At 38.8% G+C, this 72089-nt stretch overlaps 1 protein-coding gene across 3 annotated transcripts; it reads right to left on the bottom strand.

Annotated features, from left to right (window-relative positions):
- Positions 1-27187: 27187 nt before the first annotated feature.
- Positions 27188-67267, bottom strand: HNMT (histamine N-methyltransferase). 3 transcript variants are annotated; one of them, XM_043487924.1, is made up of 7 exons: positions 67180-67267; positions 66827-66973; positions 57988-58040; positions 42250-42357; positions 40673-40803; positions 35846-35939; positions 27188-28428 (listed from the first exon to the last, which is right to left on the bottom strand). In XM_043487924.1, exons 2-7 carry the CDS (start codon positions 66961-66963, stop codon positions 28073-28075), a joined length of 879 nt encoding a protein of 292 aa, XP_043343859.1. In that variant the 5' UTR covers positions 66964-66973; positions 67180-67267; the 3' UTR covers positions 27188-28072. The 3 variants fall into 3 exon arrangements, with proteins under 3 accessions (XP_043343859.1, XP_043343858.1, XP_043343860.1); XM_043487923.1 differs by lacking the exon at positions 67180-67267 and having other exon boundaries at positions 66827-67144; XM_043487925.1 differs by lacking the exons at positions 42250-42357; positions 67180-67267 and having other exon boundaries at positions 66827-67044.
- Positions 67268-72089: the final 4822 nt, after the last annotated feature.

The following is a 72089-nucleotide window of genomic DNA, read 5'->3' as shown; positions in this document are numbered from 1 at the left end:
GGTAATTGTACAATTACAATTGGGTAATTGTAACCTGGCATCAGGGCTGTCTACATGTTGTAGACCTGACTGCTGACCTCCAGCTGGGATGCCCCCTATTCAGCTGGGATGCCCCCTATTCTAATGCCTTAGATGCTGGTTGATTATCGGAGAAGGCAATGGCACCCCACTCTAGTACCTTGCCTGGAAAATCCCATGGACAGAGGAGCCTGGTAGGCTGCAGTCCATGGGGTTGCTAAGAGTCGGACACGACTGAGCGGTTTCACTTTCACTTTTCACTTTCATGCATTGGAGAAGGAAATGGCAACCCACTCCAGTGTTCTTGCCTGGAGAATCCCAGGGATGGGGGAGGCTGGTGGGCTGCCGTCTATGGGGTTGCACAGAGTCGGATACGACTGAAGTTGACTTAGCAGCATTCCTTTGTCCAATATACTTTTGAGATAATCCAAGTACAGTTCCCTTTTGCAAAGACTATATCTGGAGCAGAGAAAATAATTCAGCCTTACATTGCCAACCCCAGCACATGCAAGACTGTCTCAATCCATTCAGGCTGCTACAACAAAAATATAAACTGGGTACCTTATGAACAACAAACATTTATATCTCACAGTTTTAGAAGCTGGGAAGTCCAAGGTCACAGAGCTGGCAGATACAGTATCTGGTGAGAGCCCACTTCTTCACTGATGGTCATCTTCTCACTGTAACCTTACATGTTACAAGGGGCAAGGGAGCTCTCCAGAAACTCTTTTATGAGGGCGCTAATCCCATTCATCAGGGCTTCACCCTCATGACCTAGTTACCTCCTAAGGGCTCCATTTCCAAATTTCACCACATTGGGGATTAGGTTTCAACACGTGGATTTTGGGAGGACATATTCAGATCATAGCAGAGACATTTAAATGAAACCTGCTACCAAAGGTTGTGCAGGGTTGGTTGGAGGCACTCAGCCATGAGTAGTAAGATATTAGAACCTATGTCTCCCAAACCCCTGCTTTCTGAGGATGAAGGAATTGGCTCCCTAACCCTGGGCTGTACTCTGCCAACACACTGTCTATCACTCTGTACCCCAGGCCTCTTTTGTTTCCTGTTCTTCATAGCCAGGAGGTGAGTGTTGAAACAGATGGCAGAACTGACTCTATCCGGTCTTTTTGCAGAGCCAGCATAGACGATCTAACACTAGATTTAGAATCTGGAGTACATTACACCTGCTATTCTCAGCTTTAAGGCCTCAGTTAAACTCTAAGACAGGGAAAGCCCCATTTAACACCCTGTTATTTTTTCCCTTTTGTCTATAACTCTCACTCTAGAATATATACTATGAAAACTGATATCCTGTCCATCTGGTGCTAGATGACTCCTCATCAGCTAGCTCAGTTACTGGCACATATTTGTGATCAGTAAATATTTGGTGAGTAAATTTATAGTGCTGCGCATATAAACATTTTTCTTAGTTCCTTTATCTGTAAAGTTTGTTTAAAACTTAACTCTCAAGAAACAAAAAGACTCAAAATTTTGCATACAGAGAAAAAGTAGGGGACTGATATTTGGATTATAACCTTTATTTAAGATTTGAAGGGTCTCAGAAGTCAGTATCAGGGATTTACAAACCCTCATGGATTCCCCACAGGTCTTTTGTTTAAAATGTAGTATTTAAACTCTTTAGTACTTTTTTCCTACCCAATTCCTGGTAAATTCTTCCCATCATTCATCTACACACCTGTCCTCCCTAGAAGAACTGTTCAACATAAAACGGTCTATGTACCGATAGTTCTGCAAGGCAAGAGACCTTTCCTCCCATCAGGCAGGAGTCAGTTTTACCAACCCTGTCCTGCTTCAACTGTTCCTGCCTCCCTCCCGGGAGTTCAGAGATCCATAGCCATAGCTCTCTGTCTTTACCTGAGGCAGGAAAAAGAGAGTTCCCTGGAAAGTTTCTCTGTTATTGAGTGATCAACCAATCATACTTATTATAATAATTATTATCATCAGTATTATCATGTAGTTGTTTTTGTTTAGTTGCTCAGTTGTGTCCAACTCTTTGTGATCTCATGTACGGCACTACGCCAAGCTCCTCTGTCCTTCACTATCTCCAAGAGTTTCCTCAAATTCATGACAATTGAGTCGGTGATGCTGTGTAACTATCTCGTCCTCTGTCACCCCCTTCTCCTCCTGCCTTCAATCATTCCCAGCATCAGGGTCTTTTCCAATAAGCTGGCTCTTTGCATCATGTGGCCAACGTATTGGAGCTTCAGCATTAGTCCTTCCAATGAATATTTAGTATTATCATGATATGTTACTAAGCCACCCTGCCAGAGTCTATTATGTCGTGAAAGCAATGAACCTCCTTTCATCACCACTTTCCTTTGTCAACACATATTGTTTCTCCAGTGAAATAAGAAAACTAGTATGTATTTTCATGGTCAGAGTGAGCAATAAGTTCTGTAAAAAAATGTTCAAAAGGATGGAGTATCTGTCAGGAAGACCTGAGGATTCTACCCTGGAAGCTTAGTTGTCTAAGGAAAGGGCCTTCAGCTCCCTATAGGGCTCCCTATGTGTCAGGTAATGATCTTGCTGGATCAATGCAGGTGAAAATGCTGGGAAAGTGAATGCTAAGTGTTGGGAGTAGAAGGTTGTAATTTTAAACAGAAAGTCATGGAAGGCCTCATTTAGGATGGAATTTAAGTTAAGACCTGAAGGAGGTAAAAGAGAGAGTCATGGGTCTTCTGAGTAAAGAGCATTCATGCAGATAATAGTAATTATTATCATCAATATTATCACGTAGTTGTTGTTGTTCAGTTGCTCAGTTGTGTCTAAGCAGAGAAATGTAGAGGTATGAGTGAAAGAGGGGACTCAGGAAGGAACACAAGGTTTCTGGCCAGAGCTTTTGGAAGGATGGCATTCTTATTCATTGAGATGGAGCAAAGATGAGGGGTTAGGTTTGGGGAGATTAGGAGTTTAATATTTATGCATATTAAATTTGTGTAATGCCTATTACATGTTTAAGAAGAGATTCCACAAAGGTAGTTGTGTCTGTAAATCTAGAATTGAGAGAGAGAGGGAGATCTCAGAATTATCAGCATATCAAGAGTACTTAAATAAATCAAACGAAAAGCCCCAACGTAGTAAGAGTGAGCATCAGTTCAATTCAGTTCAGTCACTCAGTCGTGTCCAACTCTTTGTGACCCCATAGACTGCAGAACGCCAGGCTTCCTTGTCCATCACCAACTCCCAGAGCTTACTCAAACTCATGTCCATTGAGTTGGTGATGCCATCCAACCATCTCATCCTCTGTTGTCCCCTTCTCCTCCCGCCTATCTTTCCCAGCATCAGAGTCTTTTTAAATGAGTCAGGCCAAAGTATTGGAGTTTCAGCTTCAGCATCAGTCCTTCCAGTGAATATTCAGGACTGATTTCCTTTAGGATGGACTGGTTGAATCTCTTTGCAGTCCAAGGGACTCTAAAGAGTCTTCTCCAACACCACAGTTCAAAAACATCAGTTCTTCGGCAGTCAGCTTTCTTTATAGTCCAACTCTCACATTCATGCATGACTACTGGAAAAACCATAACTCTGACTAGACGGACTTTTATTGGCAAAGTAATGTCTCTGCTTTTTAATATACTGTCTAGGTTGGTCATAACTTTTCTTCCAAGGAGCAAGCGTCTTTCAATTTCATGGCCGCAGTCACCATCTGCAGTGATTTTGGAGCCCACAAAAAATAAAGTCTGTCACTGTTTCCATTGTTTTCCCATCTATTTGCCATGAAATGATGGAACCAGATGCCATGATCTTAGTTTTCTGAATGTTGAGTTTTAGTTCAACTTTTTCACTCTCCTCTTTCACTTTCATCAAGAGGTTCTTTAGTTCTTCTTCACTTTCTGCCACAAGGGGTGGCGTCATCTGCAGATATGCTGATGACACCACACTTATGGCAGAAGAGTGAGCACAGATAGACAGATAAGATTCACGATAGAATCTTTGGCACTCCAAAAGGAAGAGGTCAGGGAGATGAGGAGGAACTCAAAAAGAAGCTGTGTGAGTCAGGGTTCTCCAGAGAAACAAAACGAACAGGACTCATGTAGAGATACAGACATATTTTGTTGCTGTTGTTGTCTAGTTGCTAAGTCGTGTCCGATTCTTTGTGACCTCTTTCCATGGGATTTCCCAGGTAAGAATACTGGAATAGGCTGCCATTTCCTTTTCCAGGGGATCTTCCTGACCCAGGGATTAAACCCGTGTCTCTTGCATTTACCACTGAGCCACCAGGGAAGCCCATAGACATATTTAGAAAGAATATATTATGAGGAACTGGCTAACATAATTATGGCAGCTAAGAAGTCCCATGATGTTCTGCCCATGAGCTGGAGGCCCGGAAAGGCTGATAGTGTAGTTTCAGTTCAAATCCAAGGACCTTTGAACCAGGGGAGTCAGTGGTGTAAGTCCTAGTCCGAGTCTGAAGAGTGAGAGCATTGATGTCTGAGGACAGGGGGAAATGGATGTCCCAGTTCAAGCAGAGAGCAAATTTGCATACTCTGCCTTTTTATTGTATTCAGGCACTCAATGGATTGGATGATGTCCACCTACATTGTCAAGGCAATGATCTTCTTTACTCAGCCTACCAATGCAAATGTTAATCTCTTTCAAAAACACCCTCACAGACACACCTGGAAATAAGGATTTGCCATCTGTCTGTGAATCTCTCAGCTGCATCAGTTGACGTGTAAAACTAACACAAAAGCTTAGAAGTAGTGGCAAATGAGGTTTAAGGCAAAAATGAAAAGAGGTGTCCTGAAAGTCACAGGATTGTGTTTCAAGAGAGAATGTAACAATGCTGCTAATAAATAGAATAAGTTGAGGACTAAAGGCTTACCATTACATCTAGTCATTCAGAGATCACTGGTGATGCTGAGAGGAGCAGAATCAGTGGAGTAACATGAATTAAAGAGACTGGGCTTATGGGAGAATGAAATACTATGAAAATGAATGAGTGAGCATAGAGAAAACATTTGAGGAGAGTTTCTGTAAAAGGAAAGACAGAAATGTAGCTAGAGAAGGTAGTAGAATTAGTTAAGACATTTACCATAGGAGAATAAACAGTAAATTATATTGTTGATAAGAATGATCTAACAGAGAAAAGAAAGTCATGGTTCAGGAAAAAGAGGGGTAATTGCAGTGTCTTTGAGCAGACAGGAGGGGTTGGCACCCACGGCACAGGTAGAGGCATTGGTGTGAGCTAAGAGCACGGACAGCGCATCCAAAGTACCAAGAGAGAAGATGAACAGGATAGACTCAGATAGGTAGGAGATGTGGGGGGAGATTGAAGGAGTTCTCTTTGGATGACTTGTGTTTTTCTCAGCAAATTTTCTGAAGCTGAGAAAGATGAACCAAATCATCAACTAACAAAAGAGGATGGGGGAAGAAGTATTGGAGGTTTCAAGTACACAATAGTCCACTGGTAGAGTGGGAGAGAAACAGATATAGAAATATAATTTCCAGTTAGCACTAAGGACACATTTGAGATGAGTGGTCATGAATTGAAAGTGAAGCCATTTATCGTAGTTTTATGCTTTTCTTTAATCATGTTGAGATGTACAGTTGCAGGCATGGAGTCGACAGTTGGATTTGATTAAGGGCTGTGTTTTTGCCTATAATGAAGCGAAGAGGGGTAAAGAAGCCATTGATATATGCAAAGGAGGGGGTATAATTATTGGTCACAGAACTTGGCTGAATGAGAAAGGGAGTGAATCCAAATGAATCAGGAAAAATTAATCATTGCTATCATTGATAGATTTTAGGTCCTGAATGGGCTCAAACGTAGGTTGGAGGGAAGGTACTGGAAGGAGTGGGATGGAAAGATAGGTGGTTATCAGAGAGTGTGATGCTAGGAACATAGAGTATGGAAGGGACACAGTTCAGATAATGACAAGATCTATGGTATATTCATGAGAACAGAAGGCTGAGGAATACAGAGGAGTGGATCCTGGGAAGAGAAGAACTCAGGGACTAAGAAGCTGGGGTACTAGAAGGATCGTATTGGACTAGAAGAGCATTGATATCACCAAGAAGCAGGGGTAGTGCAAAAGAAAGTGATAGAAAGCCAGGATCAAAAGTCTTCCAAAATTCAGAAGTGGCATGAGTATGAATTGGTGATCACTACAAGGAGTGGTGTGTGGAAACACCTGATCATCTCAGATTCAAGGTGGTTTTGTGGAGAAGGAAGAGAAAATACAAAGGAAGGAGCAATGAGGGATAAAAGGACACTCATTTCTCCTACAAGCCCAGTGTAGTAGACTGCAGAAGAGCGAACAGTTACCATCTGAAAGGGATATGGGGAAAGAGGTACTCTCAAGAGAGAGTCAGGGATCTTCAGTTACAATAGACCGGGCATTTGATAAGTCACAGTGGAAAAGTTTAGGAACTGGGGAGACTCCCCGGTGGCTCAGTGCTAAAGAATCCATCTGCAGTGCAGGAGACCCAGGACATGCTGGTCTGATTCCTGAATTGGGAAGATTCCCAGTAGGAGGAAATGGCAACCCTCTCCAGTATTTTTGCCTGGGGAATCCCATGGACAGAGGAGCCTGGTGGGCTACAGTCCAAAGAGTTGCAGAGTCGGATGCGACTGAGCACAAGCACAGTTAGAAGATATGCTCAGAAAATGATTTCGTGGGATTTCACGTATGGAATATAAAGAATGATGAATTCTATATGATCTGTGTAGTGGTGGAGACCAGGACTTCTGGGCTGGCTTTCTTTTGTTGAAACTTTGAGTTTCTTTCACTACTGACTAATAACTTTGTCTAATTATGGAGGGACTAATTTTTTCTCATGAGGCAAGATGCACAGGCCTGAAGACATATGTACCGGGCTGTGTTTAAGCAATAATCTTCTCTGCACTATGATGCACTGTGCCTAAGACATACTGTATGGAAATTGTGTGGAAAGCAGAGTTTGGCTCAGGATAGCAAGATCTCTACAGATTAAAAGAAATTTGCATGAAAGTGGGATGAAGGGCTTATTAGAGTGTAAAACAACATATCTGAAATCAAACCTGTCTTATTGTTATGGGAATACTTCCACTCTCCCATCAAGGACAACATGTCATGCCCTGGTATCAATAGATTTCAAGGGTTAGTTGAATTCTTCCATGAGTGACAGATATTTTGCAAGTTACAACAGCAGAATTTTAACTGATTTTTTCACAAATTGGACTTAGTTCCTGTCTCTTTCAATTTCATTTCCACCTAAGGATGGGAACATGAAAACGGCTTTCTTTTCACCTTACTTATAGTTTCCTTTGTAGTGCAAAAGCTTTTAAGTTTCATTAGGTCCCATTTGTTTAGTTTTGCTTTTATTTCCAATATTCTGGGAGGTGGGTCATAGAGGATCTTGCTATGATTTATGTCGGAGAGTGTTTTGCCTATGTTCTCCTCTAGGAGTTTTATAGTTTCTGGTCTTACATTTAGATCTTTAATCCATTTTGAGTTTATTTTTGTGTATGGTGTTAGAAAGTGTTCTAGTTTCATTCTTTTACAAGTGGTTGACCAGTTTTCCCAGCACCACTTGTTAAAGAGGTTGTCTTTTTTCCATTGTATATCCTTGCCTCCTTTGTCAAAGATAAGGTGTCCATAGGTTCGTGGATTTATCTCTGGGCTTTCTATTCTGTTCCATTGATCTATATTTCTGTCTTTGTGCCAGTACCATACTGTCTTGATGACTGTGGCTTTGTAGTAGAGTCTGAAGTCAGGCAGGTTGATTCCTCCCGTTCCATTCTTCTTTCTCAAGATTACTTTGGCTATTCGAGGTTTTTTGTATTTCCATACAAATTGTGAAATTATTTGTTCTAGTTCTGTGAAAAATACCATTGGTAGCTTGATAGGGATTGCATTGAATCTATAGATTGCTTTGGGTAGAATAGCCATTTTGACAATATTGATTCTTCCAATCCATGAGCATGGTATGTTTCTCCATCTGTTTGTGTCCTCTTTGATTTCTTTCATCAGCGTTTTATAGTTTTCTATGTATAGGTCTTTTGTTTCTTTAGGTAGATATACTCCTAAGTATTTTATTCTTTTTGTTGCAATGGTGAATGGTATTGTTTCCTTAATTTCTCTTTCTGTTTTTTCATTGTTAGTATATAGGAATGCAAGGGATTTCTGTGTGTTAATTTTATATCCTGCAACTTTACTATATTTGTTGATTAGCTCTAGTAATTTTCTGGTAGAGTCTTTAGGGTTTTCTATGTAGAGGATCATGTCATCTGCAAACTCAGATTGGGAGAAAATAATAGCAAATGAAGAAACAGACAAAGGATTAATCTCAAAAATATACAAGCAACTCCTGCAGCTCAATTCCAGAAAAATAAATGACCCAATCAAAAAATGGGCCAAAGAACTAAACAGACATTTCTCCAAAGAAGACATACAGATGGCTAACAAACACATGAAAAGATGCTCAACATCACTCATTATCAGAGAAATGCAAATCAAAACCACAATGAGGTACCATTACACGCCAGTCAGGATGGCTGCTATCCAAAAGTCTACAAGCAATAAATGCTGGAGAGGGTGTGGAGAAAAGGGAACCCTCTTACACTGTTGGTGGGAATGCAAACTAGTACAGCCGCTATGGAAACAGTGTGGAGATTTCTTAAAAAACTGGAAATAGAACTGCCATATGACCCAGCAATCCCACTCCTGGGCATACACACTGAGGAAACCAGATCTGAAAGAGACATGTGCACCCCAATGTTCATCGCAGCACTGTTTATAATAGCCAGGACATGGAAGCAACCTAGATGCCCATCAGCAGATGAATGGATAAGGAAGCTGTGGTACATATACACCATGGAATATTACTCAGCCGTTAAAAAGAATTCATTTGAATCAGTCCTAATGAGATGGATGAAACTGGAGCCCATTATACAGAGTGAAGTAAGCCAGAAAGATAAAGAACATTACAGCATACTAACACATATATATGGAATTTAGAAAGATGGTAATAATAACCCTATATGCAAAACAGAAAAAGAGACACAGAAATACAGGACAGACTTTTGAACTCTGTGGGAGAAAGTGAGGGTGGGATGTTTCGAAAGAACAGCATGTATATTATCTATGGTGAAACAGATCACCAGCCCAGGTGGGATGCATGAGACAAGTGCTCGGGCCTGGTGCACTGGGAAGACCTAGAGGAATCGGGTGGAGAGGGAGGTGGGAGGGGGGATCGGGATGGGGAATACGTGTAAATCTATGGCTGATTCATATCAATGTATGACAAAACCCACTGAAATGTTGTGAAGTAATTAGCCTCCAACCAATAAAAATGTTAAAAAAAAAAAAAAGAAAAGAAAAGGGCTTTCTGGCAGCCCAGACAGTGAAGAATCTGTCTGCAGTGCAGGAGACCTGGGTTCGATCCCTAGGTCAGGTAGAACCCTTGGAGAAGGGAAATGGCAACCCTCTCCAGTATTCTTGCCTGGAGAATCCCATGGACAGAGGAGCCTGGTGGGCTACAGTTCAAAGGGTTGCAAAGAGTTGGATGCAACTAACAAGGGTGGCACAAATAATTGATTTGTCCAAATTCAGACAAATAATGGATCACTTGGCCGTTTGTAGGAAAATGTCAAATTCACAAAGTCTTTCTCTACCCATCCCTCTCTGTGAGTTTGGAGGTAAGGAGAGTTTGGCTTTCCCTCTCAGGGAGAATCAGTACTGATATTGATCTGCATAGTGAGGGTCAAGTAGGCAAAACAGTGCTGCAGCTTCTGTCAGCAGTGTTTCCTGACCGCTGGCATCTGCTGTTTTCTCAGTGCCTTCCAGCCCCTCTCCCCAAGCAGCCCTCTCTGGGTGCATCTTCTCAGTATCTATAAAACATCTGATGAAGACTAGTGGCTATTTCTTGACCCTTGCACACCTTGAGTATGAGAGGGCGGAGTGGATAGGGGGCGGAGTGGATAGGGATCTTAGAAATGCTTTTCTGTGCCACTATGGGGCTTTTGAGAACATCCTGGAGTGTGGTGTCTTCCATTTCCCTCTCCTCCTCTTACAGGTTGAGCCATGCTGTGCTAGGAGCAAGTTTTACTTTGCATAGCTGCCTGTGGTTATAGAAAGATTGCTCTATGAGGACTGCAGTCTCCCCTGCTTTGACCCAGGATGGAAGACCCAGATACACTGTACTCTCAGATCTCCATATTTAAAAAGGATCTTTTGTCTTACTTTACATATTTGACATTGAGTCGGGCTTATGTGTTTCTTTTCCATCCCCCAATAACAAGAATTCTCTCAAGTCTAACATTCCTGTTTTTCTGATAACCACAGTTGTCATTCTGAATTCAAACCATCTTTAGCTGGTGAAGACATGGGAATTTGTTTGGGCAGAGAGGAAATCACTATTTACTGAAGTCATATGCATTATCCTTGGAGTAAGATATATGCTATCTTTATTCTTTGGTTCCCATGATGAGACAACTCTGGCGATATCATTGGATCTGATACATAGTAGGTTTTTACATTCTCCTGAAATATATATTTTTTATTTGTTTATTTTTATTTTATTTTTTATTTTTTTATTAAAAAATATATATTTTGATAAGATGCTTGGGTTGATAAATGAAATAATGTACTTGGCAACTGGTGAATTTTTTGCAAGAAAGGTGCTATGGTAATGGGAATAATTGTTTTAAATTCTTGAGTATGGGAAAGAGAGAATGAGCAGATGGTTCATCATGCTTTCATTGGCTTCCAGGTTGGTTCCAAATGGCAAACTATTGCCTGGGCAAATATTTGGAATCAAAATGACCCTACTCCATTTGTTCAGAATATTTCAGTACTCTGTGTACCATGCAAGTCATGTTTACCATTATAAAAAGGACATAAAACTTGCTAGTAAAAAAATGTGATTTATTAGAGCACTAGGATGGCATTTGAAAGAACAGAGATCTATCACCAGATGGCAAGGATGCTGACAGAGGAAAGGAAGAGCCTGAGCACATGGTGAAATTTGAAGTTAAGATGGCAGAATATTTTATCTAGGTATGGGCAAACTCTATGTGCTTCATTGTTACAGAGATCAAAAGTATTGTCAAGTGAAAAGTATGTCTTGAACCATGGATTTTGTTCTAAATAAGTCAAACAGAAGGGAAGTGAAGTGAAAGTCACTTAGTCGTGTCCGACTATTTGTGACCCCATGGACTATACAGTCCATGGAATTCTCCAGGCTAGGATACTGAAGTGGGTAGCCATTCCCTTCTCCAGGGGATTGTCCCAACCTAGTGATCAAACCCAGGCCTCCTGCATTGCAGATGGATTCTTTACCAGCTGAGCCACAAGGGAAGCCCAAGAATACTGGAGTGGGTAGCCTATCCCTTCTCCAGCGGATCTTCCCGACCCAGGAATCGAACAGGGGTCTCCTGCATTGCAGAATGATTCTTTACCAGCTGAGCCACAAGGGAAGCCCATGTCAAACAGAATATTGTGTAAATTTGATAGAACCAATAATGTTTGAGTAAGCAACATTTATTTAATTTTTTGCCTGTAGTTAAATATGAAATCACTGTATTTTTGGAAGAGCTCTTGAGAATAAAAAGGGCAGAATGATACATGAATGAAAGCATCAGTCAAATTACTTGGAGAAAGAAAGAGGGAGAAAAAAAGGGAGGGAGAAAAGAAAGAAAAAGAGAGGGGAAGGAATGGAGGGAAGAGGGAGGAAAAATAAAGCATAGTACATAATAACATAAACTAAGTTTTGGCTGGTGGGAGCTGGCTCTCTCAATGCTCAACTTTATTTCTTGAGATTAATTTAAAAAATAGCAATTGGGGAGAATAGAGTGTGGCACAGCCTGTATATAGTGTGGTATAGATGCACTGTGCCACTTAATAGCTGTATGATAGTAGACAAATCTTAACCTACTTTAGGTTCTACAGCTTGCCAAAGTATCAGTTTTTCCCTCTATAAAATGGAAATATTAAAACCTTCATGATTTGCAGGAACACAGAGAGATACATAGATTGCTTAGCATACTATCTGTGGCATGAACTTAGGATTTTTGCATCCAGTCCTTCTTAGTGAAGATGCTATGCAGAGATTGCCCGGATATCCCCTGAACTATTTGCCTTTTCTTTCAAAGACATTTGGGAATAAATTCAATAAAAGAGCCCATTTGCTCTGCTTTTTTCCACTCAATGATTGAATAAAACTGAAGGTTCAATGTGCCATTGAAAGAGACTAGAAGGACCTAATATTAGAGTTTCCCTGAAATAAAAAGCAGATTTATTCCTTCTGGCTACAGTTTAGTTGCTCCTCACTCCCTCTAAGCAATTGGTACATTCTGGCTACAAGTGGGCAAGCAGAAATTAGTCCATCCAACCCTAAGTTAATGGTCATTCTTGAAACAGGAATCTATTATTCTCCTCTTTTTATGACTTATCCCAGAAAAGGCGTTTGTGCTAGGTGATGGGGTGGGAGCGGAGTCGCGAAACAAAAGAAGAAAAAAAAAAAGCGATGTAACGCTTCAAGATCCTGCACAAAACTGTCCTGTCTCTGAAATTTGTTTCTTTCATTCTCTAGTAAGAGTTAATTGTGTCACATTCCCCCAAGTAGTTTCTACAGCTCAGTCTTGCATTTCTGGCTCACTTTATCTTGTGTTATATTTTTCTTAATTGTCAGTTCACCTGAGCAGTTAGTAACTGCTGTCATAGACAGATTGAGCACTGTCCCATCAAACCTAACTTTTGGTCTTGCGTACAAGTGTCCAAAGTTAGTCCCTGTCAATCATTCCCTCTGTGTAGAACCCCAAGACTTGAGTTTCTTGGTTATAGTGATCACAGTCATAGATATGCATGCTCTTAATTTGGGACTTGGGAGATTTTTTCAGGTAACTGTAATTATCTAATTCCCCAGTTTAAAGTAAGAAAGATCAAAGTTTATGGAACCAGTTGCCCTTGTAATGCAAAAAGCCCCTTTTGGCCCTGCAGGCTTCCAACTCCTTGGCTGAGAAATACTACAGACTGTAAATCTCACCTCCAAGCCAAAGGCATATCTATTTACACAGTTGTAGCTATTTCTGTTTCAATATTGCATTTGCTTTTCCCGTGATCCTTTCCCTTCTCAGTAATGTTTTCTCACTGCACCATGTAAATTCTTTGACTTTTCAGGTTATTTTATGAAAGGGGTAGAAATGGGGGGCTCTTGTATAGAAGGAAAAATCACTTGGCATATGTCATTACCCTGAATGCCTGACATTGAGTTTAGTTGTTACTCTCCCCAAAATTAAATAATGTCTTTTTAAGGCACAAAATTGTGACGGTTATAAACTCTGATTTTAAATACTTAGGTATCTGGGCCAGATCTAAACGTATTTTTTTTTTTTTTTGGTGGAAAATGATTATGTCTCACAGGTCCCTTCAAAACTGTTGTGCACACGCCAGCAGACTTCTGTTCTTTTTGATTGGAAAATGCAAATCATACTTAAGAATTGTTCCAAAAAGAGTCTTGAGCTGAGTCCTTGGATGCAGAGTTGCAGCTCACCGCAGATTCTGATAGTTGAGTTACAACTCACTGAAAATCAGGGTTTTAAAATGGAAGCACAGACAAACCTTCAAGCCAGGGCAGCACAAATGGCGCCTTGATAATTTATAATCTACAGGCAGCTCTTGGGTTTATTATCACAATGACAAATGCACTGTCATTGTTAATAGGATATTTCCCAGCAAGGACTTCTTGTTATGCAAGCCAGGTTCGGTATGTCATGCAGCATGATAGCAATAAAGTCTACAAGAATTTGTAATGAACTTCAATTACTAATAGATTATGGTTAATGGGAAATATGTGCAGTAAAGATATGGGTTTTTATATGCGCCTTCTGGTATTCTACAAGGCAATGATTTATGCAACAATTTATGTTAACATTTTCTACTATGAAAAGGCCCCATTTAGTAGAAAGCCTCTTCATCCATAACAAATATTTAAGATAATTTTGCACATAATATAAATGAAAGTATAAAATTAGATATTAATCTATTTAATTTTAGCTTTTTTTTTTTATTGAAAATGGAGACTTTTTCTCTCCTGAGTAGCACTGTTGGTTAAAAATTCTTGCTGTAAAACAGAAGCATGAGATATATTGATGTCTTTGAGTTAAATGTAACATTTTTGCATGTTAATTTCTTTTTTAACTTCCTGCTGTAATTAGGGACCCACTTAAGATTTGATTTATTTCTGGTGTCTTGCTTATGTAAGTATTATTTTAAATTAAGAAAATCCACAAGTATGCATGTTAAATTAATATGAATTTGTAATCCACATCATGATTCTACTTTCCACAGAGATTGATAACTGTAATATGTGGAAGTGCACATATAAATGACTTATGTTTGTGCGTAAATGGGCAGGTTGGAGGCTGGCATACACACACAGACACACACACACACACATATGGTTTATATACATATATACACTTTGACAAAAATTGACAAAATTGAACAATGCTTACCACAGCTTAGCCAAGTATAGACCAAAAAAAAATCAATACAATTAAATTACAAAAAATAAAACAATTCACTAAAGGATTTTGAGCTAAATGATAGTGTATTTAAATATGAAACAGAGCAGATACAATCTTGGGAAATTACTGAAAGCATTTTTCCACCTATCAAATATGTGTATGAACGTGTTAATGGCCAAGATGTTTTATAGAAAGCTTGAGTTTTAAACTTAGAAAAAATATTTTTAATGCTCTTTCTTTTAATTCCTGAATTCATTTTTTTTTTTTCCTGAGACCGATATGGTATCTTGCAAATGGCAGGTGTAGACTAATGAACACATGTGTACTCACTACTGTCCTTACTTGAATAACCTTTGAAACATGGCTTTTCTCCCTGATCAACGATAGTGCTAAGAATGTGGAGAGGCCTTAGTATCTCAGAGTTACGCTCTTGAACTTTGGAGCAGAGACCCAGTTCTGCTATGCCTTCGATTGTATTCAAGTCCATTTCAACTTATCAAACCTCATTGTCTCCCTCTATAAAATGAGAACAGTTTGTTTTTTAAAAAATGCCTTTTTATTTTTAAAATTAAATGAAACTGCATGTCAAAAATTTTATATAGTGCCTGACACATAATCAGTGCTCACTTCATTTTATATGTTGTTATTTGCAACATTTAGAGGATACTGGTCCAGGTATATCGGTGAATGATGTAAGATTTCTATAATTATTACTATTGTGCTAAGTCGCTTCAGTCATGTCTTACTCCCTGCGACCCTACGAACCATAGCCTGCCAGGCTCCTCTGTTCATGGGATTCTCCAGGTGAGAATACTGGAGTGGGTTGCCATGCCCTCCTCCAGAGGATCTTCCCAAACCAGGGATCGAACCTGAGTCTCTTAAGCCTCCTGCATTGGCATGTTCTTTACTACTAGTACCACCTGGGTAGTCCAATTATTACAATTGGACTAATTACAATAGTCCAATTATTATTACATATTTTTATTACCAATGTTCCATACAAACTTCCATATCTTGTAGGTTTTGAGGCTCTGATGGGCCAGACAGTCACCTGGCTGGTTCATAAAAAGACAGATTCCTGGGCCTCACACGTGGTTCAGATCTAGGGTGGAACCAAGAATTTTGCAAGTATAATAAGCCTCCCAGGTGATTCTTCTGCCCACTGAAATTTTAAAAGTAGGGAGTGAGTATGATTGACAGAATTTATTGATGTTGATATCTCTGTAACTCGTTGAAATGAACTAAATATCAATACTGTGCTGAATAACTAAGTTATCTGCTAGGTGAATATTTGATATCATGAAGATTAAGTATCTAGAATTCAGGTAATTGATAAAATAGGAACACTTATCTTGATATTTTGACTCTACTTGGGGGAAAAAAATGATTTTTTTTTTTTTTTTGCAAAAATAGCCTCCTAGACCTAATCTGTGTTGCATTTTTCAAAGGTTTTTTTCTTATATCCTCAATATGTCTTTGGAGTGCCTTATAGATTAAAAAAGATCCTGAAAAGGATGGGAAGGACTTGGTTAAGATAGGGCATGGAGTCAGTCACTGTTATTTCAAATAAGTTAGCCTTGTATGTAGGAGGCAGAGAGTTATTTCTGTCTCATAATAGTCTGAAGGTAAACAGTCCACTCCCTAATGTAGTAACTCTGCTCCATCAGGTCCAGGGACCCAGCTCCTTTTGCTCTGCATTTCCTAGGGCATTGCTACTCTTGTCTGCATAGTCTGAAGGAGCTCACTATCACATCCATATTCCAGTCATCCAGAAGCAAAAAAAAAAAAAAGCAGATGAAGATAACATGCATCTTCCTTTGTCAGCATATACCACAATGTCACTTCTCACATCCCATTGGCTTTAACTCAGTCATGTGACTATATGTGGCACAAAGGGAGTGTGGGAAATATAGTCTTCCTCTAAGAAGCAATGGCACCTAATTTAACATTAGATATTATATTATCACAGAAGAAGGAAGAATTGCTGTTAGGAAACAATATCTGCCATATTACATTCAATTCTCTGCCAACTGGAATTGGACTGGCCTTATGATTTGCCATTTCAAGTTTTCTTGTGTTATAGATACTAAGTGAAAATATGTGTACACAAGATCAAAATAAAAAACCAGTCCTCTGGGATTGTCCTCTGCCCAAGAAGGCAGGCCACAGCCACATAGGAGCTGCTTTTGAAAATAATAAAATGTTGGATCAAAGTTGGTCAAGTCAAAATAGTGTTCTCTTTCTACCAGAGCCACCAGATAAGATCAGTCCTCAGGAGATAGAATGAAAATTCAAAGCTAGGAGGTAATTCCTATAAGGAAGCTTAGAGAGTCAGGGGAGAAAGGAATCAAGGGAGAATCAAAGAAGATCACCATTAGAGGCAGCCAAGCTATGAAGTCTAAGAAAATGATCTCTGGAGTTTTATCTGTATGGGTTGGCATTAGCTGTGATAATGTGGGGTAAGTTATATAAGCAACTTTATAAAATTTCATTATTTGAGAAATTGTGATAAAAATAATAACTATTCCATAAGCTCATTACAAGGATTAGATTAAATAATGTAACATAACACCTAACACATAATCTCTTAGTAAATATTAACTATTATTAATGTGTAATCCTCAAAATTCTTTAAGGTCTGTTTTATTTAGCAAAGATTCTTTCTCCATGATCAACTCTTTTTCAAGCTGGAAATCTATAAACTAGAGAAACCAAAGAAAACACAGTGAAGCAGCTAAGCCTGGAAGCCAATATTTACTCCACCATTCCTAGGACACACAGATGGCAAACCCATGGGTTGCCAACCTTGTCCAGACAAATCATTCCCATGAGGTGTCTTCTGAAGCATCAAGCCCTAGCTAATTTCCTTGTGCCTTTTTCTCATTATCTTTTATAAACTGAGAAAGAAGTCCAAACTCTTCTCCCAATTACACCTGGAGAAATAAAAGAAACACCTAATAAAAATCAATAATAAACAAAACACAAAGACTGTTACACTTCTCCCATTAAAAATTATTGTGGGGTAGATGAAGTCTGCACTCGGGAAATGTGCGGAATGGTAGCAGTCTCTTGAAAAATAAGCCAAGGTTGCCATGTGCTCGTGCTGATAATAAGTAGCATGGTACAATTGCCTCTTCTACAAAACCCTAGGATTTATGTCCAGTCCGCCTGCATCAGAGACTAGAGAATTAACTCATGAAACCCATCCATCAACACGTAGAAAAAGGAATCACAGTATCGAAATGAAATTAGCATAAAATTAGTTAGCTGTAGGACATAAATAGAGGTGCTGACATTTTCCAGCATCTTTTGTATTAAGTGTCTTTGGAGAACTCACCAAGCTTGGACTGTGGTTGATAGCCTCTGTGATTTATTTCAACATTTTCTACCATAGGCAGATTATTTGCAAAGTCCTTCAGGTATCATTAAGACAAATCAGGAAACATGGATAATTCTACAGGAGAAGAATATGATCGCGGGAAGACACTGCTCATATCAAATATCCACAACATGTCATTGCAGCCTCTAGAACAGTGCATCACTTTGTTTATTAAACCATTGCTACAGACAGTGCAGCAATCTGACATGGAGCCCTAATGAATTTTTGTCACATTTGGAAATTGTGACTCTTCTTGCCCAGGGAGCCTCTTAAATCAACCTCCCTTTTACTGCAGTTGCCTTTTCAGTGTATATCACATTGAGAAATGGATTACACAATCCATAGCTTTAACTCCCCTGCATTAGTTGATCGCATACTATGAATGCATATTGCACAGTGTATGAATCACAGGGAATCTAGGATATAGGTGACAAATTATTTAAACATGAAACAAATGGGTGATGCCTGGGACCTGAGGAATTTTGTTTTTGTTGTTTAGTTGCTAAGTTGTGTCTGACTCTTTTGCAACCCAAGGGACTGTAGCCTGCCAGGCCCCTCTGTCCATTGGATTCTCCAAGCAAGAATACTGGAGTGGAGGTTAGCATTTCCTGCTCCAGGGGATCTTCCCTACCCAGGGATCAAACCCATGTCTACTGAATTGGCAGGCAGATTCTTTACCACTGAGCCACCAGGGAAGCCCCCTGGTAGGAATAGAGAAAAAAAATCAAAAGTTGAAGCAAATGGATGAGAGAACCCAGGCATTTGGGAATGGATTAAAACTAACTTATTAGTGAAGCATAGCATTTAGAAAGAGTGCTAATTCACCATTCAAGGAAGTGATTTTTTAAAAAAATACTACCCTTTCACCATCCTGTTTCTTCTTTTCTGCAATGAGATCCAATTCAGTTTGCAGATGGACATTTGGGCAAAGGCAATATAGTCTGATGAGTCTTACTCTGTAAAATAATCTGCATCTATGATGATCAGGGCTCCCCTGGTGGCTCAGTCAGTAAAATATCTGGCTGCAATGCAGGATATGCGGGTTCAATCCCTGGTTTGGGAAGATCTCATGCTGCGGTTTATGGGGTTGCAAAGAGTCGGTCATGACTGAGCGACTGAACTGAACTGAACCTGGAGAAGGAAATGGCAACCCACTCTAGTATTCTTGCCTGGGAAATCCCACAGACAAAGGAGACTGGCAGGCTGCTGTCCATGGGGTGGCAAAAGAGTCAGCATAACTTAGCAAGTAAACCACCACTACCATGATGGCAGAGGGTCATCAACTTGCTTTTCCCAATATATAGATGGACAGTGTGAATACAGACTAGCTTACATTCCTTTACAAACTGATTTTGAGAGCTGGGCAATTCATTTAATTTAGCATCCCAGCTTCCTCACCTCAAAAATGTGTGTATGTGTGTTAGTTGCTCAGTCATGTCTGACTCTGCGACCCATGGACTGTAGCCTGCCAGACTCCTCAGTCCTTGGGATTCTACAGGCAAGATACTGGAGAGGGTAGCCATTCCCTTCTCCTGGGGAACTTCCCGACCCAGGTATCTAACCCAGGCTTCCTGCATTTCAGGCAGATTCTTTACCATCTGAGCCAACAGGGCAGTTTTACCTCAAAAATGGAATAATAATAATAATCAGTCTTTCAAGTTAATTAAGTAAGAATTAAGTGAGATTCTTCCTAAGTGATCAATGCAAAGAAATAGAGGAAAACAGTAGAATGGAAAAGATTAGATCTTTTCAACAAAATTAGATATATGAAGGGAACATTTAATGCAGACATGGGCACAATAAAGGACAGAAACAGTATGGACCTAACAGAAGCAAAAGATATTAAGAAGAGGTGGCAAGAATACACAGAAGAACTATACAAAAAAGATCTTAATGATCCAGATAACCATGATGGTGTGGTCACTCACATAGAGCCAGACATCCTGGAATGCAAAGTCAAGTGGGCCTTAGGAAGCATCAGTATGAGCAAAGCTAGTGGAGGTGATAGAATTCCAGTTGAGCTATTTCAAACCATCAAAGATGATGATGTGAAAGCGCTGCACTCAATATGCCAGCAATTTGCAAAACTCAGCAGTGGCCACAGGACTGGAAAAAGTCAGTTTTCAATCCCAAAGAAAGGCAATGCCAGAGAATGTTCAAACTACCACATAATTGCACTCATCTCACACATTAGCAAAGCAATGCTCAAAATTCTCCAAGTGAGGCTTCAACAGCACTTGAACCAAGAACTTCCAGATGTTCAAGCTGGATTCAGAAAAGGCAGAGGAGCTGGAGAACAAATTGCTGACATCCACTGGATCATAGAAAAAACAAGAGAATTCCAGAAAAACATCTACTTATGCTTCTTTGACTATGCTAAAGCCTTCAACTATGTGGATCACAACAAAACTGTGGAAAATTCTGAAAGAGATAGGAATACCAGACCATCTTGCCTACCTCCTGAGAAACGTGTATGCAGGTCAAGAAGCAACAGTTAGAAACGGACATGGAACAACAGACTGGTTCCAAACTGGGAAAGGATTAGGTCAAGGCTGTATATTGTCATCTTGCTTATTTAACTTATATGCAGAGTACTTCAGGCGAAATGCCGGACTGGATGAAGCACAAGCTGGAATCAAGACTGCAGAGAGAAATATCAATCACCTCAGATATGCAGATGGCACCACCCTTATGGCAAAAAGCAAAGAGAAACTAAAGAGCTTCTTGGTGAAGGTGAAAGAGGTGAGTGAAAAGCTGGCTTAAAACTCAACATTCAAAAAACTAAGATCATGGCATCCAGTTCCATCACTTCATGGCAAAATAGTTGGGAAATCAATGGAAAAAGTGACAGACTTTATTTTCTCAGGCTCCAAAATCACTGCACATGGTGACTGCAGCCATGAAATTAAAAGACGCTTGCTCCTTGGAAGAAAAGCTATGACAAACCTAGATAGTAGGTTAAAAAGCAGAGACAATACTTTGCTGACAAAGGTCCATCTAGTAAAAGCTATGGTTTTTCCAATAGTCATGTATGGATGTGAGAGTTGCACCATAAAGAAAGCTGAGTGCCGAAGAACTGATGCTTTTGAACTTTGGTGTTGGAGAAGACTTTTGAGAGTTCCTTGGACTGCAAGGAGATCAAACCAGTCAATCCTAAAGGAAATCAGTACTGAATATTCATTGGAAGGACTTATGCTAAAGCTGAAGCTCCAATACTTTGGCCACCTGATGCGAAGAACTGACCCATTGGAAAAGACCCTGATGCTGGGAAAGATTGAAGGCAGGAAGAAAAGGGGATGACAAAGGATGAGATGTTTGCATGACATCACCGACTCAAGGGACGTGAGTTTGAGCAAGCTCTTGGAGTTGGTGATGGACAGGGAAGCCTGGCATGCTGCAGTCCAGTTGCAAAGAGTCAGACATGACTGAGTGACTGAACTCAAGTGAGATCTTACAAGCTTTTCTAACTAGGACATTTGGTGGGCAAGAGGCAGACACCCATATGGATACCTTGGAGAAAGGGGTGCTTGTTTTCAGGCTGAACTCAGATAGGAATTGGAAATGGTAAGGAGCATGACTTAAGACAGCCAATGTGCATATCCTGTTCAAAGGCTACGGGGGGGAAAAAAGAAAGGCTACAGGGTCTTATCTCTGTTGGTCTGCTCTACTTCTCCCTCTCTAACTGTGGCATCCTAGTGAGGTCCTCCCACATATGGCTACAGCAGTAGCTACTCTGGACTAGAATCGATCTCATGACTTTTCAGCTCACTTATTATAGAAAGTCACCTAGCCTTCTGACTGTAAGATGTGTCAAACTCATTCCCACATCAGGGACACTGTACTTTACCTCCTTCTTCCTGAAATGCTCGTCTCCAAAGTCTGCATGGCTGCTCCTTCAATTCATTTAAATCTCTGTTCAAATCTTACCTTTAAAAAAAAAATAAGCTTTCCTTGGCCATTCCAACTAGTATTATCCTCACCGGTATGCTTTTCTGTTTATCTAGGTTTGTTTTCTTAATAGTGACTGTCATTATCTGACAAATATTTACTTTTCAGTTCACCCTCCCACTAGAAATCAGTTCACTGACATTGGGAACTTTCTTTACTGCATCAACACCTTTGCTTAGAACAGTGTCTCATACTATTAGTATTGGTGGAATGTATATTTCATGAATGAGTGAAAGAAGAAATGCTTAATTTCCCTAGATTTGGAATTCTAAAGTTCTAACAGAATTAAAAGGATCACTTTTGTATTTTTCAAGAGAAGTTGCTGCAGTCAATTTCTGGCCAGCCTTTGAAGTGCCATCCTTGGGGCAGCTGACCACCCTTGGTCTCAGGATTGAGATGGGGCCCCTTTACATAGTACAGAACACTGGTACTTATAGCATCAGGATGGCAGGTGGGGCTTGAGTGGCCCAGCTCTGGTGGCACTTGGGCTTTGTGAAGCACCAGCTCAGCTTTAACAGAGAGGCCATCTACCTTTGGCTAGAAATGTCAAGGTCAGAGACTAGATTGATTCCTCCAGGTACTTGCTCTCTCTCTGGCCTCAGTCATAATTTTCCTTAATTTTAATTTTTAAAAATGCATTCTGCATTTTATGTTGAATTTTTATGTACTGTTAATAATAATCATAGTCAATATTTTTGAATTCCCTATGAGCCTGCCACTTTAGGAGCATATTTATGTAGCTTAACTCCTAGAATCCTCATAACTGTCCTCTGAGGTGGCTATTAGGATTATGATCTTCATTTTGAAGATGAATAAATGTAAGAATACAGAGAAAATGAATTGCCTGAGATCTCTCAGTGAGTAATTAACAGAACCAGGAGTTGAACCCAGGAAATCTGGTTCTGCCTTACCATCTAACAAGACTGTTTTATGCAGTCCCCTGTGGGGCTTAGCAAGAAGTCCTTATTTTCTTAGAAATAACATTCTGATGGGTTAAATACACGCAAATGTGCTTTTAAAATGAAAAAATATTCTGTGTAAGCTATTTTTATTAAAGAAATATTATAAAGACATTAAATATTCTTTTGGGACTGTGCTATTTCACAGATGTAAGACCTAGTGTTTTCTATGACCTTTGCATCTGTTTTTATGGATACACACCAGAAATTTAAAGTTTTTCTTTTGTCCAGATTGGCAGAGTTTTCTTCTTTTGTTTTGTTTTTTGGGCTTTTAAAAAATACTTTATTCAAGTATAGTTGATTTACAGTGCTGTAGTAATTTCCGGTATACATGAAAGTGATTCAGTTATATATATTGTTTTTCTTTTTCATAGTCATTTCCGTTATGGTTATGACAGGGTATTGAATATAGTTTACTGTGATACACAGTAGGACCTTGTTGTTTATCTATTATGTGTGTATATATATATATATATATAGTAATTTGTATCTGTTACTTCCAAACTCCCAATCTGCCTCTCCCCCACCTCTCTCTCCCTTGGCAACCACAGGCCTGTTCTTCATGTCTGTGAGTCTCTTTCATAGATAAACTCATTTATGTCATACTGTGGTTCCACATGTAAGTGATATCGTGGTATTTGTCTTTCTCTTCCTGATTATTTCACTAAGCGTGATCATCTCTAAGTCCATCTGTGTTGCTGCAAATATCAAATGGCATTATTTCATTCTTTTTTAGGGCTGAGTAATATTCCATTGTATATGTATCACATCTTCTTTATCCATTCACCTGTCAATGGACATTTAGATTGCTCCCCTATATTGGCTATTGTAAATACTGCTTCCATCAACATTGGGGTTCATATATCTTTTCAAATTAGTTTTCTCCAGATATATGCTAGGAGTGGGATTGCTAGTCCATATGGTAACTCTCTTTTTCATTTTTTAAGGAACCTCCATGCTGTATTCCATAGTGACTGCACCAATTAACATTCCCACTAACAGTATAGGAGGGTTCCTTTTTCTCCACACCTTCTTCGGCATTTGTTATTTGTAGAGCTTTTAATGATGATCATTTTGATTGGTGTGAGGTGATACCACATTGTATTTTTGATTTGTGTCTCTAAAAATTAGTGATGTCGAGCATCTTTTCATGCACTTGTTGGGCATCTATTTGTCATCTTTGGAGAAATGTCTCTTTAGGTACTGGGCCAATTTTTTATTGTATTGTTCAGTTGTATGAGCTGTTTGTATATTTTGGAAATTAAACCTTTGTTGGTTGTAGAATTTGTAAATATTTTCTACTAGTCTACAGGTTGTCCTCTCATTTTGTTTATGGTTTCTTTTGCTATATAAAACTTATAAGTTCTATTAGGTAACTCAACATTCAAAAAACTAACATAATGGCATCTGATTCCATTACTTCATGGCAAATAGATGGAGAAACAATCAAAACAGTGATAGACTTTATTTTCTTGGGCTCCAAAATTACTGCATATGGTGACTGCAGCATGAAATTAGAAGATGCATTCTCCTTGGTGATAAACCTAGACAGCGTATTAAAAAGCCGAGGCATTACTTTGCCACCAAAGGTCCGTCTAGTCAAAGCTGTGGTTTTTCCAGTAGTCATGTATGGATGTGAGAGTTGAACCATAAAGAAGACTGAATGCCAAAGAATTGATGCTTTTGAACTGTGATGTTGGAGAAGACTCTTGAGAGTCCCTTGGACTGCAAGGAGATCAAGCCAGTTGATCCTAAAGGAAATCAATAGAATATTCATTGAAAGGACTGATGCTAAAGCTGAAGTTCCAATACTTTGGCCACCTCATGTGAAGAACTGACTCATTGGAAAAGACCATGATTCTGGGAAAGATTGAAGGCAAGAGGAGAAGGGGATGGCAGAGGACAAGATGGTTGAATGGCATCACTGACTCAAGGGACATGAATTTGAGCAAGCTCTGGGAGATGGGGAAGGATAGGGAAGCATGGCATGTTGCAGTCCATGCGTTGCAGAGTCGGACATGACTGAGCGACTAAACAACATTCGTTTTTTATTTTATTTATATTGCCTTGGGAGACTGACATAAGAAAACATTGGTATCTATGACTTATTTCAGAGAATGTTTTACCTATGTTCTCTTCTAAGAGTTTTATAGTGTTGTGTTTTAAATTTAAGTCTTTAAGCCATTTTCAGTTTATTTTTGCGTATGGTGTGAGATAATGTTCTAACTTCATTGATTTACATGTGGCTGTCCAGTTTTACTGAAATGACTTGCTGAAGAGACTATCTTTTCTCCATTGTATATTTTTGGCAGAGTTTTCAGTTAAGAAATTTGTCAATTTTTATAGTAAACAAAGTCAAGGTCCTAAAACATTTCTCTCCATTTAATATCTGCTCTTTGGATTTGGCAGTACTCTCTTAACAAATACAGAAAGGTTTCAGAAACACTATAAAAAAGTTAAGGTTTATACTAATACTGAATGTAACAGACAACTTTGTTGGTTTTCTCAAGCTCTGGTTATAATAAAAGTATAAACATATAGGTATAAGATAAATGCTTGAAAAAGAATTCACTGGGTGTTCTGTTACTTAGCATCTTCCATATGCATGAATGTGAAAGTCCCTTCGTTGTGTCTGACTCTTTGCAACCCCATGGATTATAGCTCACCAGGCTCCTCTGTCCATGGGATTTTCCAGGCAAGAATACTGGAGTGGGTAGCCATTCCCTTCTCCAGGGGATCTTTCCAACCCAGGGATTGAACCCAGGTCTCCTGCATTGCAGGGAGACTCTTTACCCTCTGAGCCACCAGGGAAGCCCCCATATTAAACACTGGGAGATGTACAGTGATATATAAAGCAACATTCCAAATTCATGTTGTAGGCTTCTTTTTCTGAAGCCCAACAACAGACTAGAAAATTAAATATGTGACTGTCTCAAGCCCTTTGTAATATGCAATGCAAGCAGAAGCCAAGAATTCCATCCCCTTGCCCCTATTGTACCCTTGTATCTTTCCATCACTGACTGGTACTGAACTCCTGAGGATTTTCTTTTTATAAAAAGACTTGATTATTCCCATTGCATTAGATTGAAGCAGATGAAAATTTATTTTTCCTTGTATTTTATAGTAAAAACTATATGAGGGAAAAAAGACTATATTTACAAACATCCATCTATATACTGCTATTGTTTTTCATCTTGAAACAGCATATTAGTTCTCTTCTTGCTTTGCACATGTGCTTTTTAGAAACAGCTATCATTTGCTCTGCAGTTTTGATTTCTATCTTTTTGGTGAAGTCGTTCAAGGTCGCCATGGTCCATATCCATCAATCATGCCTGCCTCACAGATTTCCTTTGTCAGTAGTACATATCAGTATGATTAATGGTTCAGGGTTCATATTCAGGAATGTGATTGGATAACTGTCGTTTCATTTGTTGGAACTGGCAATTCAAAAAACATTGATGAAGTTGTCCAAGAATAGAGTCTGCAAGTCAATTTTACTTATTATGAACAATAAAGCTTGGTACTTTGCTGGTGTAAATAGACTCTGTACTCCAGTGTACTCTCTGGGCCTGAAGGAGGGGCACGAACTCTTTTAAGTGACTATACTGCAGCATTAAATGGTGGCTCTGTGATGTGAAAGAGTGAATATCATACCACGTTGAAGGCTTCATCACTGGAGAGTTGGGGTCTATGAGCTCTTTAGTAAAACCTCACTTTTATCCTGTTTTTAACAGAGAGAATTATTTACTTACTTTAAAAATGTAACTATTTATTAATTATAAAATTACTTAATTACTTAAGAGGTATGCTTTTTTTTTTAAAGAATGATAGATGTTTATTGTTAAATATGTTGTTGCTATTTGGTCACTGAGTTGTATCTAAATCTTTTGCAACCCCATGGACTATAGACTGCCAGGCTTTTCTCTCCATGGGATTCTCCCAGCAAGAATACTGGTGTGGGTTGCCATTCCTTCCTCCAGGGAATCTTCCTGACCCAAGGATCAAGTGTCTCCTACATTGCAGGCAGATTCTTTACCATTGAGCCACGATATGGAGCCCATATCTAATAGGTTTGCATGCAATATTCAGGCTACTACTGATCTTCAGTAATATAATTAATTAATCTTTAGACTAAATTTCATATAAAATTAAATAATCTATTTATACCATGAAACCACATCAAACTATCAAGGTTTTAATTTTCTCTGGGAACTGGTAACATTCAGCTACTTTAGGAGTCCTTTCAAAGTTAAATTCTGATAGTACTGGATTAACCAACTAAAGGTTATCAAAAACTTTTCAAAAATCCTCTGAAATCTTACTGTTAAAGATGATTCTTGCTCTTAGAGGAGATCTTTGTCATAGAATGGACTATGAAGTATTGAAATAGACTCAAATATTTTCTAGGAATTTAGTAAATGATAAAAGATTTATTTTAAGTAAGTGGGGTCATTTTTTGTCAACTGTGTTGATACAGATAGTTTTCTTCTTGTGAAAAATCAGTTTGTTCTCAACTCACTCTTTATATAAACTTCAAACAGATCAAAGACTTTTATACAGTGAAATTATACAATCATTTTGATAAGATACATTCATATTTTAAAACCTTGATTTTAGGAGGCCTTTTAAAATGTTTCAGAAATCCAGAAATTAAAAAAAAAACTAAATCTGAATGAATAAAGAAAACTTCAGTATATCTAAAAACAAAACATTACAACACCATAAACAAAGTTAAAAGAGAAGCCAAAATCGAAAGAAATGACAATACATGACATTTAGTTTTGTAACATCCTAGGTGCTTACTTTTAGTAATCACTAAAGGTAAGGATAGAAACTATAGCAAAGAAATGCATACAGACAAATCCTTCTTTACAAAAAGGGAAAGTCAATAAACATATGCTTTCTTAATGTCTAATGTATCAGTAGTAGTAGTAGTATTACTTATATTACTAGTATTTTAAAAATCCATAGCACATATTTTGTTAGTAGTCTAGAAAATTCCATCACAGTTAATAAATGAGTCAATTTTATTGTCAGTAAGCCCCCTGAAACTTAGTTGTCTCATTTTTCAGATGATGTGGTATATAGCCCACATGTCGTCTCTTTACCTATAGGAGAGAGAAGACCAGCAGTGTCATATATGATTCTATATGGAAGTCCGAGAATGTCTTAAAACTTTCTAGGTTTTACATATAAGATGCTTCTGTTTATGTTATGAGATATATTTATAATTTTAATACACAAATGATCAACATTGTTCAAATTGTAGTTTTTTAATATTCTCATGATGTGTATTTATGCCTCAACCACTATGAAACTCAGACTGTTATTGAAAAGAACCTTTCCGTCTTTCTTTATACTGAATTCAGGCTTTTGCAGATCTTTCATAATTTCTGCTTTGAGATCAGGTGGTGCTGTTGTATTAAAGTTGCAGGTTTCTGTCAAAAAATCCCAAAGTAGGTCTCCATTTTCATTGCCATCAATAAAACAGTCAGATATGTCCATGGTGGACAGAAGGTCATAGTACGCGTACTTAATCCCCAACTTATCGAGCATCTGAGTGAGGTCAGACGATGTGACATACTGGCAGAGGTCATTCCAGGGTAAGCGAGATCCATACTTTTTCCAAAGCTTTTGCCAGCTGCTGGCTCCTGTGCAACCGAAAAACATTCATGCTTTCAGTTATTCTTTTCATTTACCTACTCTGCAAGCAGTATATTTGATGCTTGGAATAGAGCGGTCCTTTTAAAAAGTAGGAATGTTTGACTTTTGTAGCTCAGTTCAAGGACTGCAAGGGGTTGGAGGGAAAGTGAAATAAATAAGTTATACATCAGATAGTGCAAAGTGCTAATGAAAAACAAATCTAAGCAAGAGATAAGGGGGATCACAGAGTTGGATGGATTGCTGCTTCATATAGGATGGTCACAGACATTCTCTCTAATAATGTAACATTTGAGCACAGACATGCCAGCAAGGCACGTAGATATGTAGTAATCTATCAGGAGGAAGGTTACTCCAGGTAGAGAGAAGAGCAACTGCAAAGGACCTGAAGCAGGGACATGCTTGGCATGTTAAGAACTAGTGAGAAAGCCAGTGAGATTGGAACTGAACCAAGGGGAGAATGGAAAGAGATGAGGTTGGGTGATGGTGAGGAGTGGATTGGGTGCTAAATCATATAGGAAAAGATGGGAAGCCATTGTAGTGCTGTCTAATAGACTGTTATGGACTCTTGGACATGTTCCAAATTTGCATTGTCCAATATGGTAGCCACTAACCACGTTATGGTTCTGGAACGTGTGAACTATGGCTAGTCTGACTAAGGAAATGAATTTTAAGTGCTATTTCATTTTAATTCATTTCACTTTCAATAGCCAACTGTGACTTACATATCAGATGACACAGCATTAGAGTGACTTGACCTGATTTACATTTTCTTAAGGTCACTTTGGCCACACAGATGAGAACAGGGGCATAAGGACAGAAGCAGGAAGAACAGTAAGAAAGCTGCTGCAAAAATCTGGGTGATAGATGATGGTAAGTTGAAAGAGCAAGATTGGAAATAATGAGAAATGGTTGCTTCATATATATATACATATATATATATATGTATATGTATATCTATATATGCATTATATATTACACTCCTAGAGCCAATGCCATTTGCTAGTGATTTGTATATTGTTAGCAATAACAATTTGGATCATGAAAGAAAGAAAAGAATCAGTGATGACCTCAGTGATTTTGGCCCAAGCATCTGAAGAGAGAGAACTGCCGTTATTAGAAATGGGAAGAATGAGGGAGGAACATTTTTCAATGTTTTACCAGGCATCTTGTTTTGGAAGTATAAAAGTTGAGCTATCTCTTGGATATTCAGGTTGTGATAAGAGGAAGGCAATTGTTTACGTTAGTCTGGTTCGGAGGAAAGGGTCTGAGTAAAAACTGAAATGGAAGAAAGCACAGCAAATACAATGATAATTTACTCAAACCAAAGATGAGGTAGCCTCTCAGGTCTGTACACTTACAAGATGCCACCTTGGACTGCAACACTTCAGTTGAGTTTAAAAATTCTGTCCCTAGCTTTAGAAGGTATATTAGCAGTGTATGATGTATTTAATTGAAAGTCTGGCCCAGTGTAGCAGCTAAGAGATACAGAATCTGAGGGAGAGAGAGGTTGGATTGTTCCTGTGACTCTTCATGATGACATGAGGTTTGTTATTCAGTCTTTCAGAACCTCAGGTTTCTTATTTATAAGACAGAGATAACTATACTTGTTGCAACTGCAAATATTAAATAAGATAATTGAAGTAAATCATTGCACAATGGCAAGCACATAGCAGATGTGTAATATGTACTTAGAAAATAAATGAACATTAAATGGAATTAATTTGATATTTCCACTGGTTGTAACCTTGAGACTGTGAAAAAACAAACTTGCTATTCAAAAATCTATAATACACTGGGAAGACCCAGAGGAATCGGGTGGAGAGGGAGGTGGAAGGGGGGGGGATCGGGATGGGGAATACGTGTAACTCTATGGCTGATTCATATCAATGTATGACAAAACCCACTGAAATGTTGTGAAGTATTTAGCCTCCAACTAATAAAAAAAAAAAAAAGAAAAAAAATCTATAATAATAAAAATTAAAAGAGAATTTTATGGACCTTCTAATAAAAGCATGTAATACTGGGCTGTTATATATACAGTGGATACAGTGCATTAAGAGTGGTCTCTAAACCCTGATTTTCTGAGGGTAAAGCTTGGCTTTTCCTCTTACCAGCTTTATGAACCTGTGTCTCAGTTTTATCATCTGTAAATCAAGGATGATACTAGAATATATTCATAGGATTGTTCCAAGGATTTTCACTGAGTTAAGGCACTTAAAACCATGAATGGCATATAGTAAACATTGCTGAAGTGTCAGGAAATTAAGCTGGACTTGGCCAAAGCAATATAAGAATGGATCTATATTTTCTATGAGTTTCCATGATTAAGAGTTAAGATCTCAAAGGCATGAATGTTTTGGTTCCGAAAGCTCCGTTACCATGTATTGAAAGTAATCAGACTCTCAGAAAAGTATACAAACACTACCTACCCACATGGTTCTTCATGTAATTGCAGGATTTGGGGCTCATCCATGAGCTTGGCCAAAGTCTCCTGATTCAGTTCAATAGAAGAGAACAGCCAAGGCAGGAAATGGTAAATAATAAATAGCCTAGATAACTGATGTTCCACTAATATTGCAGAAGAGAGTGATAACTTCAGGGTAAGCTTTAGGAAAAGGTAGAATTGGAATGAAGCAGAAAAATTAAAAAATAAGAAACCTCAGTTCAGTGAAAAAAAAAATGAGGGTCATGAGTATATATTAAAAAAATTTTTCATTCCAAAGACAGTGATTGTCCGCCCAAATAAGAATTTGCCTACAAATAAGACTTTATAAGAGAATAAATATTTCAGTGTTTAAGGAGAGGCTCTGTTAGCATTATCATTATTATTTTTTAAACCTGGTAGAGAGAAAAGAGCCAAACACTAATTGCAGAGCATTTGTTGGTGTCAGTGTTTGGTGACTCAGAGCCACTTCTAAGCTGAGCAATTAGACACTTTCTGATTGATACATTATCATAATGGCTCTCCGTGGGCACAACATATGGTGTTACTTTTGTATTCAACATGATATAAACCAGGTCCTTCCCCTCCATACACTGTATTAAAAATAACACACTATGATTTGCTTCCTTCCTTACTCACATAAGGAGAGGTCAGGAAACAAAACGTCACTGATCTCCCTTAACCAGATAAGTTGCATTTTAATTATTAATAGCAACTCTCTCAACTAATGCCTGGTTACTACATTTGCAGAAAAACATGCCACTGACTTTGTTTTAGTGTGGGATACTCATTTTTAAAATATACCTCTTCTTATTTCTTTTCTTTTTCATCCCCAAATCAGATCTTTTGTCTCTATAATCAGAAACTTCTGTTCATTATAAATAAATGACTGTCTACTCATATGGGCTAATTCTTCAGTGGATTCTTTGGAACCAGAGGAAAGCTTCTGTTGCTTCAAGCAGCATATATTCAAATAGGCTGACCAGTAAAACACTGTCATTTAATTCTGAATATAATTTCTCTTCCTTTTCCTAATTAGTTTCACTTGCCTACTCATCTGTGCTTTTGTCTGCCTCTTTTAGCATTCACTGTTTGTCTGTCAATATGTGTATCTTCTTTACTGAGTCTTTTACTCCTGTTTATTAAGTCCATCTTCAAATCTCTAGCACTCTCTATATTCCCTGATTCCATGCCTATCATGTAGTAAATTTTAGCTAAAACATGGTCTCTTTCTCTCTCTCTCTCTCTTTTTTTTTTTGGATGGACATTCAGAATCAGTTGTAGTTAGGATATTGTAAAGAAGAAATAATAAATAATCATTCATTTTGACTCCTGAATTGGGAAGATCCCCTGGAGAAGGGAATGGCTACCCACTCCAGTATTCTTGCCTGGGAAATCCCATGGACAGAGGAGCCTGGTGGGCTACAGTCCATGGAGTCACAAATAAGTCAGACACTACTTAGCTACTAACATTTTCATTTTTCAATTCAAATACATTCACTGGGTGTGTTCTTCTAGGTGCCAAGGGTTTTGCCAAAATCTGGGTCTAGAGAGCAGAACTCCTGCTCTCCAGAAACTCTCCTTAAAAACTCCCCATTTGCCTCTGATAAGAAATTAGCACACTGCTGAAAGTGTTTACACCTCTCAATCCTCCATTGAATTAGGAGTCTATCAAAGGCAGAGGAGGAGTAATAGTTATCTTTGCAACCTCAGAGCCTAGCAGTGAGGAACTGTTGTTGTTTAGTCATTAAGTCAAGGACAACTCTTATGTGACCCCATGGACTGTAGCGTGCCAGGCTCCTGTGTCCTCCACTATCTCCCAGAGTTTGCTCAAATTTATGTCTACCTAATGATGGATTAGAGGAGCTCAATAAAAGCTGAATGAACCAAATCTGCACAATAGCTATCCTATTCAGACAGCCTGAGACCAAGACTACAAGCTATATTTTTAATATGCTGAACGCACTTGTCACCTTAACCAAGCTAGGTGCCCTGCATAATTAAATCTAGAAACAGATCCCATATTTCATTATCTTACGATTGAATAAATTGCAAAAATAGGTTTCCATATGGTACTCAAATAACTGAGTAATTCAGTTTATTCAGAGAGATAACACATCAGTTCAGGTCGCTGTCTAATGGAATGGACAGGCAGAAACCTTAGCTATGGAGCATATTTAAGATGACCTTTAGAGCAACATGGTAATCCAGACATACCATTATGTGCCTTGCTGAGATACCAGCTCATTGAGTGCTCATAGAAATTTAATTGAGTGACTAGTGCTAGGCTTCTCCGAGTCTGTTTGCAAGGAGCACTCGGTTGCTATATTGCCATAAGGCCATGGATGACAATATTGCTGAAACAAAGGAAATATACAAACAAACGTCTTCACTTCTAGGTTGTTGTTGGTTAGTCACTAAGCCATGTCTGACTCCCTTGCCACCCCATGAACTGTAGCCCACCAGGCTCCTCTTGTCCATAGGATTTCCCAGGCAAGAATACTGAAGTCGGTTGTCATTTCCTTTTCCAAGGGATCTCCTCAACCCAATATTGAACCTAGGTCTCCTGCATTGGCAGGCAGATTCTTTACCACAAAGCCAGAGCCACTTCTAGGTAATAATGAACAGATTTCATTTACAAAGGGACATGAACAACCTGAGTAAAGACAGAGGCTTGTATGAACCATTTTGGTGTAGGTCTTCCAAGTTTTAAGGTAATAGTCAAGTTTAAGGCATGTTTTCACTGGGTAAGTACGGAGAATGGGGTTTCAAGAATTATAGTTTGGGTTGAGAAGGCAGTTTAGGATAATGGGTTTTATTAAACAGGAATGAGATCGGAAGTTGATCAGGCACCTCAGATGACCTGGGGATCACACTAGTCTACTATCCACAGGTTAGCAGACTGGTCTGGCACATAGGGATTTGTAGTGATTCTATGAAAAGAACAAGTTACTAATGACAATGTGGATCAATTCTATACATGTTAATTGACAATGATATGAGACAAATCTTCTTGTGACTAAATTTGTTTTCACTGTTGGAAATTGACCATAATTTATTTTTCTAAAAGCTGACCCATGTATATTTGTATCAGCTTTATTAATGCAACAAGGCAATTACTGCTCTTTTTGAAAAGGGGAACTTCAGCTACTTCCTTACACCAAGGGGCCAATACAATTTTTCTCAGAGAAATACATTATTGTTAAGATAGGTTTATAGGGGAACAGGTTTATCTAGGTCAGAGAGGAAGAGCAAAGGGGAGTTAAACTGCTCTATGTAACAAGTAAGAAGGGGTGAAAGGGGAAAGTGAAGAGTTGGTATCTTAGGAAAAGCCCTGAGCTAAAAGGATTATCCATTAACAATGTTTTCTTCTCTGCAACACCTGCCTCCCACACTGTGCAGTCATGAAGAACTGTAAGCTCTGTACTGAAAAAGTTAGTAAAATATTTCTACCATCAAATGCAGAGTGAATAATTTTTGACTCAAAATACTTTTTTGATGAAAGCTAAATGGTTTTTGATTCTAGTAACTATATTCATGATGTAGCCAGCAAAATACTGTATCCATAAGAGCACTAAGTCAATTCTCAGTTGCTTGTAGACTACTTGCGCTACTTTGTAAACCTTAGGCTGGTTTTTTCTTATTGGTAGGTGTATATTCACAAGAGAGCTGCCTTTTGACACTCAAATACATAACTTCTGAAAATATTTAAGGATAAATGAAATATAAATAAAGTGGATCTTCATTTGATGTGAAATATATTCTAAAATCAGACATATATGACTGCTGGATGAACTGTTATTTCTGTCTGCAACACTTTCTGTATTATTGATACAGATTATCAAGAATAGACTGAGTTATCAACTCAGCGTTGATAACTAAATTTACTTTTGTATTCCTAAATGTTCAAAGTGCTTTATCCAAGTGTCCTCATTTGGAGAGAGGTTAGTGGGAAACATCCACTTTACATAAGCCCTCCTAAATGGGAAGATAGAACTTTCCCACATAAATGAGTATTTTTAACTAACCTGAGATAAAAATAGTATATCAAATGTTCCCTTGCAGAAGAGGTTGTGTACAGGAAATTTCATTTGCCAGAATCCCACATAAATTCAAAGCTAGTATTATAGGCAACAACTATGTTTGCCATCCTTAAAGCCATTCCTCATATTTAAGAATAAATGAATTTTATGATGTAGTTTTTGACTATAGGGTCTGGTATAAATTTAGGAAGATAGAGGCTGCTATATATCTAGAGTCAACCTGAATAGCACTGTGTGAACAATCCATAAAGACTGCTGAATGAAGTAGTGAATCAATGAATTCAACAGTGTCAGTGTTTTATTTGCTAATCTGTTTATTTAGGTTCTCTGTGTGATACTTAATTGTATCACTGGGAACAAAGTATGATCAAATGCCGTCTTTGGAAAATAACACAACAGCACAAAACCAAACAAGTGAATCATTAGCTATTTTTGATAGTTATTTGAGAAAACCTATAATGAACAACATTGACAGTGGCTCTAGAAATGCAAATTAATCAAATATTTGACAGTGTCACAAATATTTCAACCTTTATTTTATTTATTATTTAAACATCACAGAAGGGAAAGAGACATTTAAGGGACAAAAAGGAGGTAAATAGAAATATTTTCTATTTTTAGTCTCCTCAAAAGAATTCCTATCAGTTGTATTTGCTGTATGTTATATAAAAAATAATTTATATATGGACAACAAAGATATACTTTCTCAAGAGGAAGAAGAAACAGATACTTATTTCCACTGGAAATCCTAAATTGAAAGTTTGAAGGACTTTCCTAATACTGTGTTAATTAATTGACTATGACCATAAGCCAGGTCAAAAATTTCATAATGAAGATGAAATATACCATCAGCCTTCAAACACATGCATCCATGAACTATTGGTTTTTGAAAATTTAGGTGGAAGGAAAATAACTTACCTGACACAAGAATAATGAGCATCTTAGCATTGGTAGCTAAGAGACTATGGAAGAATTTTAGGGTAGCTGGGATGTCTTTAACATAATACAGCATCTAGAAATGAAGAAAAAGAGAAATGAGGCACATTTCTATGTCAATGTCTTTGTTGCTCAGACTAGATACTCACTAGAAGATTTGATTTTCAAGTTGAGTGGGTTTTTACTCAACAAAATACGTAAGAAATTTAGAAGTTAAAGATGTTATATGGAGAGAGAGAATAATAATGAGAGAAAATATTTGGGGATAGGGGAAACTATGGTATTTACTCAACGATAATCAAATAGTTTAAAATTGCTCTTTCTGGCTTCTGTAACACAGACATTTATAGCTTCAGACAGTCTCTACTCCACATGGGGGCATTGATTCTGTGCTTTCTCTATATTTTGTGAATTGTAGTTCTTCTGGGAGAAAATGGTGCTGGCACCATAAAAACATTCCATTTCATGGAACGTTGCTTCAAAATTAAGCCCTTTGCACTAGCTTTACCATATGCTCACCAATGCTTTTTTTTTAAATCACAGAAAATGCGACAAGCTTTGATGTTGACAGATTCTCTAGGAAAATGGACTGGATAAAGCCTAAGTTTGCAGCATCATCACAAGGGGATAGGTGTCAGTCCACCCATTTTAAATAACTCTGAACGATCTCTGGTGAATTGCAGGGAGAGGCCTTTCCACCTAACACAGATAGAGCCTGGAATTATACATGGGCAATGGAGATTTTTCCCTGAGGGCTTATAGCCCTGGAATCTACCCCACATAGACACTTACTTTTTATGTCTTATCTTCTACTCTTTCAGACAAGAATTCAATATTTTATTCAATTTTTTTATGGGCTTCCCAGGTGGCGCAGTGGTAAATAATCTACCTGCCAATGCAGGAGATGCAAGAGACATGGGTTCAATCCCTGGGTTGGGAAGATACCCTGGAGTAGGAAATGATAACCCTCTCCAGTATTTTTGCCTGGAAAATTCCATGGACAGAAGAGCATGGCAGGCTCTACGGGATCACAAAGAGTTGAACACGACTGAGCATGCACACACACATGATAGAATTTATTGCATAACGCAAAAATAACCTGAGCTATGCCTCCCTCACATGAATGAATGAAATACAAGGGACCTGCACATGGCCTGTGCAGTCTCAGAGGCCATATTTAGTATCATGTCACTCCATGCTGTACACACAGGGAACATATAGACGGGTACCCAGATGCAGCTGGTCCACAAGATCGCTAATAATCCTTGACGTGACCTGGCTCAAAAAGAGGAGGCCAATCATAGCAGATGCTCTGAAATTTGATCTAATAGACACAGATTCTCTGCAGTTGACTATGAATATTAAGCTGAAAGATGCCATGAGGATGTTAGGGCTGTAAGGAGCAATGAAGAGACAGAGATATAACACAGAAAAGTGCAGAGTAGACTGAGAGGAAGACAGTGGTAGTGCAGAGGAAGCAGAGATAGGAAAGAAAGAACAGATGTGGAGGTTTTGAGAGAAACTGGAGAACGATCTCTGAAGCTGCAACATTTTATAACAAGTGAGGAGTGGGATTCAGAGCATATGTGAAGGGATTGGCTTTTGATAAAGGGAGGCTTTTGTTGTTTTTAAAATTAATTTTGGGGGGAGTATAGTTGCTTTACAGTGTTGTGTTCACTTCTACTGTAAGCAGAATCAATCAGACGTACATATACATATATGCCCTCCCTTTCAGACTGCCTTATACAGGAGGTTTGCTATACAGGAGGTTTTCATTAGTTAGCTTTTATCCATAGTATCAGTAGTGTATATGAGTCAGTGCCAATCTCCCAATTCATCCCACCCGCCCCTTTCTCCCTTGGGATCCGTATATTTGTTCTCTACACCTCTGTCTCTATAGCGTTGCTATGAAGACTAGGGTGCATGTATCTTTTTGAATTATGGTTTTCTCTGGGTACAGGCCCCGTAGTGCAATTGCTGAGTCACATGGTAGTTCTGGGCTTCCCTGGTAGCTCAGTTGGTAAAGAATTCAGGTGCAGTGCAGGAAATCCCAGTTCGATTCTGGGGTTGGGAAGATCCCCTGGAGAAGGGATAGGCTACCCATTCCAGCATTCTCTGCTTCCCTGGTGGCTCAGACGGTAAAGAATCCACCTGTAATGTGGGAGACCTGAGTTCAGTCCCTGGGTTGGGAAGATCCCCTGGAGGAGGGCATGGCAGCCTACTCCAGTATTCTTGCCTGGAGAACACTGGAGTGGGTTGAATATTCTCAGCCCACATGGGGAGAATACATAGAGAATACATTCTCCCCATGGATAGAGGAGCCTGGCTGGCTACAGTCTATGGGGTCGCAAAGAGTCGGACGTGACTGGGCGACTAAGCACAGCATGATGGTTCTATTCTTAGATTTTCTGAGGAACCTCCATACGTTCTCCATGGTGGCTGTTATCAGCTTACACTCCCACCAACAGTACAAGAGGATTCCCGGGAGGCTTTTGTAATAAGAAGAAAGAAATGGTGGGTACAGGTGCATCTCTATTAATGTGGTGAGTAAAAGATGATTTTCTACCTGATCATTTCTCGTTTCACTATAGAGTAGGAAGGGAGGTCATCAATTGGAAACCAGTGGCAAAGAAGGGATTACAGGAGTTGTAAGGAGAAAGAAGAAGGTATGAAATAGTTACACAGTTGAGCCTTGAACAGGCAAGGATTAGGGTACCAACTTTCTGTGTAGTCAAAAATTCACATATAACATACGCATTTTCTCTGTTTTTGGAGTTCCATATCCAGTCATGCAGCATTTACTGCTGAAAAAATCCAGGGAATTCCCTGGAGGTCCAGTGGTTTGGACTCGGTGCTTCCATTATAGAGAGCATGGGTTCAATCCCTGGTTGGGCAACTAAGCTCTCACAAGCCCTGTGGTGTGGTCAAAAGAAAAAAATAATTTAAAAAGAAAAAATTAGCATACAAATGGACCCACATAATTCAAATCTGTGTTTTGCAAGGGCCAACTATATGAGAAGATAGAAAAGTAAGTCTAGTAGAGAAACATCTTAGGTTTGCTGGGCAGTGTTGAAAGCACTCCCTTATAGTTAAATGATTTGTCTGCTAAGAAAGCAAAGATGTAGAATTGCCTAGATATGCCAACCCTGAAGTCATTTCTTCCTGTAATTTTTAGAAGTCTGTTCCTTTTGGCTTAACCTCTAAAATATACAAACAGTTCATACAACTTAACAACAGGAAATACAACCCAATCAAAAACTGGGCAGAATATTTTAACAGGCATTTCTCCAAAGAAGACATACAGATGACCAGTAGGTACATGAATAGATGCTCAGCATCACTAATTATCAGAGAAATGCAAATCAAAACTACAATGAGTTACCACTTCACACTAGTCAAAATGACCATCATTAAAAACTCTACAAATAACAAGCATGAAGAGGGTGTGGAGAAAAGGGAATCCCCCTAACTGTTGATACAACCACTATGGAAAACAATATTGAGGTTCCTCAGAAAACTGAAACTAGAATTACCATATGATCCAACAGTCCCATTCCTGGGAATATACCTACAAAACTGTAATTCAAAAAGATACATGCACCCTACATTCACAGTAGCACTGTTTGCAACAGCCAAAACATGGAAATATCCTAAATGTCTATCAACAGACAAATGGATAAAGAAGATGTGGGACATATATACAATGGAAGGCTGCTCAGCCATAAAAAAGAATGAAATAATGCCATTTACAGCAACATGGATGGACCTAGAGATGATCATACTAAGTAAGTCAGAAAGTAAGTCAGAAAGACAAATACCATATAACATCACTTACATGTGGAATCTAAAATATGGCACAAATAAACCTGTCTACACAAGAGAAACAGACTCATAGACATAGATACCAGACTTGTGGTTGCCAAGGGGGAGGTGGGGAGGGAGAGGGATGGACTGGGATTTTGGGGTTGGTAGATACGGGCTATTATTAATACATTTAGAACTGATAATCAACAAGGTCCAAACATATAGCACAAAACTATATTCAATATCCTGTGATAAACCACAATGGAAAAGAATATAAAAATAAAGAGTGTCTATAGGTGTATATGGCAACCCACTCCAGTGTTCTTGCCTGGAGAATCCCAGGGATGGGGTCACACAGAGTCAGACATGACTGAAGTGACTTAGCAGCAGCATAGGTGTATAACTGAATCACTTTGCTATACAGCAGAGATTGACACAACATTGTAAATCAGTTATATTTAAATTTTTAAAAAGTCTACAAAAGAGCTTATTCCTTTGGGATGACTGTGCTTGTAGATTATAGAAAGCAGAAAGCATCTTGTTCATCATGGTTTTTCTAAAATATGTACATCTTCTAATGGTAGCCAGCACCCAAAGCCTACCCACCTATATGCTATTCAGATACATCAGTGACCTCTGGAAATATGTCCCAATATCATCTACTGAAGAGGCACTCCCTTTAGAAGAAATACACTATTAGCTGGACCACGGAAATAAATTCTGGCAGAAAGACTGATGTCAGTAATACTTTGTTGACCCAGGGAATCATCTAGCCTGCCCCTTTGTTGCATACACACTAGCCAGGTCATGAACAGAAGGCAAAAGCAAGAGGATTCAGAAAAACTCTGGGATGTTGGTCCATTCTCAGTTTGGACAGGTGATGTTCACTTATAAAATCAGAAACCAGATTTTCATTTTTCTTTTAAAAGTTAGAATATTAAGTACCCTGAAATATTTCTGAAGAATCTTTTTTTCTGAGAGTATATAACAATAAATATTTCTTACCTGAATCATATGAATAAAGTCCCACCTCTGAAGTTCTTTTTGCTCCATCATTCTATTTTGATATTCAGATGATGTCTCCTTATGCCAAGCAAACTTTATGTTCTCAAGGTTTGATGTCTTGGCTACAAGCTCTAAAATATGGAGAAAAGGTGGATCACCATCAATTTTAATTGCAAATTTGGAACCCATTTCCACTTAGAATTTTAATGCAATCCATATTATATACACAACAGATATAAAGCACATTTTTCTTTTTTATGTAGCTCCAGAAGACCAGAGAGTTCATCCTAGTTCTTCCTCTAGCATTAAATGAAATTAGAGATAACTAAAGAGTCAATAAGAAATAATTATGAGAACACTGACCAGATATAGGCAATATTGTTGTTGTTTAGTTGCTAAGTCACATCCAACTCTTCTGCGACACCGTGGACTGTAGCCCACTAGGCTCCTCTGTCCATGGGGTTTCCCAGGCAAGAATACTGGAGCAGGTTGCCATTACCTTCTCCAGGGGATCTTCCTGACCCAGGGATCGAACCTGCCTCTCCTGCACTGTGGGAGAATTCTTTACCACTGAGTCACCAGGGAAGCTGTGTATAGGCACATTATCTCAAGTGTTAATGGGAAATCAACTGGTGAATTTTATCAATGGAGAATTGACATAAAACAGGTGATATGATTCTATAACTCAGGAATCAATAAACCATGGCATGGACCATATCTGACTCACTACCTATTTTTAAATAGACTGCAAGCTAAAAGTATACATTACTCTCCTTCCCGACTTCATACTTCTGTCCTTCATATTTTGTGCCATTAAACTGTTAAATGGTTGAACAAAATCAAAAGGAGAATAGTACTTCATGATAGGTAAAAATGATATAAAATTCAAATTTAATGTTTATAAGTAAAATTTTACTGCTACATAGCCGCACGCATTAGTGTATGGATTGTATCTGGCTGACTTTGGTGTTCAGTGACAGAGCTAATTAGTTGTGACAGGGATCATGTGGATGAGATGGTTAGATAGCATCACCAACTCAGTGGACATGAATTTGAGCAAACTCTGGGAGATAGTGGAGGACAGAGGAGCCTGGTGTGCTGCAGTCCATGGGATCACAGAGTTGGACACGACTCAGTGACTGAACAGGTGGCCTAAATCTAAAATACTTACTATTTGGCCCTTTTCAAAGAAAAGTTTCCTGATTCTTGCTGTTACCAATTACACATAAGCTTTTAGGGTAAGGTTTCTGTTTAAATACCTCTGAATGAATTAATGACTGTCTCTAAAATAAACATCAAAAATAATGGTTGATGACCAGGGGATGGATAGAGAGACAGTTAAAAAAGAAAAAAGGATTCTAGTCACTATTTATATTCTGAGGTGTTTAAGGCATGCCTGCCAAGAAAATAATTAGGTTCTTCTCTCAATAAGCTTATAAAGAATGTACCACAGCAACCATGTTGTTAGTGACTGGAGGGATGCATGTGGGAAGACAAGACTTTCAGAAAAGGAATTGATATACAACACCATAAGCAACTGAGTGCACACACGCACACACATCATGGATTACAAGTACCTTTGTACTTGGTGATTTGTTCAGCACTTGGTTCAACAACTTCATTGATGATATGAACTTCTGGGTACTGAGCTTGCACTTTGGAGAGAATTTCAAGATCAATTTCACCTAGCAGAAAAGCATATAGAACAGTTCACCTTGGTGCAGAAAGAAAAGAAAAGAATAGAATGGAATAGAATAGAAAACAAAAGAATAATTTCAAGTAGTTTACTATCTCTAGGAAAGTCCAGCATAAATAAAGAAGAATACTCAGCCGTTGCCCTGACACAGTGTCTATGATGAAGAACAGCTAGGTTAAAAATGTGTTTTGAGGAGGGTTATGATTGCCATTCATTCATTCATATGGTTGTTGCTGTTGTCCAGTCACTCAGTCATGTCCAACTCTTGGCGAACCTGTGGTCGGCAGCATGCCAGGCTTCCCTGTCCTTCACCATCTCCCGGAGCTTGATCAAACTCACACCCATTGAGTCGGCGATGGCATCCAACCATCTCATCCACTGTTGTCCCCTTCTCCTCCCGCTTCAATCTTTCCCAGCATCAGGGTATTTTCAAATGAGTCAGGCCAAAGTATTGGAATTTCAGCTTCAGCATCAGTCCTTCCAATGAATATTCAGGACTGATTTCCTGTAGGATGGACTGGTTGGATTTCTTTGCAGTCCAAGGGACTCTCAAGAGTCTTCTCCAACACCACAATTCAAAAGCATCAATTCTTCGGCACTCAGCTCTCTTTATGGTCCAACTCTCACATCCATACATGACTACTGGGGAAAAAAAAACATAGCTTTGACCATATGGACCTTTTCTGGCAAAGTAATGTCCCTGTTTTTTAATATGCTGTCTAAGTTGGTCATAGCTTTTCTTCCAAGGAGCAAGCATCTTTTAATTTCATGGCTGCAGTCACCATGTGCAGTGATTTTGGAGCCTGAGAAAATAAAATTCTCACTGTTTCCATTGTTTCCCCATCTATTTGCCATGAAGTGATGGGACCAGATGTCATGTTCTTAGTCTTTTGAATGTTGAGTTTTAAGCCAGCTTTTTCACTCTCTTTCATTTTCATCAAGAGGCTCCTTAATTCCTCTTCGCTTTCTGCCATTAGGGTTGTGTCATCTGAATATCTGAGGTGATTGATATTTCTCTTCACAATCTTGATTCCAGCTTGTGCTTCATCCAGTCCTGCATTTCACATGATGTACTCTGTATATAAGTTAAATAAGCAGGGTGACAATATACAGTATTGATGTACTCTTCCCAATTTGGAATCAGTCTGTTGTTCCATGTTCACTTCTAGCTGTTGCTTCTTGACCTGCATACAGGTTTCTCAGGAGGTAGGCAAAGTGGTCTGGTATTCCCATCTCTTTAAGAATTTTCCACAGTTTGTTGTGATCCACAGAGTCAAAGGCTTTAGTGTAGTCATTGAAGCAGAAGTGGTAAACTGTATTTAATACCTTTTATTGTATTACACAATTGCACTCATCTCACACGCTAGTAAAGTAATGCTCAAAATTCTCTAAGCCAGGCTTCAGCAATACATGAACTGTGAACTTCCAGATGCTCAAGCTGGCTTTACAAAAGGCAGAGGAACCAGAGATCAAATTGCCAACATCTGCTGGATCATCGAAAAAGCAAGAGAATTCCAGAAAAGCATCTATTTCTGCTTTATTGACTATGCCATAGCCTTTGACTGTGTGGATTGCAATAAACTGTGGAAAATGCTGAAGGTAATGGGAATATCAAACCACCTGACCTGCCTCTTGAGGAACTTGTATGCAACGGTCAGGAAGCAACAGTTAGAACTGGACATGAAACAACAGACTGGTTCCAAATAGGAAAAGGAGTACGTCAAGGCTGTATATTGTCACCCTGCTTATTTAACTTATATGCAGAGTACATCATGAGAAATGCTGGGCTGGAGGAAGCACAAGCTGGAATCAAGATTGCTGGGAGAAATATCAATAACCTCAGATATGCAAATGACACCACCCTTATGGCAGAAAGTGAAGAGGAACTAAAAAGCCTCTTGATGAAAGTAAAAGAGGAGAGTGAGAAAATTGGCTTAAAGCTCAACATTCAGAAAAACTAAGATCATGGGATCCAGTCCCATCACTTCATGGCAAGTAGATGGGGAAACAGTGGAAACAGTGTCAGACTTTATTTTTGCGGGGCTCCAAAATCACTGCAGATGGTGACTGCAGTCATGAAATTAAAAGACGCTTACTCCTTGGAAGGAAAGTTATGACCAACATAGACAGCATATTGAAGAGCAGAGACATTACTTTGTCAACGAATGTCCGTCTAGTCAAGGCTAATGGTTTTTCCAGTAGTCATGTATGGATGTGAGAGTTGGACCATAAAGAAAGCTGAACACCGAAGAATTGATGTTTTTGAACTGTGGTGTTGGAGAAGACTCTTGAGAGTCCACTGGACTGCAAGGAGATCCAACAAGTCCATCCTAAGGGAGATCAGTCCTGGGTGTTAATTGGAAGGACTGATGCTGAAGCTGAAACTCCAATACTTTGGCCACCTGATGCGAAGAGCTGACTCATTTGAAAAGACCCTGATGCTGGGAAAGATTGAGGGCAGGAGGAGAAGGGGACAGCAGAAGATGAGATGGTTAGATGGCATCACCAACTCAATGGACATGGGTTTGGGTGGACTCCGGGATGTGATGGACAGGGAGGCCTGGTGTGCTGCGGTTCATGGGGTCACAAAGAGTCGAACATGACTGAGCGACTGAACTGACTGACTGTATTACAGTAAAATCTAAGATGCCATTGATTATAGGATAGAAACAACCCTTCTTTTATATCACTAAGTCAGAAAATAAAAACAACCCTGTCAATTATAACTATAAGATTTCACCAACTGGAAGATATATACCAATCTGAGATATTAAAATGTGAAAAAATATGCTGTAGAATTGATAAATTAGGCTAGATCATAATTATATAAAACATATCAGGTATAAAAGAAGGATAAAAAATTGTATCAGACATGTGCCCTCAAAAACATCATGTTCTCGTGGAAGAGACAGACATGGAAAGAACCCTGGCTTGAGTTGGGCCCTGGAGGGAAGAAGGAAAGAGATGGTGATGGAGAGGATAAGACAAGAGGCCAGAGAAATGGAAAGCTGCATGGCAGACCACTCTTGAGTTCTGTGTTACAGGGTAAGTGGAAGTTAGCCTGGGGACTTTTGGGGAAATGGGAATTGCAGGCAGAGGACAGGAAGTAGAATAGTATATGTGGGACTGCTGGCAATTCAGGGTTTTATAATGTGTAGGTAAGGCAGGGCCTCCAAGAAAGAGGTGATTCCAGAGAAGTAAATGGAAAGGAGGTTATGGCAAAATAGACGTTTATTCATTCACTCATGTACCAGTGATTCATTGATTATTTTACTGTGTGCCAGTCACTACACTGCTGCTGCTGCTAAGTCGATTCAGTCGTGTCCAACTCTGTGCGACCCCATAGACGGCAGCCCACTAGGCGCCCCCGTCCCTGGGATTCTCCAGGCAAGAACACTGGAGTGGGTTGCCATTTCCTTCTCCAATGCATGAAAGTGAAAAGTGAAAGTGAAGTCGCTGAGTTGTGCTCTTAGCGACCCCATGGACTGCAGGCTACCAGGCTCCTCCGTCCATGGGATTTTCCAGGCCAGAGTATTGGAGTGGGGTGCCATCGCCTTCTCCTGCGCTAGGCTCTAGCAAATGATAAGAGGAGCAAATAAATACCTGCCCTGATGAAACTTTAGCCTGTAGGTGACGATGTGAGAGAGACTGTGGTAAATTGGATAGACTTGAATTCCACACCTGTCTGATCCCCTGACTTGATATTACGACCTTCAGCCATTTGCTTTCTCTCCAAACTGTATTTTCCTCATTGGAAAAACAGTAATAATGATAGTACATAATTTATTGGGTGTGAGAATTAAATGAGGCAATGCACATAAAGCACACTGCAAAAGAGAGTTGGCACTTAATAAATGTTAGCTGTTCATTATTTTTATTGTTATCATTGAGTCCCTCTCTTTAAAAATCTCTCTTCTTCCTCTATTACTAATGCCTCCAAATGAAGTTTTGCACTTTTATTCTCTTAGTTATGATGTTGACCTTCACTAAAATACTTATGTGCTGGCAAGACTAGCATATGAAAATGACACTAGTCTTTAACATTTTGGCATAAATGGCATTAACAGAACCTTTCCAAGGTTAGATATGGCAGGTGAAAAAAAGCATAGGTCATAAGACTGGGCAGGCTGGAAGAAGGAGATGAGGCAGATAAATCAGGAACAAAAGATGCCTGACTAGGAAAAGAGAGTGGTCTAATGGTATAATGAATGTACCAGGTACTGGTGATGGGAGTGGGTGGGGATTAGGGTAGGGAGGAAGTAGGGGAAGGAAGCTGAAGTGGAGAATGAAGACATCTATGTGACAGTTTTCTCCAAAGCTGGCCCAATTAACCTGAAACCTTTTAATTCTTCCTTAAGTTCCACTCTCAGAGGTTTCGATTATATGTCCCTCTTCAAATATAGGAATGATGTGTTTAAAATATGGCCCATATGAAAGCAAGATATAATCACAAAAAATATCTTGCTGTAGAATTAAGTAAAACAAGCAAAGGCTTGATTCCAATGAGTTTGTTAAAGGGTATCAAGGACTCAAATGCTAGTTTGAGCAACTGAGCGACTTTGATCATCAATCTCTGAAAAGCATGTGAAGGGTTAACAGACTATAGTACCATGAAAGTGAAAGTGAAAGTCACTCAGCCGTGTCTGACTCTTTGTGACCTCATGGACTATACTATACAGTCCATGGAATTCTCCAGGCCAGAATACTGGAGTGGGTAGCCTTTCCTTTCTCCAGGGGATCTTCCCAACCCAGGGATTGAACCCAGGTCTCCCTCATTGCAGGCAGATTCTTTACCAGCTGAGTCACAAGGGAAACCCAAGAATACTGGAGTGGGTAGCCTATCCCTTTTCCAGCATATCTTCCCAACAAAAATTAAACTGGGGTCTCCTGCATTGCAGGCGGATTATTTTATCAACTGAGCTATCAGGTAAGTACCATAAGCCAGCAGTAAGAGATTCAAACAATGGCAAAAAAAAAAAAGAAAGAAAATCATTTGTTCTTTCTCAACTGAACTCTTCTGAGTAGGGGCCATAACAGTATGAATGTGTTCCAATATTAGATATTAAGCACCCTATAAATGCTTTTAAAGAGCACACAAGCTGGACTTGCCTGGTGGTCCAATGGTTACAAATATGTCTTCCAATGCAGGGGACATGGGTTTGATCCCTGGTTCAAGAACTAAGATTCCACATGTCCTGGGGCAACTGAGCCCTCACGCTGTAACTACTGAAACCTATGCACTCTGGAGCCCAAGTTCCGCAACAAGAGAAGCCACCACAATGAAAAGCCCATGCATCACAACTAGAGAGAAGCCTCCATACCATGCCGTTAGAGAAAGCCCATGTACCATGATGAAGACCCAGTGCAGCAAAAATAAATAAATTAATTTTTGAGAAAGAGCACGCAAGCCAAATTAACATGCTGAAAGAATGGGGGAAGGTAACTAGAAGTGACTCAATGAAATAATTCAGAAATTCTTAGCAAATTCAGGGGTAAACAGAAATGTAGAAGCCAGCAGCCTGCTGCTTTTATTGTGTATAACAAAGCCTTCTGGGAATCTTAACTGTCAGGTCCAGAAAACCATGTTTAAGGGGAATAAAGCAATACTTGTTCATTTTATGGTCAATCTCTGCTCTAATATGATCTCTTATTGCTTAATGATGATTCTGACAATTGTAGACTACTTGTTGTTGACATCCTAAGCTTTTAGGCCAACAGCTGTTTCAGTTTACTAAAACCTTGCAGTGTGTTTCTAGTTTTAGAACAAAATCTGCAAAGTTTCCTGTGACAAATGGAAAATTATAGTGATTAAGCAACTTTATTCCCATATACAATCTTCCTTTCTTTTCTTTTTCTTTCTCCCCCACCCTCACCTCCTTTTGTGTCTACCAAAGCAAATCATTGATTTTGGAGTCTTGGCATTTTATGATGATGTAACTGATTTTCTCAGTTTATCAATAAGTGAAGCTTGAGCAAAGTTAGGAAATCCTAACATGTGTTGGCATGAATCAAAAATTGTTTTCTATTAGCCTGGTTTGTGGATTTATTTATTTATTTTTCCTCTTCTGTTCACTCCTGTGTTACTTTCTATCAAACAGAATATGCTGATTTTTTGATTCGGAAAGTTAAATGAAAACTAAAATTTTTAAATTGCCTTCTCGCAAATCTCTTTCCTTTGTACTTCCCTGTCCATCAAATCAGCCACAACTTTAGAATGACTTCCCATGTCTCCTTTCTGACCTACGTTGAGTGTTTCACTTAATTTTACAGTCAGATATTTTTGTGATTATATCTTGCTTTCATATGGGCCATATTTTAAACACATCATGCCTCTATTTGAAGAAAGATATATAATTGAAACCTTTGACAGTGGAACTTAAAGAAAAAGTTCAAAAATACTGAGGCAGAAATTGTTAGACAGTATAGGACTCTGAGACCTCAGTTCCCTTTTTTTAATTTCAATTTTTTTTCTTCTCAAGTAAGCATCTCACTTCTTTAACCTAAAGCTAAACTCTTTGTTCCAGTTTCTAGGCATTCAGAAGAATGCTTCCCTGGTCTGGAGGATCATAATACATTCAGACCCAGGACAAGACAATCATTAACTGCTGTTCAGTTTATCAAGGAAAAAAAAACTCCAGGTAGACCACTAACTCTTAAACATACATCTGGTCCTGAAATGATGGTCTGGAGTCTTAAGGACGGGTTGAGGGATGGCGACACAATGTCTGGGGAAACTGAGAAACTGGGAACCAAAAGAAAGCCATAAAAATGACAAACTAGATATTGCGACATTTAAACTGGTCAGAAATTACAAGCATCTGGCCCCGAACCAACCAAAAACAAACAGATCAATTCTAATAAAGATACAAACTACTGTTATCTGCACCTTTTGGGGTGCTTCACCCCTTCTCAGTGTCTGTGCTTAGAGTTTTGTATCTCTATCCTTTAAAATAAACTTTGCCTGTATGTTTGCAAGTTTTTAGAATTCATTCTTCAGCTCCAGTTCCAAGAACAGAACTTGGTTTTCCACTTCAATAGGGAAAGGGTGGAGTCCATACTGTCCAGACAACTTTTCTTCATTTCCTGAATTTCAAGAATATATTTAATGAGATAGCAGAGGAATGTTCCAAGGTCATTGGATTAAAAAGGAAAAGTTAGAGGCTATAAAGAGACAAAATTGGACTCAAATTTAGTATTCAATGGAAATATGCAAATTTGTTAATATCTCTGCCCTTTACATATCTCTAAATTAGGAATAATATGGTCTATGCTGCAGGGTCATTGTAAATGTTAAAGGCATTATATGGATATAATTTACCACAGTTCATGATGTATAGTAATAATTCAATAAGTTTGAAGCTACCATACATTAATTCAACAAATACTTTTAAGCACCTAATAAATGCTAGGTTCTAATCACTGGAGATACAGCAATGAATAAAATAGACCAAAACATTCAACCTTTACGGATGGTGGTAAGTTCTAAAACCAAGGGAAAAAAGAGCAAGGGGAAGCCATGATGGGAGGGTTCGTGATTTTCAGTTGGGTGGTCATGTAAGCTTCCTGGGAAAGGTGACATTTAAGAGAAGTCTGAGGAGGCCTGGAAAGAAGGAAATGAAGATGTGCCTTTATAAATGGGCAGCTCCATAATAAAAAGACAGTTTGAAAGAGCACTCATCATGTATTCGTGATGCCTTGTCTTTCCGACTGAGCTACATTAAACGAAGCACAAAGCCCAGCTGGAGAACCCTGAGGCTATGCCCCAAATAAAAACATCCTCCAGGTCAAGAAAATGGAGGATTAAAGGCTAGTCATGGTATCTCCAGCCATTTGATTTCCATCTACTCTAGCTTCATTTCTCACATCAAAATATATATGAGTTCTTTAGATTATCAGCAGGGAAAAATTTATTCTATTACAGGTTGCATTAAGATTACAATCTTCCTTTTTCCCTCTACCAGAATATCAGGCACACATACACACACAAATTGTCTCTAGAGAGAAAAATTGCCCAGATAACTCTCTGCTTAGTGATGAAAAATAATTTCAGCTATGAGTTTGCAACCAAAGCAAAATCAGACTTGATTTTGAGCTCAGTGCAAAAAATAAAAGATTATTGTTGAGATCCCTTTTCTTGTCTTTTTCTTTTCCCTCTCCCTTTCTGTCTCTCTCTCTTGTGCCACCCCCCAAATCTCCCTCCCCCATTCTCTCTCTCTCTCTCTCTCTCTGGCTTTTCTGCACCCACCTCTACACTGGGAGCCTCAGTATGGAGGCAGTTCTGTTGGTATGGAAAGATGAGAGTGAATATTAAAATAGCTGGAGAGTCTCAGGAAGGGGATTATAAATATAAATTCTGAGCGGAAAAGGGCATTGCCATTTGCTTTCGTGTCTTCTGGCTGTTGGCCCAGGAAGAATACCGCCTGAATGCTTTGCAACGCAGAAGTAAAGCCTTACTACCAAAATGTTCTCTGAGACACAAACTTAAAGAAAATCTCCCAAAGGGTTCTGAACATTGAGGTGTAGTGATATTCAACAAATAACTCAAAAAAAGACTAAATTTTGCCTTCCCTTTCAATTTACACTTTTTAAATACAAAAATAGTTGCTACTCTATACTTACAGTACTGTGATGTTTAAAAGGTATATAGTTAGTTACACTTAGTTTTAAACTTTTTGCTATTATGAGGCATCTGACAATGAACCATGAATTATTGTGCAAAAATCTTTTCGCATATTCATACCAAGAACCAGAATTAATGGTTAAAATGAGAAACTTGATCTTTGGTGAGACGGACACGACTGAAGTGACTTAGCAGCAGCAGCTTACTAATCCAATATTTTCCCCCATTTCTCTCAGTTTACTATTGTTAATAGAGACAAAGCCTCAGAAGACCCTGGGTTTTGACCCCCAATCTCTAGGACCGCTCCCCAACCCTAACCTCCCTGTGGCATATATGATTAGGATGGAAATGAGGATGGAAATTGACAACCTATACCAGGGTTATATGACTGTGTGTATTAAATCACAAAGTTTTATTCAATAGTGTATGTCAAGTAGAAGCACATTCACCTACTAAGAGAATGCGTCCTAAACTGGCATGAGAACAGGGAAGATACAAATCTGTCCCTCAGCAAAATTACCGAGAGCCACATGCCAGTAACTTTCTAAGTACATTGTAAATAGCCAACCTGTAAATGAACATTCAAATGCTGGCAGAAAGAAATGCAGATCTACCATATTGCTTTCTTCCTGTTTTACCTGTATCAGGCCATTAGTCCATTCTTATTGTGCATTCTTATTAATTGTAAGGCTGCACAACTGAGTTTATTTGCTTTTCTAAGGAGACAGTCATTTAATCTGCAGATAATGATACTTTTGTCTTCACTGTGCTCATTAATCCCTGTTTTCCTGCTTCAGGCCTTATTGAATTAGCCAAAACAATCTTGTTTACTTTGGTTTTAATGACAGTGGTGCCAATATTATAGTATTATGTTCATGCCTCTCAATTCTGTAGCATACCTGTATTTAACAATACTTCACTCAAAAGTTTTAAATACAATACAATGAGGTAAACTATTTTGGTAAATTTACATGTGGAGGATAGTTTATTTTAAAATGGCATAGTTATGAATACCGTTAAGAATACTTTACATCTGAGGCCCCAAATTATCTGAAGTAGGCAGCCCTAAATCCTACAGGTTAGTGATTAACTAGGGCCCGGGTCCATATCCTTCTGGTTGTGAAGGAAGTGCTGTGCATAAGTGAAACAGTTCTTACTCAGGTCAAGTTATAAAGCTGTTCAAATCCAGACTAAAAATAATCTGCATGTCTAGAAGTTCTATTTGAATTTCACTTCTTTAGTATAAACAAAAGTGGTGCCACACCACTCTTTCTAGATGGTTACTCATAAGATCATAAGTTTACTGGACTGAAAGCGCCTTTAATAGCCCAAATACCCAAGATGTCAATGCCTGAGTCCCTTGAATAGCATATGTGAAAAGTATTTCTCCAGCCTAAGCTAATACTCCTAACATGACACGTAGCTCTTTGTATCCAAAGATACATGCTTTCAGAAGTGAAAACACCTATCTTGGTCATTTATAAACTCTAATACTGAACAATACCAAAAAACTTTCTCTTTCAACCACTGGCTCTTTAGGGCCAAATATTCTGTGGTTTGCTTAAAAACAAACGTATTCAAATTCTTCTTTTTTTTTTTTCAGGCAAACAAATCCTCCACTTCCTTGTATTTGCTCAATCACTCCTTAGTCGCTGATGTACACTGTCCGCTTTCCTGAGGCCACTGGAAACATTAACCTTCGCTTCCTGCCAGCTTCTGCTTCTAAACTGGATATACCAACGTTTCCAGTTCTTGCCTTAATTACATTCATTTCTACTTCTATTCACCTAGCTTAGAAAATTAAACTTCAGGGTCACCTTAACATGTCGTTGACAAAAGAAAACAAGATTAAAAATCTGATAAAATTAGATTTCCAAAAAGCTGGTCCTTACTAAATACTCAGTCTCTCTTTTGCCAAGTCAATAATTAACTTTTATATCTGTTTAGTATAGTTTGTCGGACTGTTGTTTTTTTAGTTAAGAGACCTAGGTTTTATTCTTTCTTGATTGTTCTCAGGTTTTTAGTCTGTAGAATGAGGGTTTGATGATCTCTAAATTCTCTTTTATATTTTAATCTCTGTCTTAATGTTGATGTTTATATGCCATAGAACAAGAAAACCACCTAACCCCTCTAAACATGTCAGCATAATTATTATCAGAAAAATTATATAAGAGGGTCCATACCACCTGTATTTATATGTGAGTTGCTTCAGTGGATTGAACAATTTTTTATAAATATATACACTATTATATAAGGTATGACAGCTGATTTGGTACATAGTTAATTAGTTAGTTAAGTCGCTCAGTCATGTCCTACTCTTTGCGACCCCGTGGACTGTAGCCCACCAGGTTCTTCTGTCCATGGGATTCTCCAGGCAAGCATACTGGAGTGGGTTGCCATTTCCTTCTCCATTTGGTACATAATAGGCTGATAAAAAGAAGTAGAAAGCTGGATACATGAGATTTTTAAAGTTATAGTCCTGTTTAAACCTTATAAAATTTTCTGGCATTTGAACATAAGAATTGAACAATGCAACAGATAAAATGATTCTCCTTTTAGCAGAGCCCAGAGCAAGGAGAACACATTGCCCATTACTGCTTTCTGGAACATTTTTCCAGGCATAAGTGTGTGCACTGCAAATTAATAGCACTCTCCCTTACCAAAAAGAATATGGGTTTCTTTTTCTCTATGTACCATCAAACATAAAGACAGTACTCATTAAAAGTTGAATAATAAAGAAGCTCCATTGGGTAGTTTAATTTTAGGAAGCATCAATGTTGACAATGGACCAAAAAGCATATTCTGTAAGGTTTAGAATACAATGTGGTTGCTCTCAATATCTAAAAACAGTTGTTGAAATCAGCATGATACAAATGCTCTGATACCTCAAATAAAGCATTCCCATTGCTCACATTATTTCATTAAAACATACAAACTCATGCACATTTACAACTTTACACTTCCCTATTTTGCCTCTGGGCTTCCCTCATAGCTCAATTAGTAAGAATATGCCTGCAGCGCAGGAGACCCAGGTTCTATTCCTGGGACGGGAAGATCCCCTGGAGCAAAAAATGGCAACCCACTCCAGTATTCTTGCCTGGAGAATTCCATGGACAGAGGAGCCTGGCAGGCTACAGTCCATGGGGTCTCCAGAGTTGGGCACGATTTAGCGACTAAACCACCACCCCCACCATTTGGCCTCTGTAAAAACTACATGGTCTGTATTTCTGTATGTGATTATTTTTTCTCCTGGTTTCCTCTCTTTCTGTCTTTGAATACCCATAGTATATATTTCAAACATTCTCCTAACGTTAAACATGTAATCTATGAATAATAATGCGGCTTATCAATTATATTTTATTGATGTGGTAGATCAGTTACGGGCAACATCGGAAAATTTTCCATCAATTTCCTTTCTTTTGAACTGCACAGAGCCTTAATAATTGGTTGGTTTCTGAACTGAATTGCCAAATACCTTTTTTCAAAATCCTTACATTCTCCCTCAGACTATGAAATCCCTCTCAACCCAAATACCAATAGAGTTATTGGTGAAGGACCTGCTTGCCAATGCAGAAGATGTAAGAGATGTGAGTTTAATCCCTGGGTCAGGAAGATACCCTGCAGAAGGGCATGGCAACCCAATCCAGTATTCTTGCCTGGAGAATCCCATGGACAGAGGAGCCTGGTAGGCTACAGTCCATGGGGTCACCAAGAATCAGACACAACTGAAGCAACTCAGCAACAACAACAACAAATAGAAGAGACAGAAGACAGAAAGCGTGCATAGCACCCCTACTCATGGTTCTGAGAAGAAAATCAAATAGGTCCCCAAAGAGCATGAACATTAAGTGATATAAATGCAGGAATCTGATTTAGGGAAGTTTTTAGTGTGTTTCTTTTGGTAGATTTTTTTTTTTTCATTGTGATGGTAAGAAGTGGTAGCACCATTATGAATGCAGAGAGAATATTTGCATTAAATATATGCAGAATATGATCTAGAGGTGCCTAGGCATCCAAGAAGAAAACATCTAGGAAGTGAAACCAGAGAGGCTCATAAGCTAAGATTGGAGCAGAACCCTGTAAGATGCATTATGGGAGCAGAACACAAGGTATAAGACAGGGCCGATGACCTGATCTGCTGGGGATTGGAGTCCAGCAGTGGATTTTAAGGATACGTAAGTCACTGCTGCTGCTAAGTCGAATCAGTCGTGTCCGACTCTGTGCGACCCCATAGACGGCAGCCCACTAGGCTCCACTGTCCCTGAGATTCTCCAGGGAAGAACACTGGAGTGGGTTGCCATTTCCTTCTCCAATGTATGAAAGTGAAAAGTGAAAATGAAGTCGCTCAGTCATATTCGACTCTTTGTGACCCCATGGACTGCAGCCCACCAGGCTCCTCCATCCATGGGATTTTCCAAGCAAGAGTACTGGAGTGGGTTGCCATTGCCTTCTCCGACATAAGCCACAGGGTAATGCAAAGTCTCAGGAACACTGTAGATTGTGAAACATGCAGGGAGACCATTTCTCTAAGGCAAGGACAGAAAGTTCCTCACTGTATAATAAAGTGTGTTTCTTCTGTGCACCCAGTACTTGCATTTAGTCAATGACAAACTATTAGATAAGTATCTCCCAGTTGGTATATAAACACTCAAACTAACTGAGTGGGATGTCCTTTCCCTTCAAACACCTTTCTGCTCTTTCATGCCAAGGGCTCTTAGACCTAGGGATTTTAAGTGTATCACTTTTGATTTCATATCTTACTTGAGCAGTGAGGGCTAAGTATTTACAGCTTGAATTTCTCTTGCAATTCTTATGTTTTTGATCAGTTTCTTATGAAGAGTGACCTTAAAGGGCACCCATATTCCCCCCAAGGCAGAGCTTGTTATTAATACAATGTTAAGGTTCAGTCAGAAGAACACCAAGCATTGCTCCCTCTGTTTTAAAAAGTTCTCTATATTAGCCCCTATTTGCACCTTTATGTAAGGAATCACTGTGTGGGGCAAATGTTCCTTTCTCTAGATAGCTTATAAGCATCTGGATAAATTTACCTTAGAAATTCAATTAACTTTATATTAAAAGGTCAATTAACTTGGCCATGGTAGAGACTGTTTTTAATTACTTTTCCTTGTAGGGCTTCTCTTCTTGTCCAAGCATAAGTGACACTATCAAATGATAGTCTCATTGCCTGTGGTTGCCTTAAATTCATATGCAAAACACACTGGAAATGACTGTCTTGGTTAAATGAATTAATAGGACACTCTTTGAGCAATTCATCACTCTTATAATCCTTAGGACATAAAATATCACAAGCAATAATAGAGTATTTTAGCTTAAACACAATGTATTAGATCATTCATGACAGTATCTTTCATTACCTGTCCTTGTTGGTTTCTGTTTTCTTGCTGAAAGATGATAATAAAGTAAAACTCCTCTGACAGTCAGTCCTTATTACATTACATCACAGCGTATTTTATGAAAAATGAGCAGAAGATGACATAAAAAACTATCCTATTCCATTAGAGGGCTCTTGGTTATCTTTGTGTTAAGATGTGTTATGTTGCCACAACTGAACTCATTCATGTAGGATTAGAACAATTACACTTAAGAGACTCAAGAAATCACTATTTAACCCTATGTGACAAGTGGTAATGTAGTGTTCACTTGTTACCAAGTGGCAACCTTTACTAACCATTACTCCATGATTGTTTCAAAAGAAAACAATAATAAGGATATCAACACATAAATAATATATATAACTCTATATTATTATATTATATAACATTATAAATAATATGACTATATATTATATTAATATATATCATTATATATACTATATATTATACACATTATCATTATATTAACTCAGACTTTCAGACAACTAGCAACTTTAAATCAAACACTACTCAGGAGTTTGATATGTGGCAAAGTCTGGAGATAAATTTTCTTATTTTATTTTGTAGAAAAGACCTACCTGCACCTTATAAAAGCAGTTTATAAACTTATCTGTATAAATCTCACTACAACCTGTGAGACATAATTCGTTGCCCCCATTTTACTGATGGGCAACCTGAAGCTTATGTTTCAGCCAAGTTCACACAGTTCACTAGTGGCAGAGTTAGAAACTACACCCTCATTAATCTGCCTGTCCAGACTTCCCATCTCCCCTTGGAAAAAAGTACTGGTTCTAAGTAGTGAGACCATGAACTGCTTATGAAAGCGAGTTGGGGAGTGTGCTGAATGCTTAGAGGGCAGCTGTGGACCTGAGTCAGAGGAAAGGAATGGTTTAGGCCACGGCAACTCAAAGAGTGGGGCCACAAGAGGGTAAATTAGCTGTGTCATTAAGCATATTTTTTTCATCATGATGCTTTCTCAATGAAAGAAGCTGTGCCTATCTCCTCAGGCACCAGCAATAGTCCACAAACCACCAACCAGTCTATGGATCTCGTTTAAGTGGTACAAGTTTAAGGAATGTCTTTTGAAATTGTCCTTTACTATGAACAGTTAAATCATTTGGTTCAATGCCACCCTCAAAATTATTCTATGTTTTTCCATGCTCTTTATATGTTTAAGAAAATAAAATCATACTTATCCCTATTACAGATAATAATGAAATCTGATGTCCTAGACCCCATAAATATATGGGGACATTAATCTTAGTTGAAGTGATATGGCTCTTACTAGTTTTAATAAACTAATCTCTTCCAAAAGTGAAGGAAAATGGCTTTTCTAAAGAATGAACAAAATTGCCATCAAACAGCATGATGTCTGGTGGTTTAGTTGCTGAGTCATGTCCGACTCTCACTAACCCATGGACTATAACCTGCTACCCGGGCAAGAATACCGGAGTGGGTTACCATTTACTTCTCCAGGGGATCTTCCCAACCCAGGAATCAAACTCAGGTCTCCTGCATTTGCAGGCAGATTCTTTACCAACTAAGCTATGAGGGAAGCTCATGATGTCTGGAGTGAAATCCAAATTTTAAAATGCATTGTTCATACCTGCACCACCGCCAATGCTTAGAATCTTAATTTCAGATTTTGTGTCTCCAATCCTGAAAAAAAAAAAATAGGCAGTTTAAGAAAAACGTGCCAGGAAGTTTATAAAATCTAATTATCAAGTCTAGTTGAAGAGAACAGATGAAAAGAACAGAACAAAAATTAGGCCAATATGAAAGGTGTCGATCATTTCAGTGGTTATATTGCGGTCTTTATAAATCTTTGGAAGTAAAGATCCCACTCATTAACAGTCTTAAACTGGGAGACTTTTAAAAATAGCACCATAAACATCTCAGAGGTAGGAAATAGCATTTGTTTAAAGACTATTTGGAGAATAAAAGCAGAAAAAGTGACTTTTGAGTCTGGTCATTATAATAAGCCATTCATTGTAAATGGGCTTCCCTGGTAGCTCAGATGATAAAGAATCCGCCTGCAATGTAAGAGACCTGGGTTCAATCCCTGGGTTGGGAAGATCTCCTGGAGAAGGGAATGGCTACCCACTCCGATATTCTTGCCTGGAGAACTCCATGGACAGAGGAGCCTGGTGGTCTACAGTCCATGGGGTTGCAAAGAGTCAGACATGACTGAGTGACACACACTTGTTTCATTGTAGATGGCAGAAAGGCGAAGGTGATTCATACTATCTCTATGATAGTTGCCTTCTTTCCTTCCTCTTGCTAACTTCCTTTCAATAAACAAATGTTAATTAAACATTTATTATGTGCCTGTCCTAGGCACTGATATATAAAAATGAGTAAGATACTACTTTTCTGTCAAGTTGAATTGTGAGATAATAAAAGCCAAGTATATGACTCTGTATAGGAATAGAGAGGACTTGATGGACTGGGATGCAATAGTAGGACTTTCTTCAGACTGATGTAAAATTTAAAAAAAAAATAATGGGTCAGAAAAAAGTAGGAGATGCACAGTGACTGCCACATGTTTCCAACTTGGATGACCAGGTGAAGTGTGGTATCGCAAAAGAAGCTGGGGGATGTAATTCTATGACAAGTTTACGTTTTGTCAGTTTTTTGTTTGTTTTGTGTTTTTAGCGTTTTGATAAACCTGAATGCAGCAGATATTTGAATATGCAATATTGAAGCTGGGTAGAAGAGAGATGGGATCTACGATGTACTCTGGAGAATTATCATAGAGTAATGGTCAAAACTAAGAGAATAGATTCTATAACCCAAGAATAAAAGAGAAGAGTAGTGGGATCGTGACACAGTACCAGGTTTTAAAAGTAATGGGATAATGGGGAACGCACAAAGAAGACACAGAGCGAAACGGCAGAGCTCAGAGAGGTGATCGGAGAATTAGAGAAGGAAAAAAGCCAATGATAGTGTCAGAGGCATAAGAGTGTGCAACTAAACAATAAAAAAGACAACTCTCTCACCCTAGATCACCAGCCCAGGCTGGATGCATGAGACAAGTGCTCGGGCCTGGTGCACTGAGAAGACCCAGAGGAATCGGGTGGAGAGGGAGGTGGGAGGGGGGATCGGGATGGGGAATACATGTAACTCCATGGCTGATTCATGTCAATGTATGACAAAAACCACTACAATATTGTAAAGTAATTAGCCTCCAACTAATAAAAATAAATGAAAAAAAAAAGACAACTCTTTGTTGAATTTGGCAATATGACTATCTGATGACAGCAGCTTTAAAGGAGGTTGACAGCTGCAGTCAGATGGCAGTGGGATTAAACGTGAAATCGATAAAGAGAAAGAAGACACAGAGATTTTTGAAAAAGGGTGAAAGAGTGAAAAGGAAAAAGAGGAGACTGGAGGGGAAACATGAACTGAAAGCATGGTGCTTGTTTGTGTTTTAGGATGCTAAACAAGCTTGGTTTTTGGCTGAAGTGAGGAGGCTGCCCGGAGAGATAGGAAGAACACAGATTCAACCAGGGTTCTTAAAAATACTAGAAAGCAGACAGTCAAGGACATCTGTGAATGACTTGCCTTCCTCAGTTCTAATTATCTTCCAACTCATGATCATAAGTATTAGTATACCCATCCCTCTCTGTGCACTTGATTAATTCTTGAAGATGCTTCTATCTGCGGAAAGAATAGTGAGGTTACAGAGCAGAGCACCTAGGCCCATAGGTTGAAATCGTAGCTTAGTAATATGTTACCTTGAATGAATTATTCTCTGTACCTTTATTACTAAGAAATAGGATTATAATACCTGCTACCATATAGGGTTATAATTATAGTATCTGCTTTTTGAAAGAGTTGTGAGGATTAAGTGACATAATTTATGTGACTCCTTTAGAAATGTGTCTGCACATGACAAGTACCCAACTTATTCTAAGCACAGCTAAGTAATTTATATGAATTATTTTTCTAAATTTTTATTATTGAAATACAGTTGACTTACAGTGTTGTGTTAATTACTATTATAGGGCAAAGTGATTCAATTATACATTGATATATACATTCTTTTTTATATTCTTTCCCATTATTGTTTATCACAGAATATCAGGCATAGTTCTCTGTGCTACATGACCTTGTTGTTTATGAATTCTATATATAAAAGCTTACATCTGCTAACCCCAACCTTCTGCTCCCTCCCACCCAAAATCCCTTCCCCCTTGGCAGCCAGCAGTCTGTTCTCTATGGCCATGATTCTGTTTCTATTTCATAGATAGATTCACTTGTGCCATTTTTTAAATTCCACATATAAGAGATTTCATATGGTATTTGTTTTTCTCTTTTTGATTCACTTCACTTAATATAACCTCTAGTTGTATCCATGTTACTACAAATGGCATTATTTTGGTCATTTTTATGACCGAGTAGTATTTCATTGTGGATATACACCACATCTTCTTTAGTCATTCATCTTTGATGGACATTTGGTTGTTTCCATGTCCTGGCTATTGTGAATAGTGCTTCTCTGAACATAGAAGTGCACGTATCATTTCGAATTACAGTTTTGTCTGGATATATGCGCAGGAATGGGATTGCTGGACTCATATGGTAATTCTGTTTCTAGCTTTCTGAGGAACCTCCATACTATTTTCTATAGTGGGGGCACAAGCTTACATTCCTACCAACAGTGTAGCAGGATTCTCTTTTCTCCACATCTTCTCCAGCAATTGTTATTTGTTGACTTTTTAGTGATGGTCATTCTGATCAGTGACAGGTGGTACCTTATTTTGGTTTTGATTTGTATTTCTCTAAGAATTAGTAATGTTGGGCATCTTAACATGTGCCTATTGGCCATCTATTGTGGGGTCACTGCTCCTTTCTCCTGGGTCCTGGTGTGCACAAGATTTCGTTTATACCCTTGCAGAGTCTGTTTCCTCAATCCTGTGTAAGTTCTAGAGGCTCTATGATGGGTTAATGGTGACCTCCTCCAAGAGGGCTTATGCCATACCCAGGTCTACTGCACCCAGAGCCCCTGCCCCCACAGCAGTCCCCTGCTGACCCATACCTCCTCAGAAGACACCCAAACAAAGTTCTGTCTCAGTCTCTGTGGGGAAATCTGTATGCAGGTCAAGAAGCAACAGTAAGAACTGGACATGGAACAACAGACTGTTTCCATATTGCAAAAGGAGTGAGTCAAAGCTGTAGATTGTCACCCAGCTTATTTAACTTATATGCAGAGTACATCATGAGAAATGCTGGGCTGGAGGAAGCACAAGCTGGAATCAAGATTGCCGGGAGAAATATCAATAACCTCAGATATGCAGATGACACCACCCTTATGGCAGAAAGCAAAGAACCAAAGAGCTTCTTGATGGAAATAAAAGAGGAGAGTGAAAAAGTCGGCTTAAAACTCAGCATTCAGAAACTAAAGTCATGGCATCTGGTCCCATCACTTCATGTCAAATAGATGGAGAAACAGTGGAAACAGTGTCAGACTTTATATTTTTGGGCTCCAAAATCACTGCAGATGGTGACTGCAACCATGAAATTAAAAGACACTTGCTCCTTGGAAGAAAAGCTATGACAAATTTAGCTTATTAAAAAGCAGAGACATTACTTTGCCAACAAAGGTCCATCTAGTCAAAGCTATTGTTTTTCCAGCAGTCATGTATGGATGTGAGAGTTGGACTGTAAAGAAAGGAGAGCACTGAAGAATTGGTGCTTTTGAACTGCGGTGTTGGAGAAGACTCTTAAGAGTCCTTTGGACAGCAAGGAGATCTAACCAGTCCATCCTAAAGGAAATCAATCCTGGGAGTTCATTGGAAGGACTGATGCTGAAGCTGAAACTCCAACACTTTGGCCACCTGCTGGGAAGAACTGACTCATTTGAAAAGACCCTGATGCTGGGGAAGATTGAAGGTGTGAGGAGAAGGGAACGACAGAGGATGAGATGGTTGGATGGCACCACTGACTCAAGGGACATGAGTTTGAATAAACTTCGGGAGTTGGTGATGGACAGGGAGGCCTGGCATGCTGCAGTGCATGGGGTCACAAAGAGTCAGACATGATTGAGCAATCAAACTGAACTGAACTGAAGTGATTGGCCATCTCTACTAACTCAGAGGATTAAGAATCTGCCTGCAGTGTGGGAGACTGGGTTTGATCCCTGGGTTTGGAGGATCCCCTGGAAAAGGAAATGGCAACCCACTCCAGTTTTCTTGCCTGGAGAATCCCATGGACAGAGGAGCCTGGTGGGCTACAGTCCATAGGAGTGCAAAGAGTCAGACACAACTGAGCAACTAACATTTTCACTTTCACACTTTTCATTGGCCATCAGTAATGAATTAACTCTTTGATTTCTTAAAACACCTCTGTGAGTTAGATACTATTATTATTCCATTTCATATAGTATGATGATACCTAAGAATTATTGAAAACTTGCTATTTTCCAAGCAAGGATCTAAGTGCATTATATGTGACAACAACAATAAGCTACTATTTATAGCTATATACTATAGCCCACCCCACTCTGATCTCTACCTCCAGACAGGTGATTGAATAATTCCTCCCTGAGGAAATAACCCATCTCACTGATAAGCTTATCTATATTGGTATCTGAGGATCCTCCATCAAGAGCTAAGTCCACATCTAATTACTACAACTAGTCGGCTGCTCAACAGACAGTTTCAGTACGTACACAAAGAGGATCTGAACCAATTTTTAGTGCCTCATTATTTAACTGGATGGACAACCAAGGGTTATCAGGTAGTTGGGGAGCTCCCCTAACATGGTGGTGGTGCTGGTTTAGTCACTAAGTCGTGGCCAACTCATTACAACCCCATGGACTGTAGCCCACCAGACTCCTGTCCATGCGGTTTCCCAAGCAAGAATACTGGAGTGAGTTGCCATTTCCTTCTCCATGGGATCTTCCCAACAGAGAGATTGAAACAGGATCTCCTACTTTGCAGGTGGTCTCAAGCATTGCAGACTGATCCTTTACTGACTGAGCTACCAGGAAAGCAATGACAGAGAGACCAAAAGAAACAGAAAAGGAGAAACAGACCAAAAGAAACAGAATTCAGGAGAAACACACAGAAAGCGGAGGAAACTTTTATAATAGATAAAAGAAGGTAGACTATCTGTGAAAGATGACTAGGATGCTATAAAAAAGGAATATTCTTGGAATTTAAAAACACAATACCAAACAATAGAGGGCTGAAAGATAAAATTTGGAGAAACTGGAAATATAAGAAAATTAGAGAATTGATTTAGGAGGTCCTCTGTTTGATGAATAAAAGTTCCAGAAAGACAAAAAAAGAGGGGAGGAATGATTAAATAATACCAAAGCTTCCCTGAACTGAAGGATCTGAATCTTAATTGAAATGTCGCAGGGACTACCCACAAAAATGGGTGAAAAATACCCACACCATAAATTATTATCTTAAAATTTCAGAATACTAGATATAAGAGAAGATCCTTACAAAGAACCAGAAAGAAAACACAGTAGCAAAAGGTCGCAGGCTAAAGATGAAGAATTTGAACAGCATTAGGTTTCTCAATAGTAACTAGAGGCTATGGTGCTGGTTTAGTCGCTAAGCCGTGTCCGATTCTTGCAATCCCATGGACTGTGGCCTGCCAGGCTCCTTTGTCCATGGGATTCTCCAGGCTAGAATACTGGAGTGGATTGCCATTTCTTTCTCCAGAGGATCTTCCCAACCCAGGAATTGAATCTGGGTCTCCTGCATTGCAGGCAGTTTCTTCACCAACTAAGCTGTGAGGGAAGCCCTCTAGTGGTTATAAAACCATGGAAAAATGTCTTTAAATTTCTGGTATAAATTCATTTTCAGTGCAGAGTTTTATACCCTAACTATCTAACTCTAACAAAGATGAGCAGAGAGAAGGCACTTTTAAACATACAAAGTCTCAAAAAATTTACTTCCCATGCACTCATTCTTAGAAAACCCTTAAAGGATTAACAGGGGGAAAAAAGATTAAAGAAACCAAGAAAAACACAGCATGGAATTCGGAATCAGAGAATTTAGTACTGGAGAGAGGAGAAGAGAATTTCTATAAGGTGAAATAAATTCCCTCATCAGGCCAAAACCAAATCAAGCCAAACTGGAAAAAAAAGAACAGAGAAGTCCAGAAACAATGTTCCCATGAGGAAAAATTAACAGATTACTTGATCTGTTGGAATATATTGAGAGATTAATATTTCTGTTTGAGGTATAAATAGTGATAGGTACATAGAAAACTAAGGATATAAACTAAAATCAATAGGTAACTCTAGGAAAAACAAAAAGGTATGCATGAAATGGAATGTAATGATAGTATAAATGCATTGTTCAGTTATGAATAATATGTACAGACAAAATGATATGATATAAACTAATAAAAATTTAAACATATGTAAGGTATATATGCATGTATAAACACACACATATATATACATGCTATATATGTACATATAGTGGGGAGAGAGATGTGCATGTTTATTTAGCACTTTTAATACATCAAAATTAAGAAAGAGAATAACATGTTACTTAGAATTAGGAAAGAAAATTCCATAAGAAATAACAAAATTATTTCAGAATGTTGAAAGTCATTGTCTCTAGAGAACATGAATCAGGAATGGGAGTGGTTAGGGTAGGAAACCACTATTTTTGTTGTTGTTACTGTAAGCTTTTCAGAATCATTTGACATTTTAAAATATAAGCACATCTTGCTTTAATAAAAATGAAAAATTAAGCAGACATGTTGCCCGTTGACAACTGATAAACAACTTTAAGTAGTAGTTTTGAAAGTCCTTTAGCTAAATCTCATTTCACATCACCTTCAGAAAAAAGTTACTTTAAAAAAATATGATTCAGATGATTTCTAATTGGATATTACCACTATAAGGCAAACTTAGTTACGCCTTTGAAAATATTCAGTAGTTCACAGATTTCACATTCAGTATTCCAATTAGATTGTATACACTTGAAGACAGGACAGGGGGTCATCATTCATTATGTTCTGTGTATCCATTGTATGTCTTCAAACCAAACTGATGGCTGAAGTCAACTATGGATCTGCATAACCACAGACTAGAACACAGATGCTTAGTACTGCAAAAGAACTCAGAAATCAACTCATTACCTTTAACTTGGAAATGAGCAAAAAGACCCAAAGAAACTATAATTTGTTTTTGGATAAAGAACTGTTTATATTCTATCTGCTTTGATTTTTGCTTTATTTTCCTATTGTGTGTGTGCTCAGTCACTCAATCATGTCCAACATTTTACAACTCCGTGGACTGTAGCCCACCAGGCTCCTCTGTCCATGGATTTTTTGACAATACTAGAGTTGGTAGCCATTTCCTCTTTCAGGGGATCTTCCCCACACAGGGACCGAACCTGTGTCTTCTGCATCTCCTGCATTGGCAGGTGGACTTTTTATCACTGTGCCACCTGGGAAGTCCTATTATCCTATTATTTATTAATATATAACAATCAGTTTTTTTTTTTAAAAATTGAAAACTGAACCATGGCAAATAAAAGATAGAAAAGGAAACAAAATTCCATATATTATACATCCAAGGATGCCTTCTCTAGTCAGGCAGATTTAACTGCCCTGGTGAAAGAATTTCAGGCCTAAAACAGAAAAATCCAACCAAAAGACTAAAATGTCAGGTTTTTTTGCTGTTGCAAATTGGATCCACAGTCATTTTTCCCAGTTTTCCATCATTATTTCCTGAAGCAGCTTCAGGTTACAGCAATCCGCCCCCAGATAGGTGATTTGATTATCTTTACCATGTGGAATCTGTTACTCTCATAATGCTTATCAGCTCTGGCACAAATTGAACACATTAATCACCAAAAAAAAAAAGCAGTCTGCCAGAAGGATAAGAACTAGTGAGTTTCACTGATAATGGAAAAATGCTTTGGTAGGGCCACATTGTTAATATTAACTTGAAAGTAAAAAGACAATTTTTCTTTTGGAGAGTGGTAACTATGATAATGGATAAGGAAAATGAATTTAAATGGGTGTTAGAAGAACTGAGAGGCATCCACTCAATCTCCAGGGGTAAACAGTATTTGGTAATTATTTGATTCTGATGCAAAGAACACCAGACTCTGGGATTTTTTGAAACATAAAATTTGGAAGAGGGCCAAAAAAATCTCATCTCAAAGATTTGGATCTTATCTTTTCCCAAAGGAACATGAATTTGTGCCTTCAAAGGGTTAACGCTTATCTCCGAGCAGCTTGAAATCCGCACAAATCAGAGCCTTTGAATGTTTCTAGGGATCCGCTCACCGAATCGCGGCGGAAGGGGCGCAGAGCCGCTCGGGGACAAGCTGCGCGGCTATCAGTTCCTCTTATCCCGCAGCCCAGCCTGCCGCCCGGGCATGACCCATCTATCACTGCACAGAGCGCGCCCAGGCTTGTCCCTTGCACAAAAGACGGCCTGTATTTTCTGTTGCTGTTACCTTGCTATTATGCCCGGCAGCTTCTTGTCCATGAATTCCTGCATACACTGGTGCTCCGTGGAATTGCTGAGAAACCTCCGGAAAGACTCAACGTATCTGCTGTGGTCAGTAAACAGGCTCCTCATGGAAGATGCCATTTTTGGTTTTCTGAGAGACAGAGAGGGAAGGGACGTTTAACTTCCTTCCTTTCCCTTCCTAGTTCCTTCTTTCTCTCCTCACCCCCACCGGGTTCTAGCCAAAAAAAACAAACCCCACAACAGGCCTGCTTTGAATTGAAAGTGCTGGCAAGGCTGGGTGTGCAAAAGCTGATACTAAGTCAGTATTTGTACAAGACTTTGTCCCTGAGACTTCACCTGGGCACAGTTATCTTAGAAGAAAAGGAGGTGGTTAATGCAGAGCAGTAAATCCACTGCTGAACCTTGCTTTAAAACTCAAGTTCAGAATGTTGTAAAAGCAGACAACATTCAAATCACTTCCTGTTTTGGCAGCAGCTGCCTTGGGTAAGTTCCCAGTGGGGAAGTGGCCATCAAAGCGATAACAACAAGATCAAAAGGTATAGGCCAGTTCAAGGCTTTACTTCTCTTCCAGAGATCAACAGCTGCTGAATCTTTAACAAAAGGTTGTCATCTGCCTCCAGGCTTTCTGTAGGAGAGGTCCCTGCCTTCACATCCCCGGCACACTTAAACTTTAAACTCTGCTGCATTTTTTCAGGTGCTGGTTTGTTGTGATTCAGGAATGGAGCTTTTGGGTTGGCCATAAAGGTCATTCAGGTTTTTCCATAAAATGTTATACCAAAACCCTAAGTGAATGTTTCGGCCAACCTCAAATTAACTGAAAGGTCTGAGAAGCCTGTTTGGGGGATGAGGATGGAGGAGGGGATGAGGAGTGTGAGAACCCAGTTGCAGGGAAAAAATGCAGGGCCCTGGAGCCCTTCAATCCAGTTGGAAGCCTTCCCTAAGAACTTCTGAACAAGGGATCCTAGACTTTTAGGGTTGGATTAGTCTTTGGAGGCCATGTTGTGTCCCCTGTCAAAAGACTCAAAGTGTTTGAGCCTTTTACCTAGGAAATGGTCTTTAAGAAGGCCACCCCTATACCAACATGGGATGTTAATAATAATACGGTCCAAATCATGGAGAATTATGAGAATTAAATTAATTCATATACGTGTCTTAGAAATGTGTCTGCCTAAACCATTCTCCTTTTCTGATTCTGTTCCAAAGCTGCCCTCTAAGCATTCAGCACACTCCTCAACCCTCTTTTATAAGCACCTCATGGTCTCACTACTTAGAGCCAGGGCTTTTATCCAAGGAGAATGGAAAGTCTGGAATGAACTGTGGGAACTTTACTGAAATACAAGCTTCAGTTTGCTTATCAGTAAAATGGGAATGAGTTATGTTTCATAGGTTGTAGTGAGATTTATATAGATAATATTTATAAAGTCCTTTTAGCATGTTATTACTGCTTAAGGGGCAGGCTGGTCCTTTCTGCAATGATAAAACAACAAAAAAGCAGTTATTTTATTTATGGACACTAAAAATTGAGTTTACTATTTATTTTCCCTTGTCACCAAATATTACTCTTCTTCAGACGTTTTTCTGATCATTTAACCATGCAAATTCTTAGCTCGTGGGCTGCACAAAATCAGGTGCTGGCCTGGATTTGACCCTAGGGCTCTGGCTGTACTTGTGTGCTGGTGCTCAGTAACTCACATGTCTGACTCTGTGACACAGTGAACTGTACCCACCAGGCTCCTCTGTCCATGGAATTTTCCAGGCAATAATACAGGAGTATTAGACAACCCAAGAGTGGGTTACCATTTCCTCCTCCAGGGGCTCTTCCCCACCCAGGGAATGAACCCCTGTCTCCTGCATCTCCTGCATCAGTAAGCAGACCCATAATCTAGCTCCCAGGCCTCCCTCCATACGTGTAACTGCTTAACTCCCATCTCTATGCAGCCAGCCTCACCCTCTTCATACTGACTCCCACAAGCTTTAATTCATCTATTACCATTTTCCACTCTTCTATTTAGACCTCAGTCCAGATCATTCATTCACGTAATTCATCTACTGAACAAATATTGAATAAGGATTTACTGTGTGCTATTCTGCTGAGAAAAATTAACCTTAATCTTGATCTTTCTACTGAAAACTACCTTTAACTAAAACCTCACTTGAGGCCATCACTGTCTAACTTACTGTCACATCTTCCCCAACAACCTGCTTTACAGATGTAACTCACTAAGGATTTCCTCTCCATTCTCATTGCTTCCATGATGTTTGAGATTTCCCCCCACCTTTTTTTTTTTTTTTTTAACCTATTGTGCTATTTTTCCTGGCTTTCCTTCACTAGGAGTCACACAGATCCTAGCCAAGTTTATTGTCACTGCCGAATTCAGTTTTTGAAAGCACAGTTTTGATAAGGTCACTCCTCTCCCCCCAGATATCTACTGTCTGTCTCCTCACTGATCCCTAAGTCCAGGACTCATTCTGTGACCCACCCCCACCTCCAAATCATTGAGATTTATGTTTCAGTTTTCTTGAGACTCGTCATTGGATCCCTGCAAACTGTGTTGCTTATCTGAGTATGTCTCTGTGTTTGCCTGCCTGGACCTCTCTTCATAATAGATGCTCCCTGTAAACAAAGTGCTGCTTCTTCTGTTGCCCCACCCACTAAAAGTTTTCCCATTCTTCTTAAGCTACTAGAAGCCTTCCATATTTCCCTCAAAAGGATTAGCACTCATGTACTTCATTTCTGAGCCTCTTGTAACTTTGATAGTATTTGTCTTTGTGTCATGGTTTATTAATGTATTTGCCTCATTTCCCTGGCTGGTTCCCATGTGATTGCTAGTTCAGAGAGATAGAAACTGTGTCACAACTACTCTCTCTGACATGTGCTGCTCACAGTAGGCTTTCAGTTATTTTAAATGATTAAAAATGTGCTTGATCATTTTACTCTGAAGATGCTTTCCATAATCAGAGGTTCTTCAACCTTTTTCTTGTTGGACAACACTACCTGTTACTAACACAATCAGAGTTCCATGTATTGACTGTTAATGTGCCAGGAACTATGTGGATTTTTTCAAATTCAGTATAGGATTTTTACTTTGTAGTCCTGTGAATGTTCCTACATGACAGATAAGAAGACAGATTCTGAGGGATTGGGTCCTTTGCTGAGTGTATCCAGGGTGTGGTAGGCTAAGCATGTAACTCCAGTCTGTCAAATCCTAAGACCAGTGCTCTCACAAGTCTTTATATTCAGCCAAAATCTGCACACACTGCCCCTCTATAATTTCTACATAACATTCTTGTCTCTGGTTGTTTAAACAGAATGATTCTAATTCCTTGTCCATATAATTAATCCATTAAAAACTTTGAAATTGACTTATGGAATAGCCCTACTCCCAAAGGTGTCTCTTCTGTAGTAATTCTTAGTCCATTTGGACTGGTCTAACAAAAATACTACAGAATGAGTGACTTAAACAACAGCATTTATTTCTCATAATTCATTTTTTAAATATTTATTTTTAGCTATGTTGAGTCTTAGTTGGCACCTGGGATCTTCGTTGCAGCTCATAGTTTTCTCTCTATTGTAGCTCTTGGGCTCAGTAGTTGTGGTTCGAGGGTTTAGTTGCCCCACAGCATGTGGGCTCTTAGTTCCCCAACCAGGGATCGAACCTATGTCCCCTGCATTGCAAGGCAGATTCGTAGCCACTAGACTGCCAACGAGGCCTCTATTTCTCATGAAATAGGGACTGGAAAGTCCAAGATTAAGACCTAGCAGATAGATATAAGGTGAGGACTCACTTCCTAGTTCTTAGACAGCCATCTTCTTGCTACATCTTTACCCATAAGAAGGAATAAGCAAGCTGTCTGGAATTTCTCTCAGAGCATGAATCCCATTTGTGAGGGCTCTACCCTCATGACCTAATCACCTTCCAAAGAACCCCCCACATCCAAGTACAATCATATTAAGGATTAAGATTTCAGTGTATGGTTTTGGGTGGGGAAGGTACACAAATATTGAGTCCATAACACTTCCTAATTATTTTATTTATAATATATTGCATTTTGTAAAATATATAGCTTTATATAATGCATTACGCTGGTCTTCTTTGGACATACTCTAGTTTCTCAGAGTTTCTTTAAAAAATGATGTTTGGAGATAAACAGTATCTCAAAGACTACCTGACCAGTGTAGAATATTACTGTCCAGGCTTAGACTAGGCTTGTGTTTTTCAATAATGTTATGCCTAACTTAATTTCTTCCAGCTGCTCTACAGATGGGGGGGGAAAAAAAAAAGCACTATGACAAATAATCTAGAAAGTACTGTATTTTAATAGCTCCCTCTGGATACTAATAAGTGTATATTAAAGGTTTCTGAAACCTTTGTCACATACCCTGTTGAAATGCACATACATTGTGTCTGTGGCATTTCTCTGATTAGGCATTTAGCCCCTCCAAGAAAAAAAGAGGAAACCTTGTTGCTTTCAGCATGACTTGCACTTGACTAAATGCTGGCTTTAGCAATCACAACTTCCTTTTAAAAATAGCATTTAGAATATCCATTTCATAATCCATAACTCATCTGGCATGTCATGGAGATTAAAACATCTAGTTGCTGGTTGGAATTACTAAGTTTTGAGAATCCTCTTTTCCCCTCTTTTTTGAAAATTTGGGCAAGCAGGTTAGCACATCTGTCATTTGCCATGACTTCTCAAAGATTAGTGGCCATAGCATTGCTATGCTATGCTGTTAGAAATTAGCATTGCTGTTAGAAATTATTTCAGTACATTAGGATCCGATTCTTCAAGGCCTTGAAAGATTGTTAAATTTAGAATTCTTAGATATTCTCTAACCTACTTTGGGCTTCTGTCCCCAAGAAGTCCCACTTCTTAGACTGTTACTGTGTCAAAGTGCCTTCCATGCATTATCTCACTTAATACTCCTAACCCTCTGGGGATGAAACTATTGATATCATCAAGCAAGACTCAGAGCAAATAAGTTGTATGAGATCATATAACTCATGAAAGAAGAGTCTGGATCCAAATTTGTGTTGTTGAACTCCATGTATCATTTTTTTTAAATTACGTCATATTACTTCTCACTGTTTTTTTACCTTTCCAGTATGAAGATTATGTTCCATGTTAGAGACAGTTCAACAAACAAAACGTGGAGTAATTCTATATTGTTCCAGTTATCTCTTAATATGATACTCTCTGTGCTAGATCAAAAAGCAAAGGATTTCCCTTGTTTATTCTTATCA

This window comes from Cervus canadensis, chromosome 15 (assembly GCF_019320065.1).
Source record: "Cervus canadensis isolate Bull #8, Minnesota chromosome 15, ASM1932006v1, whole genome shotgun sequence".
In the NCBI taxonomy this organism is placed as follows: domain Eukaryota; kingdom Metazoa; phylum Chordata; class Mammalia; order Artiodactyla; family Cervidae; genus Cervus; species Cervus canadensis.
This window is presented reverse-complemented; position numbering and strand designations above follow the sequence as displayed.

Coding starts and splice junctions, on each gene's coding strand:
- HNMT (XM_043487924.1), bottom strand. CDS start 66,963: ATGGCATCTTCCATGAGGAGCCTGTTTACTGACCACAGCAGATACGTT. Junction 35,940..40,672: donor ACTTTATTCATATGATTCAG/GTAAGAAATATT, acceptor CTTCATTTCTAG/ATGCTGTATTATGTTAAAGA. Junction 28,429..35,845: donor GCTCATTATTCTTGTGTCAG/GTAAGTTATTTT, acceptor TCGGTTGCACAG/GAGCCAGCAGCTGGCAAAAG.